Consider the following 70,830-nt stretch of genomic DNA (forward strand, 5'->3'; position numbering starts at 1 on the left):
CAACCTATCAAATCACGTCTGATTGACCTCAAATTTTGCACACAAGTCATAAATGACAAAACGGAGTTGTTCTAATTTCTAGAATCACATTTTGATCTCGATATCAAAAAGTCAACTCCCGGTCAAACTTTCAAACTTAAATTTTCTATTTTCGCCATTTCACGTCTAATCTAGCTACGGGCCTCAAAATAAATATCTGGACACACTCCTAAGTCCGAAATTACCATACGGAACTATTGGAACCATCAGAATTTCATTCTGGCGGTCGTTTATACATAATTCACCATCCGGTCAATTATTTCAACTTAAGCTTCCAAAACAAGAATTGTTCTTTCAATTAAATCCCGAATCATCCAAAAACCAAACTTGATAGAATATAAGGGTCCACCAAACTCTATAGAGAACTAGGTTCTCTATTGGTTCCACTGGAACACACGCACACAACAGTAGGTAAATGACAAGAGGAGTTTTACGTGGAAAATTCCCAGCTCAACGGGATTAAAAACCACGACCTACCCTTGTAGGATTTTAACTTCACTATTGAGCAACTTTTAGATTACAACCTATGCAACATAGGAATTAACCTCTTAATCCCTCACTAACTTGTAATACTCTATTACAAGCTACTTTGTAATAACTCTATTACAAAGACTTTACAACTCGACTAACTCTAGCCAAGACTCAAATACAAAGGTTTAAGGTTTACAAAGAGTTTCCTACAGAATACTTCTAAACAAGCTAAGTAGGAAATACAGTTTAAGAACTATTACAAAGTTACAACTCAACTAAGGACATACAATGACTTGTTGTGGGGAACTGGTCCATAGTAGTGTTGTTCTTTGTTCTTGATGCACTTGAGAATTGATTTCTTGATGATTAATGACCGTAAGAGTGCTTGAATGAATTCTCTAAGTGAACAAGTGATTTGTTTTTATCTTTCTTGATGTTAATAATGCATTTATGACATCACTAGGATGATGTAAGCAAGGTAGGTAAAAGACACTCCCCATAAAGTTGACTGTTGCACTATTTCTGCACTGTAGCGTGTGCAGGCAGCAACTTTACAGCTGGGGCAGTTGACTTGTACTGTTTCTTCGGGAAACAATAGTTATCTGTTCCCTCTGTTGTTCCTCTAACTCTGAAGAGTCTAAGCATATTCCAAGCTGGAACCTTTCGATCTTAAGGTCTTGAGGATATGTAACTGGTTCCTTATCTGGTTCTTGACAGTAAGTTTGTTAGATCATCAAAACATAAAGCAAGGTACTTGCAACCTATCAATTTCCCCCTTTTTGATGATGATAAACTTATAATTTAAACATACCAGAAAAAGACCGCACAGAACCAGACAGTGAACCAGAAAAGCCTTCAGTTTCCCCCTGAGTCTGTTTTCCCCCTTAATCAGTGCTCATTAATCAATTATGCACATTCATCTTCCCCCTTTTGGCATCATAAAAATAAGAGCAACAAGTATATAGAAAAAAGAAGTCTAGCTTGAGTTAACTCATGCCACTTGTGTGCACACAACATGACTAAAAACAGAGCATAAAGACAAGGCATAGTTAGCAAAAAGGAAAAGTTGGCATTAGCATTAATTTTGATTTTTCAACAGGAGCAGGGTCAATGTTACTACCACCACCCACAGTTTTGAACAAACAAAAAGAACCACCACAAACATCATCATAAAAACTGACACTGAGGGAATAGACTGATCACTAAAGACTGGACACTGTTTAGGGGACACTGTTTAGGGAGCACTGGAAGGAGATGGCTTTGAGAGGGCTTGGAGGACTAAATCCATTTGAGCATTTGCTGACATTTGCTCGTTGAGCAGTCTCTCTTTCAGGTCCTCCACTTATTTCCTGAGCTCAGCATTCTTTTTTGTTAGACGAGCAACCTCTTCTCCTTGAGAACAACTGGAACCAAGTGCCTCCTGCAGATGACTTAACTGAGTCTCACGGATAGCATTTCTTGCTTTCAATTTCCTTTTCTCCGTGGTAGCACTGTTCTGAGCATTTATCAGCTGAGATATGGTAGAAGTGCTTCCAACCCCTCCAATTTTCTTGATACACTCACATTCTTCAAGTGTAGCTTTGGAGAAAGATTACTTCTTTGTGCCCACTTTAGCTTATCCCATAGGAACCTTGAAATGTTTAAAGACCTTGGTGAGAAGGAACCCATACGGCAGCCCATGATTACCATCTTTAAAGTCTGCTACTTTGTTCATGTGCTCTATCATAATTTTAGCCAGATTAATGGTAGTGAAGTTGTCCAGTGCTTCCATGAGGAACAGGTCTGCACGAGAGGTGATAGATCTTCTCTCAGCTCGAGGCAGCAGGACCTTGTTCACCATCTCAAACAGCAGTTGGTATACAGGAAGAAGGGCCTTCTTCTGAACCCGTTCCCCCTGCTGAACTGCTCTATCCTTTAATATGGCATTTCTGAAATTTTGAGAACAGGATCCATGAACACTAGACAGCCCTTCAGCAGGCACAGCAAGAATGGACCCCAACAAGGCAGAGTCCATCACCATATCAACTCCATTCACCAACACACAGATGTGATCATCTTCAACTTTAAAAAGGTCAGCATAGAAACTTTGAACTTCCTCTTCATACACCATTGGAGCATCATTTATGAACAAATGTGTCCACGGTTGGAACTCACAGATCTCAACCAGTTGTCTCATACCAGCCTCATCCAAGATATCATAGGCAAATGTGCAGCCCCATAGCACCATTTGACTTCTTAACCTCTCTTTCCCAGCACTCCTTGGATCACCCACTCTGGCCTTCTTTGAGGAACCAGGTTCTTCATCCGTATTAGCTTTTCTCTTAGCAGACTTGCAAACATTCTTTCTTTTTTCATCAGACTTTTCACCCAATTCTTCCATTACCCTGGCAGCAGACTCTTCTACCAACTTATCACCAGATTCTCTCACCACATTTTCGCTAGTAACAACATCATCAGACTTGTTCAGACTTTCAGCAGACACAGAAGACCCCCTTTTAGGCTTGGGGAGACCATGCTTCTGTGAGCGTTTTCTAGTCAAGGAACCAGGTTCCTCTTCTACTTCATCATCCATATTCATAACTGGCACTATCTTCTCGTTCACAACTTTCCCATCTTTCACTAATTTTCCTCTCCTTGACTTAGCTTGGCTGTTCTTAAGCGCAGACTCAAGAGCCTTCTTCCTTTGCAACCTTGTAGTAGGTCACTTAGGAGTAGACTCTTGAGCAACCATTGGTCTACGCCTAGTCAAGCTAGCAATTGGCATATCATCAGAATCCTCTTCACTATCACCTTTTTCTTCTTTGGACACAGATCTTTCCTCAGGCATCACCACACACAAGGGATCAGCATCAAAATGAGGAGAGGGAGCAGGGTCAACACTGACCTGGGGCTCTTGAGAGGACCCCTGAGTTAGATCCTCCTGGAAGAAATCAGGTCCCTCATTTGGTATCCTAGTAGTATTGTCCTGTGCCGATTGTTCAACAGGCACAAGCTCTCTACCCTCTTTCACAGTCTTCGACTTTTCCCCCTGAGTCCCAAAACCATCATCACCTCCTTATATAACAACCCCTTTATGAGCTATGGACAACATGTTCTCTATTGCCTCTTTTTCTTGTACATCCATGGAAAACTCAGTAGAGAAAGGAGTGTTACCTGTGGACATAAGATCAGGAGCAGTGTTTGTTGAGTCAAACTTCTCGGAACTATCAGTTGGATCTACCTTTGACCCTTTTTTCATAGGCGAGCTTGAAATTTCCTGATTTTCTTCTTTGTCAGCACTACTCTGTTCATCCCCTTTTTTCGGCGAAGTAGGAGAAGGGCTTTGGGCTACAAATCTTTTGGGAGTCGAGATTTTGCGACTCCTATAAGAACCAGAACTCGAGTGGGTAGGAGATGAGACGGAATGTGGGGGGTGACTATGTCCTAGGGTTTTGGTTAGCAGTGGTGTGGGGTGAGGAGTCTAATATCGGTGTTTCAATAGGTGAGGACTCAATGGGGATGTCACTTGGAACACTCGAGGTTGTTTGATTTTCAGCCATTGTGATAAGAAGAGAAGGGATTTGACAGTTTAAAGAGAGGCAGAAGAATGAGGTTTTGAAATTTGATGGGAAGAGTTATGACAGTGATAGATGAATTTATGATGGATGAGGGACCGGTTAAGAAAGGGCAGCAGTTTTGGGAGTTGGGTCGGTTCTTAATGGGTGAGACGTTTGGGTTCAAAGGACACAAGGAAAAAGTAATTGACATACTGATGATGTGGCATTTATTTTAACTGTTCAAAATTGTGCATGAGAGAACAGAGAAACTACTAACCTGTTGTCAGGAGAACCAGGTTCCCTAACTAATCTTGCATCTGTAAGCTTTGCCCTTTTTACCAGTGCGTACTGCATCAACTGCCTATTTGCTCTGTAATCATCATGCGTGTCTACCTGTAACGGTATAGAGGTGAGTTAGACTTTGCCAGAAAATACTTTTTAGCTAAATTTACCTGAACATTTATTTCATAGCCAATCATTGAGGGACCAGGTTCTCCATTGGGTTTTATCAACCCCAGTGCCAGGCGATTTTTCTCAAAGTGTTCTCTGCTTAGGGTTTTGGTGAAAATATCTGCAATTTGATCTTCAGTGCTGCAAAACTTCATGCATATAAGTCCTTTTTCAATATTGTCTCTGAGAAAATGATGACGTACATCAATGTGCTTGGTCCTCTTATATTGAACTGGATTTTTTGCCATATTGAGTGCACTTGTGTTATCACATAAGAGAGGCACACAATCTGAGAGCACTCCAAAGTCTTCCAACTGCTGCTTGATCCACAGTAGTTGAGCACAGCAAGAGGCAGCTGCTACATATTCTGCTTCTGCAGTTGAGAGTGCCACTGAGTTCTGTTTTCGCGTACCCCATGAGATTAGGCAAGAACCTAGGAAATGTGCCATTCCAGACGTGCTTTTCCTGTCCATCAGATATCCTGCATAATCAGCGTCAGCATACTCAATAAGATCAAGGTTATCACCTGAGGGATAGTAGAGAACCAGGTCCTGCGTTCCTTTGAGATATCTCAATATTCTCTTGGCAACCTTCAGATGAGATTCCTTTGGATTAGATTGAAACCTTGCACAAAGGCCCACGCTGAACACAATATCTGGTCTGCTTGTAGTGAGATACAAGAGTGACCCTATGATCCCTCTATACATGGTCTGGTTTACAGGGGAACCAGGTTCATCCATGTCTAGACGGGTAGTTGTGGCAATAGGGGTGTCGATGACTTTTGATGCTTCCATGTCAAACCTTTTTAGCAATTCCTTGAAGTACTTCTAATGACTTATCAATGTTCCCTTCCCTTCTGACATCACTAGGATGATGTAAGCAAGGTAGGTAAAATACACTCCCCATAAAGTTGACTGTTGCACTATTTCTGCACTGTAGCGTGTGCAGGCAGCAACTTTACAGCTGGGGCAGTTGACTTGTATTGTTTCCTCGGGAAACGATAGTTATCTGTTCCCTCTGTTGTTCCTCTAACTCTGAAGAGTCGAAGCATATTCCAAGCTGGAACCTTTCGATCTTAAGGTCTTGAGAATATGTAACTGGTTCCTTATCTGATTCTTGACAGTAAGTTTGTTAGATCATCAAAACATAAAGCAAGATACTTGTAACCTATCAAAACTTGACCACCTTCGCAAGTCATAATACACATTTCAAAGCTGCTCGAGACCTTAAGCCACCGAATGGAACACTAATTCTCAAAATTACAAGTCGGGTCGTTACAATACGACTAATATAAGGGAACTAATCTCTACTTCTTCCGTCTCAAATTATTTATCGTAATTTCTAAAAATTGATAATTCAAATTATTTGTCATTTTAACAGTTCAAGACAAAATTAATTAAATTTTTTTCATTTTATCCTTAGTAGTAATTATTCTTGAAGATGGAGATGGCACATAAATAAAGTAAATGTTCAATAAAGAAAGATTATATTAAAAACATGTATAAGGGTAAAATAGTCAAATTCCTTCTAACTAATATTTTCTTAAGGGAATATCAAATAGAAATACGATAAATAATTTGAGACGGATGAAATATTTATTAGTAATCAAGAGCCTTTAAATAGGTAGAAAGATGGTGAATTTGTTAATGTTATGAAACATTTATTTTAACAATAAAAACGTAACTCCAACCAAACAAATAATTGGTCAACGACAGAAATCTCATCAATTGAATGATGGTGAACAATTACAATTACAGATTTATTAATACAGAAGTTGCACAAATCTACAATGTCATTCATCTTTTTTACCCTTTAAAAAAATTGTATTGGACAAATATGTAATTTAAGTTACTTTTCCAATATTTAGGACTTTAAAATCAAGTAATTTTTTTTTACTATTGCCTAATATTAGGAGTTCGAGATCAACTAAATAAGGATAAAATATATTAAGAAAAAATAAGAGAATATAAAAAGTAAAAAGTGAGTTTCTTTTCAATGGATAAAAAATATTATATATTCGTGTAAATTTTTGTGCATATATCGTACAAAGAGAATTTTATCGTGCAAGATCAATTTTGATCCTTTATTTTCCTTTCCATACAAAAATATTTTCTTGGATGTTTAAATTATATTTTACTAAATTGTTTCAAATCTATAATTATTTCATGTGTTAATTTTCCTAATATTTACCTATTTAGGATTTTCAAATCAGGTTTATTTATCGAATATGTATTATTTGAACCATGTCAGAAGTCTTAATATGTAAAATTCAAAATTAATTAAAATTTTAATAATCTTTTACAAATTATTTCCTTAAGAAAATATTTAATCTATTTTGATATAAATTTCTATTTTTTAATAATTTGTTCTTCTTACATATAAATATATTTATTAATTGACGCGACACACACGTGCAACGTACGTACACTAAAACTAGTAATTCAAATAAGGAAAGAAAATTTTAGTTGATTTCAAAATCCTAAAAGTTAGGAAAATTATTTAATTACGATTTTGTTTAGTGTGAAACTTATTTTTGAAGGGTAAAAAAGGCGAACGATATTTCGCTAAGGGCCTTCATGCTTTTAATATAGTATAGATAGATATTAATATAGTATATAGATTTTTAGACTTGACACAAGGTCCATGTCATCGATACACATTAAGGGTGGTTTAGTCAAAAAAAATAAGTTATTCCATGGTTAATTATCCCGGGATTAGTTATCCCACCCTCCCATAAGAATAAAAAATACTATAGTTTCGGGATAACTAACACGAGATTAGTTATATTAACATTCTCAAATTTAATATCGGATAAATTATCCCTTATCCCTCGTACCAAATGAGCGCTAAGGTGACTATTTTTTTTATGCGAAAAAGGGTCAAAAATGCCCTTGAACTATTTGAAATAGCTCAAAAATGCCCTAAATTTATTTTTGGTACCAAAAATATCCTCGTCGTCTATATTTTGGACCACAAATGCCCTTAAACCGTTAGTCTTGTCATTGATGGTGACATGGCAGTCCAACTGGGTTAGATTTGCTTACATGACCATCCACCTAAGCAATCCAGCATGGCAAAAATATTTTTTCGAAAATTTTTATTAAAATACAAAATTAACACTTATTCCGAAAAAAGTAAAAAATTTCCGGAAAAATATTTATTTCTGAATTTTTTATTAAAATATTAAATCAACACTTATTCCGAAAAAATTAAAAAAAAATCCGAAAAAATAACCCCCAAATATTTATTTTTCCGGTTTTTTTTACTTTTTTCGGAATAAGTGTTGATTTTATATTTTAATAAAAATTCTTAAATAAATAATTTTTCCGAAATTTTTTTACTTTTTTCGGAATAAGTGTTGATTTTGTATTTTAATAAAAATTTATGAAATAAATAATTTTTCCGGGAAGTTTTTACTTTTTGGAATAAGTGTTGATTTTGTATTTTAATAAAAAATTTCAAAAAAGGATTTTTTCCGAAAAAATAATTTTGCCATGCTGGATTGCTCAGATGGATGGTCATGTAAGCAAATTTTATGTCACATTCAATGGCAAAACTAACAGTTTAAGGGCATTTGTAGTCTAGGGATATTTTTGGTACCAAAAACAGACGGATAACATTTTTTGAGTTATTTCAATGTAGTTCAAGCGCATTTTTTGGCCCTTTTCCCTCTTTTATGATTTGAGTATATTTTACTCAATTATAACTAGTATTAACATAAAAAATCATATGGATTTCATAGGAATCGCAAAGGTTCTTCAAGAAACCCCAATTTCTCCAAAGCTAGGGGTTTTCTACTACAAGGTAATTCTACTGCTCCCTCTTCAATTATGGAGTTCAAATGATGTTATTAAGTGTATCTGGGTATTGCAAATGTGATTAGAACATAGTATTATGAGATGTAACCCAAAAAGTGGGCTTGTGAAAGAGATGATGAATAATAACTTAAAGCTAAGGAATAACTCGGGTAATTGTTCTAATGGATCGTGAATACCATGTTTGGGTACTTTACTTATGGGAGTAATCGGGCACTGATTTTGTGATTTGCTGTAAAAATTTCAAAACTTCATTGTTGGTCCTTAGAAAACTGTGTTGAAGGATTCTTGTTGATACAGTAAAATTCCTTTTTAACTCTTTGTCCATGATTACAAAAATGAGAACTAGTACAATCATAACTGACGTGATTAATGCGAAGTAAACTATTCATGTTATCCTTAATCCTCAATTAAATTTACTACGAGGGTGTCTTCTGAGAAGTAAGCTTGGTGAATGACCTTCTATTGGGGGTTTCTACTTGCAACTTATCTAAATATTAAAAATTATTGACTTTTTTTAGCCTCTCTATTCCTTTTGAATTTCACCAAAAAGATTGTTCTTCAAGAGATATCCAGAAACTCCAAGCTTATCATCAATAGCTAACAAATGATTTCCGGATTGGACCTTTTAGTCTGTTATTTGCTGATCAATTCGTAACGAAAGCTGGTTTCTTGAAAGATCTAATTAATTTTTTTGATGACCCAACTAACTTCCAACTCTAATGTACCAGCAAGAGCACGTGAAGACATGTATAAATATAAAAAGAGGTTTTCAAATGATTTCATGAACTTGATGGCGATTCGATGTGAAGGGTAGCCTTGGAGCAACGGTAAAGCCGTAAAGTTGTCTCCGTGTGATCTATAGGTCACGGATTCGAACCGTTAAATCAGCCATTGATGTTTGCATCAGGGTAGACTGCCTACATCACTCTATTGAGGTGCGGGCGTGCGGCCCTTCCCCGGACTCTTCGTAAACGCGAATGCTTCGTGCACCGGGCTGCCTTTTTTTTTTTATGGCGATATCGATGTCAATTTGTTTCAATCTAGCAACAGACGTCCCACGGTTATAGGGCATCACGTTTTGTGGAGATTAGAGGCTCACAATTGATGCAGGAAGAAAGCCATTTAAGCTGATATATAAATGTAGTCCCCTATAACTCCAAATCTTTGAAATCTTCCCAATTATAAGGAAGTAAAGATAATTTCATGATCGAGAATCACTTTACAGGTTATATTATCTCATTAGCAGAGGTTCCTTCTCTATGAGTAGCAGATTTGGTTCAATAATTATGGGTTCAAATCCTTGTAGTTACTTAACTATCAATTTCTTTCTTTAATCAGTTCTAGTACAAACAATGAAGTTCCTAATTAAATAGTATTAGCACATGTCAATGGTCGAAAGAGCTACTATAAGTTATTGGATGTTAACATGGCTGAAGAGGTGGTGAAGATGCTTTTTCATGTGTTAGCATTTATTACCAGATCTTTAACATTTTTTCAATCTTTTTTTTTTCTAACATGAAGCTTACATAACTAAGTTAATAATTGCTAGCATTATGTTCTAATTAATGTAGAACTGTTAGCATTAATATCTTCTAAATTATAAATTTAATCAGTTTCAATACGGATAGATCATCAATGGAGAAAACATCCTCCTCCTTTCTGCTATTAGCATTTTTGTTAATATCTCTTCACATTATAGCAACGTCATGCTTAGCCATGAATATAAGCACCGATCAATCTTCTTTTCTTGCCTTGAAATCCCACATCACTTCAGACCCTTATCAAATTCTCTCAACGAACTGGTCTTCTAATTCTACCTCAATTTGTAACTGGATTGGAATCACTTGTGGCTCACGCCATCAACGAGTTACTGTGCTGAATATTTCAGACATGGGCTTGACTGGTACCATCCCACCACAATTTGGCAACCTTTCTTTTCTTGTTTCACTTGATCTAAGCTACAACAATTTCCAAGGTGAACTTCCACCAGAGTTCACTCGTTTGCTAAGATTAAGAGCCATTGATCTTAGTTTCAACTTCTTGTCTGGACAAACTCCTCAGTTATTGGGTGATTTAGAAGACCTTCGAATGCTCTCTCTGGAAAACAATAGTTTCAGTGGGTTTATTCCTTCTTCTATCTCTAAGATGAAGAATCTTGAATTCTTGAATCTGAAGTACAACAATCTGGAAGGAAATATTCCTATAGAAATAGCAACTCTTCAGAGATTGAAACAGTTTTCCTTGGGATACAATAAACTCAACGGATCCAATGTGCTTTCCATGTCAATATCTCAAGTACACTAGAAATTTTGGATCTAAGAAATGCTGGTTTAACTGGTGATTTCCCTTCTGATTTATGTTGTCGCCTTCCCAGATTACAAAGGCTTGGACTTAGCTCCAATATGTTAAGCGGAGAGCTACCAAGAAGCATATCTGAATGCGCACAACTTCAAGTCCTATTGTTGTTTCAAAATAACATTGTTGGAACAATTCCAAGAGAAGTAGGTAACTTACTGCTGCTGCAATATTTGGATCTTGGACAAAACAGGTTAGAAGGTAAGTGTTCTTACCATTTTTCTTGGGAGTTTAACTTATACAATTAAACCTCTTTATAACATTATCCCTATATAACAGTCATTCACTATAAAAGTCAAATTTTTTCCGGAACCAATTTTTATGTTATGGTATAATATTTGTCCTCTATAATAGCACTTCACTATAATAGTAAAAAAATATCGGAACAAACGAGGCTATTATAGAGAGGTTTATAACCTGTTTGGCCAAGCTTCTTAACTTGGAGGCTGTAGCTAATAGTGTTAATTTTTCAAATAAATGCTTATTTTAGAAAGTTGAGGTGTTTGGTTAAACTTTATAAATTTTGCATTTATATTAATTAAAATTATAATATACTTTGCAATTTTATAATCTTTCATAGTGGACACTTAAAATTGTTTATCTAATTAAATACTATTAATCGTAAAGGTCGAACTGTTCGCACAAGAAAATAAAATCAGGACAAGCAACTCATGGATTAATCACCTCCTTCCATGAGGTCAAGTTCGAATTGGTCTATTATGACAACCAATATGTTGCTTAACTCTATGGATATATAAAAAAGTCTAATATATTTATAACAACAACAACAACAACCCAGTATAATCCCACAAGCGGGGTCTGGGGAGGGTAGTGTGTACGCAAACCTTACCCCTACCCTGGGGGTAGAGAGGTTGTTTCCGAATAGACCCTCGGCACAAGAAGATGAAATGCGACAACAGAAAACAACAAGGTCTAATATATTTATATGTATCAAATTTTCTCTTTATTTGATATATTAAATTAGTTTAAGACATTTGAAAATTTTATTAATTTAGTTAATCTAATGAATGAGGATTTATTAGTATCAAGAACTCAATTTAACCAACAAACGATTGAAATTTAATCATTAAATTTAGTTTTGTCTGAAGTAGTACAAGCTTTAAAATTCCACTTCAAGAACAATGTTTAGTAAAATATGTACGAATTACTATACTTATTATTTGAAGAGATATTAAAATATTTTCACTTATGTTGGCCAATTGCGAATATAATATCATTATATATGGTTTTGTTTGATTTTCCATGAGTATTATTGTATAGAAGTTAAATTAAGTATATGATTTTGTTTAAGTGATATTTCTGTTTAACAATTTGGCAGGCACAATTCCAGATGAGATTGGTCATCTTCATAACTTGAAGGAATTGAGGATGGAACAAAACGCATTAACGGGGTCAATCCCTTTAATCATATTCAACATTTCATCACTTGAAGTTTTATCAATGTGGAACAACCAGCTTGAAGGACCTCATACCAAAAAAAGTTGGAAATTTGACTATGCTTAACATACTTGATCTTGCAAATAATACCTTGACAGGTATGGAAAAATATTTAATCCACGTCCATTTAAGAATTTTAGTTTTTTGGATACTTCTGCTTATAAAAGGGCAAAAGGAACAGCCCGGTGCATAAAGCACCCGCGTTCACGCAGGGTCCGGGGAAGGGCCGCACCCCAAGGGGTGTGATGTAGGCACCGTACCCTGATACAAGCATCAATGACTGATTTCACGCCTTGAACCCATGACCTATAGGTCACCCGGAGATAACTTGACCGTTGCTCCTAGGCTCCCCTTCTGCTTATCCTAATATTTATTTTGTTACAGGTGTAATTCCAGATGAAGTTGGTAATCTTCAAGAGTTGGTTGGCCTTACATTGTATCTCAATAACTTTAGTGGATCTATCCCTATTGGTATCTCCAATATCTCAACCCTTAGAGCTATTTCCCTCACAAATAACCACATTTCAGGTAAACTTCCTTCCACTATAGGCAAAGGGTTACCTAATGTTGAAGGAATTTATCTATTTGAAAACAACATTAATGGTGTTTTACCTTGTTCCATCTCAAATTTGTCCAAGCTTGCTGTTCTCGAACTCGGAGGAAATGTTCAATTCCTGAGTCTTTAGGAAATTTAAGACAACTTGCAAGTCTCAACTTGTATGGTAACTCCTTCAAAAGTGACTTGAGCTTTATACGCCTTTGGCCAATTCAAAACACTTGTATAGATTGATATTGTCTTTCAATCCCCTAAATTCAATGCTTCCGAAATCCATTGGCAATCTTTCTTCTCTTCAAATGTTTGAGGCAATAGGTTGTAACCTCATGGGCCATCTTCCAAATGAAATTGGAAAATTGAGAAACTTATCTTCTTTGTTCCTGGAAGATAATGACTTGACTGGCGTTGTGCCAACGGCAATAACTTCTTTGAAAAAACTTCAACGGCTTTCACTTGGTGCAAACAGATTGATTGGTTCTTTCCCAAATGGTTTGTGTGAGCTATCCAACTTGGGTTTGCTAAATCTTTCACAAAATCAAATGTGGGGAAGTATTCCGAGTTGCTTAGGGGATGTGACTTCTCTAAGGGAGATTTATCTTGATTCCAATAACTTCACTTCTAACATACCTTCAAGTCTATGGAACCTCAAAGATACTTTGAAGCTGAACTTGTCTTCTAATTTCTTCAATGGGTCTCTACCACTAGAAATTGGAAATCTCAAGGATGCAATACTTTTGGATCTTTTCTGGAACCAAATCTCAGGCAACATTCCTAGTACAGTGGGAGGTCTACAAAAATTGATTCAATTATCATTGGCTCATAACAGAATTGAAGGATCTCTTCCTGCCACTATTGGGAAACTCGTAACTTTGGAAGCATTGGATCTTTCATATAACAATATGTCTGGTGTGATCCCAAAGTCATTAGAGGCACTTAAGCAACTAGGCTCCTTTAATGTCTCATTCAACAGGTTACACGGGGAAATTCCAAATGGAGGACCGTTTGTTGATCTCCCTTACCGGTCTTTCATGTCGAATGAAGGATTGTGTGGTAACCGTCAAAAGCATGTCCCAGCTTGTCCTTCTAATTTAAAGAAAAGAAGACTGATATGGATTGTAGTTGCCTCGTCAGTTATCTCTGTAATAGCGCTTGCTTCAGCAATAGTTTTCATGTTGATGAGACGTCGGGGTAAAACAGTCAATGCTGAAGATGAGTGGTTGCCCGAGGTAGCACCACAAAGAATTTCTTACTACGAACTTCAAAGAGCAACTCAGGGCTTTGATGGAAATACCTTGCTAGGTAGTGGAAGTTTTGGTTCTGTTTATAAAGGGACATTGGCAGATGGAATGATAGTAGTTGTTAAAGTTTTCAATGTGCAGATGGAAGGTACATTTCAAACATTTGATAGAGAATGTGAAATCTTGCGTAATCTTCGTCACAGAAATCTCACTAAGATCATTAGCAGCTGTTGTAACTTGGATTTTAAAGCATTGATACTTGAGTACATGCCAAATGAGAGTTTAGACAAGTTGCTATATTCTCGAGATTATTGTTTAAATATAATGCAAAGATTGAATATCATGGTCGATGTTGCATCTGCTCTGGAATATCTCCATCATGGTTATTCAGTACCGGTTATTCACTGTGATTTGAAGCCTAGCAACGTCTTACTTGACAACGACATGGTTGGACACCTGAGTGACTTTGGCATTGCGAAACTTTTAACTAAGGAAGAATCTATTGCTCACACTACAACCTTTGCAACAATTGGTTACATTGCTCCAGGTGAATTCTTTATTTAACTTTGTAACAATGTAATTGATTAATGCAACAACAACAACAGACCTAGTGAAATCCCACAAGTTGGGCCTGGGAAAGGTAGTGTGTATGCAGTCTTACCCCTACCTTGTGAAGGTAGAAAGGTGTTTCCGATAGACCATCGGCTCAGAAATTCAAATACACAACATAGTCGAAAAGAGATACAATAATGGAATGTAATTGATTAACGCGTTATAAGTTTATTTGCTGACATATTTTTTATTTTTTTATTTTTTAGAGTATGGTTTGGAAGGCCTTGTATCCAAGACGTCTGATGTTTATAGTTATGGTATCATGCTGCTGGAAGTTTTTACCAAGAAGAAACCTAATGATGAAATGTTCACTGGAGATTTGAATTTGAGAAGCTGCGTGCATAATTCGCTTCCTGATGAGTTGCATCAAATCATAGATACTGACTTACTAACATTGGATGAACAAAACTTAAGTCAAAAGCTACAATGTCTGACATCTATCATGGAGTTAGCCATGAATTGCACAGCTAATATTCCAGGTGAAAGGATGAACATGACTGATGTTGTAGCAGCATTGAAAAAGATCAAACAGCAGCTTTCTTCCTATTATTGAACGACTAAACGACGTAACATCAGGTACTTTCCATATTCCTGTGGGAAAAAAAGGCTATAAAAGTTCAGTAGCATTTAACCATCAGTAATTGTTTCCTCCAGTGTCATTGCAGGAGATTGTGTGACTATTTGAAGTTAGAAGGATGGAAGCTACAACTTTGTAGAGTACTCTACAAACATCACAGCCATGTTTGTAGAGTTGTCCAGGTGGCCAGCATTGTGTCCAAAAATTATTACATTCCGTAGTTTTTCTATCAAATGTAGTTTCTAAGATATCCCCATACTGCATCATTAGCAAACATCAGAGGAACTACCAAAATTCTTGGTTTGTCAAAAGAGCTTCACCTTTACCCCTTCTTTAGCTAGGAGGTCGGTCACCCGGTTCTGCTCTCTGTAACTATGGCTGATGACTGGGTTCCCCAGTCGAGCCATCAATAACCTGCATTCAAAAATAATGGGTTTATAAGGCAAGTGTCCTGATTTCGACATATTAATAACTTCCATAGAATCCGTGTTAATGTGTAGTGGAGTCAAGTTCAGTTCCACTGCAATCTTAAGACCCTGAAACAACAACAATCACCCAGTATAATTTCACAAGTGGGGTCTGGGGAGGGTAGTGTGTACGCAGACCTTACCCCTACCCTGGGGTAGAGAGGCTGTTTCCGATAGACCCTCGGCTCCCTCCCTCCAAGAACTCTTCACCTTGCTCTTGGGTGACTCGAACTCACAACAAGTATTTAATTCAGCCGGTTATTCATGAAGCCTACTACCCAATCACCTTTATTCTGAAAAGAGATTAGTTCCTTGTAGTTACTTATCTAAAGTCACGGTTTTACCTTCTTTTGGCCTTAAGGGGTCGTTTGGTATGCGGACTAAATTATCTCGGGATTATACTCCCTAGATTAATTTATCTCACCTGGGAGATGGGATAATATAATCCCAAATTTGATGGGATAAGGTGGGATATCCTGTATTAAGACTGGGATAAAATTTATACCATGTTTGGTTGGCGATATAAATTTACAGGATAAATTTATGTCGTCAACCAAACATGGTGAGATAATAAATTTATGCCGTCAATCAAATATGGTATAAATTTAATCTCACATCTTATCCCACCTTGTCTCGCATACCAAAACGACCTCTAAGAATATAAGGTGAAGGACAACATGAGTAAAACAACGTCTATAGCTACTGATAAATGTATATTCAATAAGAAAACTGTGAAGACTAATACAGACTATGAGTTCATGCAAATTAAGAACTCATAAACTTAAAATCCTGGCTCAGCATTTGATTGAGATGAGACTCTCTATAATGTATAAACACAAAAGCTAGCTTGTGAGACAGTATAATCCAAAATTTTATAAAGAGACAAAAAATACATCGCTCATATAATGTGGGCACTTAACTGATGGTACTTATATTCATATATTTTTACTTTCACATTATAAATAAATATGCAATACATTGGCTCATTTTATATATTGAACCATTCAAAACACTCTTATGGTACCATATCACCCTTCTTTTTTTGTTGATAAAATCAGTCCAATTTAATTTTCACTTCATCTTCATATATTCCTTCATTGTGACACTGACTTTGAATTCTCATGCATTGTAGCTGCTTTATGTTACATGTACCTTACTCTTCCTTTCTCAGTCTTTCACGTGAAAGCGGTGGCGTAGCTAGAAATATCGCAAAATCATTTGAAAGTACCTAATTGCTTGAGCAATTTTTTATAACCGTCATTTGAAAAAACATTTTAGAGTAAAAATGTTAGACCGGAAGAATAACGTGTTTTGATTATTGTATTTTATTTTTGTAAGTTTTTTTTTTCAATTGAATACGATTTTATTTGCTCAAAAGAAATCATTCAAGTCATTTCTTCAAGTGTTTTTAATTTGTTTTTAAGCGAGGTGGAAGGACAGGCAAGATAAGTTAATCGAACAGTTATTTTATGTCCACAAAAAAATAAAAATTAAACTCAAGAAAATTAATAAACTTAACTTATATGCACTAAGATTTTTAAAATGTTGTACTTAATTAGATCGCATATATGATAGTTATAGATAAATTTTTATAATAAGTATTATTTAATAAAGTGATAAAAATTATAACTAATCTATTACCACAAATTAAAATTTTAAATTCTATGATAGCGTAATAATTTTAATACTAACTTTTGTTAAGGGGACGTTTGGTTTGCTGTATAGGATAAAATAATCATGGTATAAATTATACATTTTTTATTTCTTTGTTTGGTTACTGTTTTCTTTCCTGATATAAGTAATTCTTGTATAAGCTTATACGTGAGCTATTATATTATTTTATACCACCTCCATGTGGGAAAAGCAAAATATGGAGTAATTATACATAGAGATAATCAAATTGACAAAATCACCCTTCTCTTGAAATCTTTTCCCTAATACCCTTGGGCATTTGTCTTTCTTTAAGGACCATGGTTATAATCAAAGATAAAAATCTACCCAACTTAAAATCAAGGCTGAATACATATTATATACATAAACATCTAAAGTTGTCACGGTTTTTTATTTAGACACCTTAAATAAACCTTGTCTTGTTGAACAACTGTAGTAGGCCTAAAATGTTTCAATCAGATACATTCATGATGATAGTGTGAGTTGTAACTATAGAGTGCTTATGTTCATAGTCCTCAACTAATGCTTTAGGAGTACTTTTGACTCGTAAATATATGTTCACACTCACTTTCATCTATTAATTACTCTACAACAACAATAACATACCAGTAATATCACACACTGTGGGGTCTATGAAGGGTAGTGTGTACGCAGACCTTACCCCTACCTTGTGAGGATAGAGAGGTTGTTTCCAATAGACCCTCGGCTCAGGAAAGTATAAGCACCGCATTAATGAAAATATAGATAAGAAGGGACAGTACCAAAAAGCCATATAAAAGTAAAATAAAAATAACAAGACAATAAGGTGATCAACAATGAAAGACAACAACGGTTAGTCATAAAAACCTACTACCAACAGAAAGCGAGACTGCGTGCCAATACTACTATTATGAACACCCTAGACTACCTACTCTACTACCCTATCTTCCTATCAAGGGTCATGTCCTCGGTCAGCTGAAGTTGTGCCATGTCTTGCCTGGTCACCTCTCCCCACCTCTTCTTTGGGCTACCTCTACCTCTTCGTAGGCCCTCCAATGTCAACCCCTCACCCCTCTCCGGTGTGTCTGTGGTCCTCCTCCTCACATGACCAAACCACCTAAGTCGCGCTTCCCGCATCTTGTCCTCAATAGGGGACACACCCACCTTATCGCGAATAACCTAATTTCTGATCCTATCTAACTTGGAGTGCCCACACATCCATCTCAACATCCTCATCTCTGCTACCTTCATCTTTTGGACATGAAAGATTTTGATTGGCCAACACCCAGCCCCATACAACGTCGTAGGTCTGACCACCACTCTGTAGAACTTACCCTTAAGTTTCGGTGGCACCTTCTTATCACACAAAACACCGGAAGCGAGTCTCCATTTCATCCATCTCGCCCCAATACGATGTGTGACATCTTTATTAATCTCCCCACTCCCCTGAATAATAGACCCAAGGTACTTAAAACTCCTTGTCTTAGGGATGACCTGCGAGTCCGGCCTCACCTCCCCTTCCCCTCCTTGAGTTTCGCCACTGAACTTACACTCCAAGTATTCTGTCTTAGTCTTGCTCAACTTGAAACCTTTAGATTCCAGGGTCTACCTCCATATGTCTAATTGCGCATTCACACCATCTCGCGTCTCGTCAATCAGTACAATATCATCTGCAAATAACATGCACCACGACACCTCCCCTTGGATGTGGCGCGTCAGTATATCCATCAGCAGAGCAAACAAAAAAGGGCTGAGTGCTGACCTCTGATGCAACCCCATCATAACCGGAAAATAGTCTAAGTCCCCACCCACCGTCCTCACTCGGGTTTTTACTCCATAATACATGTCCTTAATCAACCTAACGTAGGCAACAAGTACACCTCTAGCCTCTAAACATCTCCACAAAACCTCCCTCGGAACTTTATCGTACGCCTTTTCTAAGTCGATGAACACCATATGCAAGTCATTCTTTCTCTTCCTAACAAGGTGGATGACTTCTGTAGTCGAACGCCCCGGCATAAACCCAAACTGATTCTCGAAAATAGACACACTCCTCCTCACCCTTAGCTCTACCACTCTCTCCCAGACTTTCATAGTATGACTAAGCATCTTGATACCCCAATAGTTATTGCAATTTTGGATATCATCCTTGTTCTTGTATACAGGAACCATCGTGCTCCACCACCACTCGTCGGACATCTTCTTCGTTCTAAAAATGACATTAAAAAAAGTAGGAGACATGATAGAATTATTATGTAAAAAATTAAGGTAATGGATAAAATATATTTATTTAATAATAAAGAAGGGCAAGATGAAAAAAAAATAAGATAACGACGCGACCATACCAAATCAGTCGTTACATAAAATGACACTTTTCATCGTTATGTAACGACATATTTAACGATACGATACAATAAAATTTAAGTAACAATCAAAATAAATATTGTGTCTAAAGTAACAATAAAGTATAATACAATACAATACAATAAATAACAACCATCCAAACAAGTTGTTAACCAATAGATGTATAATATGTGTATAATTCATGTATAATATGTGTATAACCGTATATAATCAGTGTATAATTTGTGTAGTAAAAATGTAAGCAGTAAATCCGACCAGCTATTTGGGTAACAATCCCAATAAATAACTACTTCTCAATGAGTTATCCGGAGCACAAAACTGACCCGAGTAAGAACCCGTTTCTTGTGGCCCATTAGCCCAAAAGTATTTCTCCGAAACGTATATAGTCGTTATCATACGTTAACACTCAACCAGAAACTCAAATCCTTCTCTCTGAATTTTCACTGAAGAAATTCTAACGCGCTCTCTTCTCTCAGAAATTGCTCTGCGGAAAACGCCATTAACACTATTCTTTCTCTCTTTCATTGTTTCTCAATTTTGCGTTTTCCCCTTTTCTTGTATTCACTTTTGTAGTAATCGTTTGAGTATCCAAAGATTTTAATTGGCTGGGTCTGTATCTATGGATGCAGGGAGTAGATACAACAACAAGTTTCGCCGTCCTCTCTTTACTCCGATATCTCACAAGAAAACTTCTCGAGAGAATGTATGATTTCTATTTCCCTGTATATATATATACGGTTTCTTGAGTTTGTGTCATGATTTCCTCGCTCATTAAATTGGGTTCGATAAACCCAACTAATTTAGGGTTTTTGGCGTCGTTGATAATTGATTGATAATTAATTGATATTTTTTTCTTGGCTCGTTAATTGCAGTGAATTAGTGTATCCTTTTTGTTTTTTTGGGTTTTGTGCGTTTTGCTTAATTTGTGTGCAACTTGGAATTCCTCTTACATTTTTCCCCCTGTAATTACGTGGAATTTCTTTTTTTATTTATTTATTATCATGCAATCTTAATTATTGAACATATTTTCTTGCGATCTGGTTTTGCTACATATTTTCCAGTTTTTCCTGTTATGCATCTTAAATTGTATGTCAATGTTGTTAACTGATCACTTCTACTTTTGTTTAATAATTGTTTTCGGATGTTTTTACATTTTTATTTAGAGAAAGAAGTTAAGAGTATGGGGTTTATGGAAGATGAAGAAATTCTTTTGGACTAAAATTTATTCCTAAAATGTCAATCAAACTTAGGAAATTGAAATAGGAAAATAGGAAAAGGTTATGTTTTTGCTTTGAGCTTTCATCCATCAAAATAGGAAAAAAAATGGTGTTAGGTGTTTTAACATGTACAGATGAAGTTTCAGCTCTTTGCGTCACGTAATCCTGTTTTATGTGGTATTCTAATGATTATTCTCATTGTTTTTATAATGTCAGCATTATGTTGTGTTTTGCTTTTTATATGAAATTTGCTGTTAGGTTGGATTCTAAATGCTAAGTTTTTTTGTGAAGTGCAGTTGGACAGGTTCATTCCCAACCGTTCTGCGATGGATTTCGACTATGCACATTACATGCTCAGTGGTGGAAAGGTTAAAAAGGAAAATTCTGGAGTAAATTCTGCATCTAAAGAAGCCTACACAAAACAGTTAGCAGAAATTTTTAACATGAATAGAACAAGGATCCTTGCTTTTAAGAATAAGCCTTCTCCTTCAGCTGAGAGAGTTTCTAAATCTCCATCACCTATTCAACAGTCAAAGACCACTAAAAAGAGGAGATTCATTCCCCAAGTGAGTATTTCTTTCTTCCCCTTTTTAACTACTCCCTCCATCCCAAAAAGGATAATACTTTTTGGATTTTGAGAGTAAACGAATTGTTCTTTCACCACGACTTTTTCATATACCTTTTAAATATTTGAATTGTTAATTGTTGTGACTTATAGTACTTTATATGTAGTTTCCAAATATATAAATTTTATTTAGAAAAATTTAAAGATTCTATGTCTGAATTCCTGGTCAAAGTTAAGAAGTTTGACTCTCGAAATCCGCAAAAGTATCATCCTTTTTGGGAGGAGGGAATATCATGTTAGTGTAAATTAAATGCTTTTTTTCTTGGCTTTTGTTCCTAACTTAGAGAAGTCCTTTGATTGTTAACAGACAGCTGAGAGGACGCTGGACGCTCCTGATATCCTGGATGATTTTTATCTCAATTTGTTAGATTGGGGATGCAGTAACATTGTCGCCATTGCCCTAGGAAATTCTGTATATCTGTGGGACGCTTCTGATGGTTCTGTTACTGAGCTTCTCTCAGTTAGTGATGATTTAGGGCCAGTTACTGGTGTCAGCTGGGCACCAGATGGAAGACATCTTGCATTGGGCTTGAATAATTCCCATGTTCAGCTGTGGGACTCCCGTTCCAGCCGGTTGGTGAGTAGATTCTTTCGTCTTCTCTCTCCATAGTCTAATTAGCATACAGCAAATTACTTCTCTTCCTTATTAGAAGTCTAATATCTTTTCTTTATAAACAGCTGAGGACTTTAACGGGACACAACTTAAGAGTTGGCTCTCTTGATTGGAATGGCCACATACTGACAACTGGAAGCATGGACACTATGATCATCAACAATGATGTACGTATAAGATCCCACGTCGTTGGAACATACAGGGGACACAATCAGGAGATATGCGGATTGAAGTGGTCTGCTTCGGGCCAGCAATTGGCTAGTGGAGGGAACGACAATTTGGTCCATGTATGGAGTCTATCTATGGGGTCACCGAACTCTACACGCCAATGGATTCATCGTATGACGGACCACACAGCTGCTGTGAAAGCTATTTCCTGGTGTCCTTTCCAGAGTAACATGGTCGCCTCGGGTGGTGGTGTTGGCGATGAGTGCATTAAGTTTTGGAACACCAACACCGGGGCGTGCTTGAACTCTGTGGATACAGGTTCACAAGTCTGTTCGTTGCTTTGGAACAAACACGAACGCGAGCTTTTGAGTTCTCATGGCTTTACTGATAACCAGCTGACAGTGTGGAAATATCCTTCGATGACAAAAGTTGCAGAACTTTTCGGTCACACATCAAGAGTTCTTCATATGGCTCAGGTATGATTGGTTAATGCAAATGCTATGTCACGTTCATTTATGCTTTATGTTTCTTTGTGCTTCACAGTTTACTGACTTTTTGTGTAATATATTTCAGAGTCCAGATGGCTATACTGTCGCGACTGCAGCAGCTGATGAGACACTAAGATTTTGGAATATTTTTGGGAATCCTGAAGAGAGTAAGCCTGTGCCAAAGAGAAAACTAGAGCCATTCTTTGACTTGGCTCAGATTAGATAAAACTATTAGGTATGTGATAACTGTTGGAATGTAGTCACTGAGGATAACTATTGGCACATTTTTATCTTGCACCATTCTGGTAACAAAGCTGCTTGGAGTGGCAAGGGAAGAATCGGTGAAGTCCAGACGCGAAAGTAGCTTGTTTATACTTTGATGGATGTGGTTACCAAGTGGTGTAATGACATTTGATGTATTGCAAAAATAGTGTTCAGATTCTACTTGAACGAACCTTCTCTAGATGAGTTTTGGCAAATGTATAGTAAGACTGTATAAAAGTTAGTTTTGGGACCTTTATAGTATGTCATTATAATGTATTACCATTAGTGTGATCTTCTGAAAGTTCATAAACTGAATTATGATAATTTTTGCATTTGATGTATTATCTTGTTTAGCAATAAATTGTTCAGAGTCTGCTTTGAGCAGCCTTCTCTCTCTATTGCAAGTGTATTTTTGTTATATTGAATGTATAGACAGTTTGTGGGAACTTTTGAAGTATGTCATTTAATATCAGTTTGATTTTCTTATACTTTATTTTAATTCAATGAGTTGTGGATAACTTCTAAAATGAATTACGGAAGATAGCGAAAAAAATGGTGAGTAATTTTTATTTATTTATCTAGCTCCTGGTGAACAAAATTATTCAAAACTTGTGCTGAATCGAATCTCATCTTTTGACTTTTTCCTTATATGGCAAAAGTCAGAGTGAAATTCTAAATTCAAAAGCAGTGATCCCCGCCTTCCTTTTTTGATTAACCCGTTAGTTCATAACTTTGCTGCTTTATTTCAGAGTCGAGTTACCACGCTCTTAAAAACTTAATTAATAACTATTCAATAAATTAATCAAGACACAGCAGTTTGACCTGACTATTACAATAATAACAATTACTACATCTTTATTCCAAACAAGTCAGATGCCTGATATATAGATCCTAATTCTATCTATGTGAATTGCTATATTGTGGATTTCAACTCTAAAAAAAGAATAGAGTTGTAATAGAATGACAATCACTCCAAAATCTACAACTAGTATAATATAAAATAAATTCATACACATTTGAAAGATAAAAGAAAATTCAGAATAATTGTTGCATCAATTGGTCCCCCCTTACCCTTCCAACCTCAATAAAGAATAGAGTTGCAGTAGGATAACACCACCCCAAAATCTACAACCATAATACAAAATAAAATCATATTAACATTTGAAAGATAAAGAAAATACAGTAGTTGTTACATCAATTGGACCACAACAAGACATGACAGCCATACCCCAAGCCCCCCCCCCCCCAAAATTACCCCACACACATCCTCCTTTATTCCCCCATGTCCCAATGCTTCCCTTAAACCTCAACACTCACAAAACTCATAAAAACTCTTCGTTAACTTTCCCAAAATCCCCCTCCACTTCTGTCTTTCTCTGCTAAAACACAATGTCAACCTCAAAATCTCCATTTGACTAGTTCTAACTACCATATAATCAAACCCCACCTTAACAAAGTACACTATCAGTCTTCATTTTCTTTCCTCAAAAACTTTTATCTCTGTTCTTCTTGCAGGTTTTATCCAAACCCTAGATCTGTCTCCCTTTTAGGTAACCCCAACTACCTCTGCTCTCTACCAACACACACACACACAGAGTTATACACAAAACACACAGTTACGCAAAAAAGACTGATCTTTTAGGTAACCCCATCAACCTCTGCTCTCTACACAACACACCACTCACACAGTTACACCATAAACACACAGTTACACCATAAACACACAGTTACACCAAAAAGACTGTTCTTTTTCAATCTTTTTCAATCTTAGCATGTAAATATAATTTTATTTGTATATTAACTGCTACTGTGTTCTTTTTCGGATGCAGCATTTTGTGGAGGGAAAAGGGTGTAAAATGAGTGGGACATCGACATCATTGGGGGTAGGGGTGGGGGGAGGTGCCCAGGTGGGGGCGGTGGGATATGACTTTGGATTCCGGCCACCATTTACGGCGGTGCAGTGGCAGGAGCTGGAGCATCAAGCAATGATATACAAGTACTTAGTGGCGGGGCTGCCCGTGCCACCGGACCTTGTAGTTCCAATTAGAAGGAGTTTTGATGCTATCTCTTCCAGGTTCTTTAATCATCCTAGTTGTATGTTCCTCTCTCTTTTCTCTTTCTTCAGTGTTTTAAGTGTTTTTTTTGGGTTTGTTTTGTAGTTAATTGGTCAATGAGTATTCATATATAACAGACCTCAACTTGTTGCACTTGTTGGGATTGAGGCGTAGTTGTTATAGTTATTTGTAGTTAATTTGGTTAGTTTATTGTAGTTGAGAGCATATTATAGTGTTTGCATTTTATGAATTGGGAGATTATCATACTTTGATGGTGAAAATGGGAGCATGCAGATCTAGGAACATTGCTTCTCAACACTTTTTTTTTTTTCCTTTTTATATTTTGGGTAAAAACAGATCTTTACTTGACGTATGCCTGAGCCTTGGTGGGCAGAGTTATCCGGTACTTGTGTTAGTGGGGATAGCAGGAATGCTTTAGAATAGTAGAGGTGCACGCGAGTTGGCTGAGACTTTAGGAAAAAGAAAAAAAGAGACATTTGCTTGTTGTTAAGGCAGTAGAATCATGAATACCCAAGACTGTGTTTGATTCTAAAATCTGTATTGAAACTTGAAAGTATATTATCCTTTCAGTTTTTGAAAATTATTTCTTATTTTGTAATGGGTAAAGGGTAAAAAATGCCCCTAAACTAAACGAAATGGTTTAACTTTGCCATCTGTCAAAACATGGCCTCAAAGCTATTCCCATCGTTACTAAATTGGGCCTAATATTGCCCTTTTCAAATACCGGACTTGGTTTTGTGTTAATTTTATATATAATTACCATTTTTAGTCCATTTTAATGTTGGGGGTGCGTAATTAAAACCCCCTTGCCACCTGTCCCCAATTAACATCCCGTGCCACCTTCAAGTTCAACCATAGACTAGTCGTTGGGGATTTTTCATTTTCACTACCACTGGTGTACCCCTATGAGTATTTTTAGCCCACCTGGCACCAGCTAATAGATGATGCCATTGTTGAGTTCTTGAAAAACCCAGATGAGAAAATTAGCCAAAAACGTCTTCCACATTGAAACTTTTACTATATTTTAGCTCAAATTAACTCAATGGATTTGCCACAAAGTATTCAAGATTGGCTAATTTCAACTCAAATCAACACAACGTGAATAAGCCAGATGGAAAAATTTTAAAGGGTTGTTGAGTTTAACTAGAATTTACCACCCTCAAAAGGCTATGACGAGTCTCCATAGCGGAGTCTCACAGGTGCTTTGACGACAACGCGAGGTGGAGTGGAGTGGCTCAACGCCGGGGGGAGTTCGGGAGTATGAAGGGGATTGAGGCGTGTGTGGAGTTAGTGGTGGAGGGAGAAGTGTGAGACGAATATAGAAGGGTAATTATAGATAATGTGGAAGTCATTGTGGTGGAGTGTAAGAGGATGAGAGGAGATGATGGGAGAAAAGAGTGAAATAGCAAATGAGAAAATATGATTCATGGGGGGTGGGGGGTAGGAACAAGAGGCAGGTGGGTTTTAATTAGTGACTGCATCAAAATGTGCTAAAAATATTAATTATATATAAAATCAATACAAAACCAAGTTCATCGGCCAAAAAGGGCAATATAGGCCCAATTTAGCAACGACAGGGATAGCTTTGAGACCAAGTTTTAATAGATGACAAAGTTAAACTATTTCGCATAGTTCAAGGACATTTTTGACCCTTTGCCCTTTTATAATGGATTAGTCCTAGAAGAAGCTGTCATCCTTTTTGTTAAAAGAAGATTTCTTTTGAGTAGGGTGAATGGGTTTGAGTTTTGAATTAGTCTACTATCTAGTGTAATCTAGCTGAGGATGCAGTTCGTGTCGGACCTAGGACATTGCACTAGGGGGGTCAATGATCAACGGCAAGCAAGCGACAAAAGTAGAAAGAGCCAAGAGATGTTACATTTGTTGGTGGGTAATTAGGTTAACTTAGTGTAGTTGGCCATTTTATAATGTTTGCAGTAATGAATGGGAGGCGTACCAAACTTTGATGGTTATATGGGTACATGCAGATCTAGGAACATTGTCATCGCTTTCCTTTTTCTCATTTGGGTGGGAAAAAAACCTTTACTTGTTACGGTTGTATAATCATGAACAACCAAGCTTGTGTTTGATTCTAAAATCTTTGTTGGAAGTATGTTACCCATTCATCTTTTAAAATTTATTTCTTATTCTGTAACGGATTAGTCCTTGAAGAAGTAAGTCATCATTTTGTCTTTTACAAAAGCTTGTTTGCGCAAGGGGGTCAACGATCTGTGACAAGAAAACAACAAAAGTAGAGAGAGCCGATAGATGTTGCATTTAAGCGGAGCAATTTACAAATTTAATTCTAGTTAGTTAAATATGCACAACTCTACACATGATTAACTTAACAAATTTAACTATTCAAAATACGTGTCAGCTACCCAGCGGCAAGTGTTATATATATATATATATATATATATATATATATATATTGTATGTCATTTGTTCACCTTTCGCCATGTTACCTCTCCCCCTTTATCCGGTCTTGGGACCGGCAATGTGAGCAAAGCTCACACACGCGGAGTTATAATAATTAATATATAGATGGTAATTTTGTTTATCGTTTGAATTATTCATATATCAATTTATAATCTTTTACAAATTTAATTGTCATGACTCAGCCTCACGGCGAGCATAGAAGGAACTACTCTTCCGCCTTCTATTAAACACTTTTACTTTTCATGTTTTTCTTCATTAGTTTTCAACTTCTTATTTTTGTTAAAAACAATACATAAATATTTACAATTTATCTAAATAACCTAGAAATAAAAAATAACAATTAAATGATAAAAGGGTACAGCCCGTTGCACGAAGCATCCAACATTCACGTAGGATCCAGGTTAAGGCTGCACCCTAAGGGGTGTGATGTAGGCAGCCTACATGCTACCCTAATGCAAGCATCAATGGCTTATATAAGTCACATACGACAACTTTATCGTTGCTCCAAGACTGTCCTTCCAATTAAATGATAAAAAATTAGCTAGTTTATAAAATACATCAAATTTAAAAAACAACACATTATTCCTCGAACACGTCCTCTCTTTTTGAAAAAATTGGGCATATCGCATTGTCTTGTTTAAAATGAAAAGATAAGTAATGCCCTGGATTTTGTGATTTGAACCCGCGATTTTAGCCGAATGGGCCTTCACCATTATACTAAATTCAATCATTTATATAATAAAAATTCAATCATTTATATAAATAGTTAATTTTTTACGCCCGAAGGGCTTGCTTAAACATAGATCCAGCCAGATTAGCATCTAATGGGCTATATCTTTGTGCTTCCTTTTGGCAATACAGCTAAGGTTGGCATGTTTTTTTGCCTTTCCAGAGGCTTATCCAGTGTTTGCTTTTTGGTTTATTTCAAAGTGTGTAGCTGTATTAAATTTTGATGTCTCTCTCATGGACTCTTATTGAGATTGTGCCTAAATGTCAATCCCTATTACCATAATTCCAGTCTCATGGAGTTTTGACTGCCGTTCAAATCTAGTAAAACAATTTTTTTTTGGCTAGAGAAATGTCTTTCTTTTTCATTTGGTGGTTAAGGGGGTTGTTAGGCAACTGTGCAGCTCATTGTATTTCACATGTGCAGTGAGTTATTGTTCTTATTATGGGAAGAAGTTTGACCCTGAGCCAGGAAGATGTAGAAGAACAGATGGAAAGAAATGGAGGTGCTCCAAAGATGCACATCCTGACTCCAAATATTGTGAGCGGCACATGCATCGAGGCCGTAACCGTTCAAGAAAGCCTGTGGAATCTCAATCTACTTCCCAGTCCTTGTCGACTACGATATCACACATGACTACTGGGAGCAGCAATAGAAATGGAAGTTTCCAAAGTAATAGTAGTGGAAACTTCCACAACATGCCATTATATTCCGTTGCTAATTCAGATGGACTGAGTTATGGAAGCACTGCAACAAAGCTTCAAATGGAGCGTGTCTCTTATGGGATAAATAACAAGGAGTATAGGTACGTCCATTTTTTCCTCTATGGTTCCTGTTCTCCTTAGATGCATTTTTCTCCTATACTGTCGTGCACCTTCATTATGCGATGTTATAAAGAGTTCTCAAGTGGTTGGCATGTCAGTTCCGTTACTTTGATCTAAATTCTCACACAGCTTTGCAGGAAATCTTGGTATTTGGTTGTATATATGTTTAATAGCATTTTTAGTGACAACTCTTCTGCTCCTATTTTTCTGCTGTTTTCTACTGCTGATGAAAGATAGAGTTGCTGGCTCAAATCTTTTACATTTGAAAGGTGCTAAATAGGACACGGGTGACTGTCGATACTTCTTTGTTTCCCAGTTATTTCAAACTTAAAACTGTCAAGTAGCGGACATATTCTTCTCTCTTATACACAGTTACGATCTTCCCTTCGTAAAATAATTTGAGGTCCAAATTTAATCTTACGTATGAAAGTGGAAATACTAGTGATTATCATGAGTACTTAAGGGCTATGTTGTGCGGACTCTCTAAAATCCTGCCACACCTGTGTCGGATCCTCCAAAATACACTACTTTGGAGGATCCGACATGCACCTGGCGATATTTTCGTAGTCCAAGCAAAATAGCTTAAGGGGGCTATCACTAATCATGAAACTATCTCATCATCTGCTTCAACAATTTTAGCTCTTCAACTATGGCACAGTTAGAATCCTTTTTATATTTGTCAGGTTCTTACAAGGAGGACAAGATTTTATGCAAGAGGGCAAAGGATGACAACATTCCCCTGCTTACAATGCATCCCCTACTTAATACAAGCATGAAATTGTCTGTTGTCAATCTTGTTATTTAAAAAAAAAGGAAGAAAGAAAGGAAACAAAAAATGTTGGTCGTCAATAGATCTCATTAATCTGAGGAAACTATATCTTGTTCTTTTCAGGCCCGTTCTTAAGACAATGTTTGCTCTTCACATTCATTTAGTAGTAGAGGGTTGGGTACCATTCAAAGTGCCACGTGTATTTTCTTATTACCGCTCCAGTGGATATGTCTGATATAGTGGTAATGTTGGTATTGCCTTTGGAGTAAATGGCATAAAATCCAGTTTCATGAAATGCTACACAGGTATCTCCATGGAATGGCTCCTGATGCTGATGGCTCGTCAGAAGTTTCTGCGAGTGTGAGTAGTCTAGGGATGGGTTCTAACACAGACAACATGTGGCGTCTAATGCCATCACAAGTTCCGTCAAAGCCCACAGTGAATCCGAAAAATGATTCCCAGTTGCTGGGTAGCTCACCTCATCCATTCGAGCCTGTAATTGATGCAACAATTGCAAAACAGCAACCCCAACATTGCTTCTTTGGCAATGACATAGGTTCACCTGGTAATTTTGCTAATGAAAAAGCCTTTAATGCTATTGAGTATCCCTTCCTTTTCCAAATATTTTTACGAATATGCTTTTTTGATGTCGAATACAGTAAAGCAGGAGCCGCATCCAATGCGCTCGTTCTTTGACGAGTGGCCTACATCCAAAGAGTCATGGTCCAGTCTTGATGAGGAATCCGGCAAAAATAATTTCTCCACCACACAGCTCTCCATATCCATTCCAAATGCTCATTCTGGATTCTCTTCAATGAGTACACGTTCTCCCAAATGGTGAAATTTTAGCATCTTTAGCTACCTCTTTGTCGCATTATAGTTGCAAGTAATTGCTCCTCAGCAAGCTTATCATAACTCTGGCGCTTTTGTTATGTGCAGATGCTTAAGGAAGCTGCCACTGCGCTAACTCTAAGGAGTCTCGGGTGCTGTGCGGAGGAATGGTTGTCGTTGTGCTAAGTGACTTCTGTTTGTATGAGTTACATGCACTTTTTATATTACTGGTACATTTAGTCCTTGTATGTGTTTCTATTTGTGCTTCAAATTCAATACTCTTTTAGGCAAGTGCTACACAAGTTTGCCATAAAAAATAATGTATTTATTCAAGTCAGTTGCTGCCTTGCTGGGTGAGATGATCAGTTTGTGGGTTCTTGCTGTGAGAGATCAACCCATTTTATGGGTGGAAACTATCTTATTAAGTCTGGTTAGGTTCATGTGCTTAGGTGCACTTGATGGATGTATCGAATAGTAGAAATGACACCAGGTAGCCACTCTAAAGGGCTGCTATTTAAGTAGCAAGTGCGTCCTGAATCAAATTTTTGGGACAAAAATGTCTTGAATTGTCCTGGAGTTAAAGATTTTTAGTTTAAAATTTCAGGACAAAACAAGTGCCGGCTTATCTCATTGCATCCTACTCTTGTTCATTAGTTTTATAAATTCAAATTCGTCGAACTACCTAATTTTTAAGCTTTGATATTGCATTTTATCTACTAAACTAACTTTTCAATCACTATTTTAATAATTTATTTCGAAATCACTGATATAGTGTTTGAATCAGATCACACCTTGACATGCTCATGTACCAAGATTTGAACATGAATATATCACCATAGTAATTCAGCAATCTATTTTTCCACATTAAAAAAGAGGAAATCAGTGCACAAATCATCTTGCGTTCACAGTGAGTCTGGGCCCAACACCAAAGGGATACGATGTAGATAGCCCATCCTAATTCAAGTATTAGTGGTTGTTTCCATAGCTTGAACATGTGAGCTATAAGTCGCATGAAGATAATTGTACCGTTGTTACAAAGTTCCCTTTCAATTGGAAAAAAGAGAAATCATAAATTCGAATTCATGATGCTCTGTAAGGGTGACAAGTGGGCCGGTTCGGGATCGGGACCGCAGTTCAAATGGGCCAAACAGGTTAAGTGGGTCGGGACTGGTTGGACCGGTATATGTGGGCCTGGGCCGGTTTCGTGGGTCGGTTCTTGGCTTTGGCATGTTTAGGTCCCATCGGTCATTTTTTTAAAAAAAAAATAAAAAAAAGGCTATTTAGAAAATAGCCGTTGGGCAGCCCAAAAATAGTCGTTGGCTATTTTGAAAATAGCCATTTAACCCCTCCAACTTTATTTTAACCCCAAACTTTTTATAATTACACTTTTTTCCTATTTTCAACTATAAATACCTCCTCATTCTTTCATTTTTCTTACAAAATCAATATCAATCTATCACAATCTGTCAATTTTACCATAATATTGCACCCGGTGAACAATTAGACCATGAATTAATGAATGCTCTTTATTCTAATAATTATAATACTATTGATGAAAATGATGATGAGGAAATTGATCTTGATGAAACTCAACAGGATGATGATACACCCACTAGTCCTGCTCTTGATGTTAACTCAACTAGTGATAAGCCTGCTAATCCAAATGATGACCCATCTGATACTCCTGTTACTGCCCCTACTTTTTTTTAGACAACCTACAAACGGACGGAAACATCTCCTGTTTGGCCATTTTTTACACAACTAGTTCCACAAAATAAGGTTAAGTGTAAAACTTGTGGTGGTGAGTTAACTTTTAAATATGATGTTGGATCGGCGGGGGGGGGGGGGGGGGGAGGGGGGGAACTTTGGCTAGACACATAAAAAACACCCTAGAGATAGAATAAAATATGAACGTATGAAAGCTTTGGCCTAGGGGAGAAGTATACCTAGTCCTAGTCAGGGTGACCCTAATACCGGTTCAAATCAATTTCAACTGGGAATTAACACTGTTATCAGTGATATTTTATATTATGATCCAAAAAAAGATCGGGATTGGGAAGAATTGGCAAAAATAGTAACTGTTATGTGCTTACCCCATAGTTTTCCTTCTGACCCTTCGTTTGTGTATTATATTAGAAAAGTTTTTAATCCTACTTATAAAGGTTTTCCTCGCACAACCGTAAAGAGCGATATTTATAAATATAAGCATGAATATGAACAATATTTGCGTTATTTATTTACTCATATAAATTGTCGTGTTGCTATTACCACTGATATTGGTAGAAGTAGCAATGACTGTGATTACCTTACTGTTACTAGTCATTGGATTGATGAGGAATGGATAATGCAAAAGCGCATAATTGCTTATGAAGTTTGTAAGAGATACCATGTAACTTGTATGAACAAAAATTAGTATGTATTATGTAACTTGTATTTTGACACATCTTGATTAGTTTCTTTTTCGTCTCAATTGTGGTATTAACACCTTGTTATGCTCATTCCATAGGGAAGAGAAGACTAAGAAAGATATTGCCATATTTTTTTAATGCTTTTGTAATAAAATTAGAAGGCATTACTTTGAATATCTCTTTACAATATTTTTGTCTTTAAATTTTGAATTAAAAAGTTTAGGTCACAATTCTATAATAAAATTTACAAGGCATTGCCTTAAATATTTTTTTTTACATTTTTTTGTCTCTAATTTCAATTCTAATTATTTTAAAAATAAATTAATATTTTAGCCATTGGGCCCACTTAGTCCATTTAGCCCCGGATCCGGCCCGTTTAGCCAGGGACCATGAGTTCGTGGCCCCGGGCCGGTTCTTAAAAACCGATCGTTTAGCCCGAGACTGTTTGACCCGTTTAGTTAGGGACCGGACCGGGACCGTTTGGACTGGCCCACTTGGCCCGTTTAGGGCCCGGACCGGCCCACGTACCACCCCTACTCTATACGAATTGAATTGTCTTGATTATAGGCTTGACTCTACGAAATTAGTTGTTATGCAAGAAAACTAGGCTTTGAATTTTCTTCTGCACCGTTAGATGCTTCATGTTATGTCTAAGGATTATCAAAATTTTACATGACAAAAAAAGTTTTCTTGGATATTAAATATATCTTATAATTAACGTAATTCTAAAATTTATAAGTTTTTAAAAAATATATGTATAATTTTTTAAGATAACATATCTGAAAATTTGATTGTAATTAAGTAAACTAATTTTTTATGTTCTCACATAGAAGATGCTTGCAGTAGGCATAAAAGGTCAATTTATATTTATTCTTTTAATTTTATAGTGAAAACGAGTTGTTGAAAACTTGAAATTAGAAATGAACTTGAGCTCTCGGGTTCGGATTCAAGAATAAATAAATTTTCGCTAGAGAGTAATTCTCTTTAATAGTCTTTACGTAGGACGAATTTAAATTACTCGAATTAGTAAATTTAAATTACCATATGATTAAACAAAAAAAATAGTTACATAGTGGAATATTCAAATTTCTTAATTTTGAAATTTGTCCAACCCCTTTGCCCCCCTAAGAAAAAAACAAACCCACCTGTTTGTTGTTTTATAAAATTGACAAAGGAGGAAAAAAACAAAAGGAGAGCAGGGCGAGTCACCGACTAAGCATTTAACGACGTCGTATTCGGGTCGTAAAATCTATTTAATTCACGATAATAAAATCCGCTTATTCTCCTTTTTCGTAATTGGGAGCTCCTCCTCAATCATCACGGAACATAGATTTTCGATCATATAATCACCGAAAAAGGTAACTTTCAAATCCCCAAATTTCACTTTTATTCTTATAATTGTTGTGATCACCTAAGTTTTGCCCAAATCACTCCTAAAAAAATATGCCAAAATAGTTTCTTTTATTATTTCATAGAAAAGAGAAAGAAGAATTTCGAAAGAGTTGGGAGATGAACTGATTGCTAAACGTTTGAAGTTTGGGAATTGTTGTTGTTTATTGCTGAAGCTGCTGTCTGCTGTCCTCTCTTCTAAGGCATCTCGTTAATTAGGTATGTTTGTTTTTCCCTAAGCTGTATTTTGTTTTGTTATGACTGTTTTAATGCAAAAACCATCCTTCTGTGTGATATCGCTGCCCAGATCTGCTATTTCAAGTTAATTTCAGAATGGTTGAAGTGTTAATTATTGAATTTGTGAGGCAATCGAACTTTGTTATTCATGAAATGTGATTTAAGTTGTATGTCAATCTATTTTTTATCACTGTCTAATATGAAAAGGCGTGAGAATTAAGTGTTCGAATGAAGTGGGATTAGAAGCTTTCAACTGGTGGTCAAATTTCCAGATTTGAGTTAAAAATGAAATTCCAACTGTTCTGTAAATTGATCTGCTTCAGGATGTTGTTTATTTCCTTGCCATGAATGACAGACTTGCGATTTAATCTCCATATGTTAAAGAGACCTCGATTACTTCGTATATTGGATAACTCGATTTTATGGACTCAGCTTTAAGCAATGGAGTGCGTGTGGATCTGTTTGTATCTCTGTCTGTGAATTCGAATAATCGCGGGCAAATTTGTTAGAAGATGCCTCGCTATAAAACAATGATAACCATGGCTAACATAAACTCATTTGTGGAGTATTAAATGCTCAGTTATTTACTTTCATTTGGTTATGCAAAAGCTGTAGATAGTTAGTACAACAACAACAACCCAGTGAAATCTCACTAGTAGGGTCTGGGGAGGGTATGTGTACGCAGACCTTACCCCTACCCCGAAGAGGTAGAGAGGCTGTTTCCGAAAGACCCTCGGCTCAAGAGCACAAAAAAACAAAAGGAGACAATATCGGTATCACCACAGAAATCATAGGAAAAATAGGAACAACATGAAATCCAGAAGAAAGATGCAAAGCAAAAACGATGGCTAGTAAGTATGTCCGGCACTGAAACGCAAAATAGTAAGACACGACATTGCCACTAGCTAGCTTAGACAAAAACCCTTCCAGACTAGTCTCACAACGGTACGAAGTAAGGCAAGACTCAACTACCTTCTAACCTACAACCCTAATACTCGACCTCCACATCTTCCTATCGAGTGCCATGTCCTGCCTGATCACCTCTCCCCAATACTTCTTCGGCCGCCCTCTACCTCTTCTCGTGCCCTCCACAACCACCCGCTCACACCTCCTTACCGGGGCATCTGGGCTCCTCCTCTGTACATGCCCGAACCATCTGAGCCTCGCTTCCCGCATCTTGTCATCAATGGGAGCCACGCGCACCTTCTCCCGAATATCATCATTCCTGATCTTATCCATCCTAATATGCCCGCACATCCACCTCAACATCCTCATCTCTGCTACTTTCATCTTCTGGATATGTGAGTTCTTAACAGCCCAACACTCAACCCCGTACATCTTTGTAATAGTTGTAGATAGTTAGTCTTTGTAATTAATGATTTAGATTCTGCCATTTTTTATAAATTACGACTAGTTGCCTTTCATGGAATTTGGAGTAAATGGACTCCAATACTACGCTGTTAGGCCAATGCCTTGAAGTCTATTAGGATTTGTTCCATGAACATAAACAAGCATTTAGGGAACTGATTATAATTATCCTTAGTCTTTTCACCGAAGCTCAACCAAAAATGAACTCCATAAATTCTCGCCCCATAATAATCTCAAATTAGTTCAGAAAAATATCGTAGTTTGCCGTAGGCGCGTTTAATAATAAATCATCGCGATCATGGGTACGGTTCCCGTGGCATGGTCATGATACGTAATCCCCAATTCGAGTGTGCGTTTCACGTGACTCGACTATCACTTCAAATAATAATAATAAACATGTTGTAAATCGCGGGTGCGTTTCACATGACACGATTCGCAATGTGTTAAAAAACAATAAATGCGTGACATCGCGACTTATTTAAATGAATTCCATAAACACTAAAAGCGGTTAAATAAATAATTAAAAGCGATTAAAAAGTAAAAATGCACAATAGGTTTTAAATATGTATTAAATCAGATAATTAGGCCAATTATTAATAGTTGAGCGACCGTGCTAAAACCACAGAACTCGGGAGTGCCTCACACCTTCTCCCGGGTTAACAAAATTCCTTACCCGGTCTTCTGTGTTCGCGGACCATAAATAGAGTGATTTCCTCAATTTGGGATTTAAAATGAACCGGTGACTTGGGACACCATAAATTATTCCAAGTGGGGACTCTAATTAAATAAATAATCTCATTTCGAATAATGTCACTTTAATTGGAAAAACTCCCTATCCCTCGGGAAAAAAGAGGTGTGACAATTCTAATTTGTCATATTGAAAAACCCTAGAGGAAAAGTAGAAAAAGCTCGATTTTATGGTTTTATTCTTTTTTATAATTCATTGTAGTGCAATTACCGATAGTTTGATCAAGACAAAATTATTGAGTATTGTAATGAATTGGGTCCAAATGGAAAAGAATTGATATTGAGGATTCATATAGAAAAACCAAACTATTTAATGGGCTTTTTGTTGTGAAATTTAAGTGTTGTGCTCGTTTAAATTGGGAATTTATGCAGATTTTAAATTTGATATGATTATTTTGGTTCAAATTCGGAAATTTTTAAAAGCTAGGGCTTTGGTTTTTATGCATGATTGTTAATTCTTGGTGTACACAGCTTATTACTGCTGCGATTTTAGATTGTGGTTCAATCACTAATAACATGTTCTGAGACAAATTATTGAGTATTGGAGTGAAACGGGTCCAAATGGAACGGACTTGATAGGGAGGATTCATATAGCTGAACCTACTGTGGGATTGAGGTGTAATTATTATTGTTGTTTTTGTTGATCGCATATTAATCTGCAGCTTTAATTACCCTAAGGATGCTTCGGGTTTGCATACATCATTATCTCGTTGAAGGGCTTTAAAAATGTTGTATTTTTTTTTGTCTTTGGGTGGTTTTCACTATCCATCTTGTTTTTTCGTGTTACCCTACATTAGAAATCAACTACTTTGGGTAGTTATATTTCGTGGAGTTGAACATGTTGTTCTCGGGTTAAATTTGGAGACGGTCTGAATTTGAAACCTGACATATTATTTGGTTCAAATTCGGCATTTTTAAAAGGGCTTTGGCTTTTTGCTCTTAACTATTAATTTTTGGTGTAAGCATTGTTCTGATTTTAGGATCCGAATTTGAAACTTCAAAGAGCTAGCCAGGTAGGGTTTAGAATTTTGATGCTTATGCAGTGATTTTTAGCGTACACAGCTTTGTACTGTCTAGTCCAAATTTGAAACTTTGAAAGCTAGTGGTTCGAGTTTGGTTATTCAAATTAATGAGTTTAGTGTACATATTATTTAAGGTTCTGATTTTAGCTCCAAAATTGGAACTTTGAAAAGATGTTTGGGTTTGGAAGTGATGCTTACATGTTGATTTTCCTATACAGCTTTTTCACTTCTAATGTTAGCACCTAGCTCCTTATTTGAAAATTTGGAAACCAGGCTTTTTAAATTTTGATTCTTAAACACTTTTTTTTTGGGTGTATACAGCTTGTTGGTGAGAAACAGTCAACATGCCGGCCACAGCAGGTAGGGTTCGCATGCCTGCGAACAATAGGGTTCACAGTAGTGCAGCCCTACAGACGCATGGCATCTGGCAGAGTGCTATTGGTTATGATCCATATGCTCCTAGCAAGGAGGACGACAAGAAATCTACCCAGAAGGCGTCAACTGCAGACCCTGAAAATGCTTATGCGAGCTTTCAGGGTTTGCTTGCACTTGCCCGGATCACGGGATCCAATGCTGATGAAACTCGTGGGGCGTGCAAGAGGTGTGGGCGGGTAGGCCACCTCACTTTCCAGTGTAGGAATTTCGTGAGTGTTAAGGATGATAACAAGGATAAGGATCCGGAGGCGATTGAGGTTGCCGTATTGTCTGGATTGGAGAAGATCAAGGGGTCTAAGATGAAGGGAAAAGCAGAAAATGAGGAGAGCAGTGAAGAAGAAGAGGAGAGTGAGAGTTCTGATTCGGATTATGATTCTGAAATGGAGAGGGCAATTGCTGAGAAGTATGGGAAGAAGGTGAGTAGGAAGTTGAAGTCATCTAGGAAGCACAAGAAGAAAAACTCGGATGATGATGATGATGAGTCAGACTCTGGAAAAAGGAAAAAGCGGGGCAGATCAAAGAGGAGGAGGAGTGGGAAGAAGGGACACAGTGATTCGGAGGATGATGATGAAGATAAGGATCGCAGGAAGAGGAGAAAGGAAAAGAGGAGGAAACGGGATGACTCATCAGACGAGGATGAAGATCGTAGGAGGAGGAGAAAAAGTAGGAAGGAGAAGAGGAGGAGGAGAAGTCATAGACATGCGGACAGTTCTGATGAATCAAGTGATGATTCTCCTCCACGGCACAAGCGTAGGAGCAGGAAGACAGCCTCAGCATCTGATTCTGATGCCAGCAACTCTGATGATTCACGAGTTGGCAGGGACAAAAAACGTTCTGAGAAGAGGAGCAGGAAGCGTCATGATGATGAAGAGTAGTAATGGACTCGTGAAAGGAGATATACCATCTACTATTTGAATTGCAGGTCCATTCCGTTCTATGGAACTGCTTATCTAGGCACTTGGTGTGTATCTGTCTATGTGTACTTTTATCTTTTTACCTCAACAAATACTCGTGTGCTTGTAAGTCTCCCTTCATGGTCTCGAGTATTGTTTAACTGACGTTGCAGTATTGTGCCAGTTATTATAGAATATGGTCATCCTTGTTGAACTTGAACCTACATCATGTTATCCTTTTGATGGTTTTGCAGAGTTATTAATTACAACCCGTAACTTGTGCAACTTCGTAAGGTGTTTGTTGAAGTGATATATCAGCCTGTATTTACAATATTGATAACTGCATGTGTTTAAATTTTTCCAGAAATATGTTACCATAGCCTTTTAACATTTGGTTGTGCAACACCTTTTTTATTTTGTTTCTCAATTCAGAAAATTATGTTTGGAATTCTGGGGGTATTGATTGCTGGTTATGCACAATGTCAAGTAGTGTCGAATACCATATGTAAAAAGAAAGAAAGGATCATAGGGTCCAGTGAGCAAAAATTACAGGGACACGCCAGAATTGAAATTGTTCCTTAATGAATTAAAAGCCAGAAGCTGCTTGATTTGCTCATCTGGGAATAGCATAGAAAGAGTACCTTGACACATCAACACTTCCACACACTCACCACAAGTCTTCTTCCATTCCTTTCTTGTACTTCTTCTTTGAGTCAGAGCAAACTTAGACTCAATAAAAGAATTATATTTAGTTATGAGAAGAGATTATGGTGTAAGGAAAGATTGAGGGCCCTCGCGAAAATCTCGCCCCTCCACTTGGAGAATGATATCATTTCTAATCCTGTGCTTACAGAAGAACATGGTGGAGTACTTAATCCCATTTGGTTAGAGAACCAGACTTGGACAGGCCATAATCTGGTTTCTGAGAGGCCATATTGATCATTCTAAATGAACTCCACAACTTGCGATAAGGCAGTTCCCTTGAGGGGTTAGCTATAAGCAGTTTTTGTTATAGAGTTGAATATTAATTAGTACTTTTTAAAAGACTGATGCCCTCATTGAATCACTAAAATGTTATGATTTTAGCCTCTTAGGGATCGTTTGGTATGAGGTATAAGGTGGGATAAGATGTAGAATAAAATTTATACCTTTTTTGGTTGGAAGTATAAATTTATCCTAGCATGGATTTATACCGCCAACCAAACAAGGTATAAATTTAATCCCAGACTTAATCCCGGATATCTCATCTTATCCCACCTTATCCTATCAAATATGGAATTATTTTATCTCACCTCTCATGTAGTATAAATTAGTACTGAGATTATAATCCCGGGATAATTTAGTCCACGTGCCAAACGACTAAGACTAAAGTATCAGAGTGCAAGAGTGTAGCTGAAGAGCTTCAAGCACTTGGTTATGTGAGTCAATGAACAGCTTCTTGACTAAATGTGCTGAAGATCTTAGGTACCTGATGCTCTTAGTAAACCAGATCAGAAACAATATACCAGATTTAGCATCTGCGACTTCCAGGGTCTTCTGAAATTAAGTTTCAGAAAGGGACAAGTAATCTTAAGTGTATTATATATTTATATTTTCAATATGAAATGACAACTCCACTATTCTTGGGACAATTGCATTAAATACCCTTAAAGGACAAGCTTTTTCAATGTAGGGAAGTAGGGCATGAGGTAGTAAATGATAAAATCCTCTTCCCTGACATGAAGAGTTGCCACTTGTTGCATGAGAAACAAAATCTTTAATTACTACTATATGTTCTAATTAACTTCATCTTTTATTACTCTCCAGATTATAAAATCCAAATATCATAGGCTATGCTTCATAGTTTGAAATGGGCAAAGTCATAACATTCTCCAACTTTAGTTACCAATATTGCTTAATATCTGTTTACTTTCAAAATTCATGCTTGGGCTAATGAAGTTAGTTGCAGATATAGAAAGGTTAAAACTCAACTAAGTTTGTACCAAGTTGACTAAGCCTAAGCTTGCACTCGATGGTGGCCTAGTGGTTGATAAAGCGCGATAAAACCCATGGGAAATCAAGATTCAAATCCAGTAGACAAAAAGAAAGCGGTGATATCTTACAATCTACTTAAGCATTGGTAGATAAAGTTACTCGATATCCTTACTGGTCGGACGTAGCGGAGGATAGAGTAATTGAGGTGCGCTAAACTAGTCTGATGCCACCTTTTTATAAAAAAACAAAAAAAAAAATGGTGCTACGCTCAGGCCTACACCAATTTGGGCCTGCACCCAATGGTGTGGCTTAGTGGCCAATAAAGCGGAATAAAAATCATGGGATATCAGGATTCAAATCCCACCGGACAAAGAGAACGCAATGATATTTTTCCATCTGGTTAAGCATTAGCAGACAAAGTTACTCGATATCCTTACTGGTCCGAGGTAGCAGGAAATAGAGTAATTGAGGTGCGCGAAACTAGTCAAGACGCCACCATTAGAAAAAAAGGAAGTTGCTAGGCTTAGGCCTACACCAATTTGAAGACTGCAGTTTCATGATCTGGTTAGTTTAAGCCCTATCAACCTAGGAACACATACACCAAAAAGCTTACAGGTCTAGACAAAGTACAACAGTCTTAAAGTTGGAACAATCTTAACTAGCAAGATCTTAAAATCTAGTAGTTGCTAAAAGAACAGAGAGAAGGGGCACCTGGTCTCTTCTTTTAACAATGGGTAGGCCAAAATCTTTCATAAAACAGAAAGAAAACCAGAAAAGAAGCTAAGAATATAATCAAAGTAACACAAAGAAACCTTGGAAATGGGGAAAGGACCTGAGGATTGAGAGATCCATTAAAAGGGAAATCCTTAACTCATCATCCTATATACTTTACAGATGATGATCTATGAATGGCTTTTCAAATAAATCACTTTTTCATACTTTGCATATTGTTTTATATTTGTTTTGATAGCATTCCTAACGTTAGAAGAAAGTCTAATCTGTCTATTCCACTTGTTAACCTTTATATGCACTTTGTTTTTTTTGAGTTGGGTTGGCTGAAACCTTGTGTTTAGGGAAAGGTTTTTATTCAAAATTACCTGCTGATTCTTCCTTTTTCTTATTCATTTTGAGAGAAAGTTGAGAGGGTTCCCTCCCAATCTTTTTTCTTTGTTTGTTTCTTTTTTATAATGGTGGTATGCGGCCAACTTGCGCACGCCATAACTATTTTACCGGTTGAGGTACCATCATACTGCATAATTCTGCCCACCAAAAGCTTAGACAGATAGGAACAAATGTGGTTTGCTTTTGGAATTTGTACCATGTCTCTATAGTTTACATCCCATTTCATTAATCACTGAGTCACACCTCTTAGGTACATTGGTAACCTACTACTTACATTTATGTAGTAAAATAGTTAAAACCTAGTTTGGTATATCTATTCTATTACTTTTGCATGTATTTGGGTCAATAAAAATCGAGAAAAAAGGGGAGCTAGCATTAACGAAAAACTTAATCAAAATGTTGATAAAAGTTCTCCTATTTTATAATGTTCATGTACTAGCGCAGTGAACACAGAAAGAATATTGTATCATAATCAGTAGCGAAACTAGGAATTTTTCTTAGGGTGTTCAAATTAAAAGAAGTGAAAAAATTCTGACAAAGGGTGTTCAATATATGTTATATACCTCTAAAACGTAATATTTTACCTATATATACAGTACAATTTTTCGACGAAGGGTGGTCAATAGACCACCCTTAGGACCATGTGGCTTCGCCACTGACCATAATTACTAATAAAAGTTGAAATAAAAATTTAAAAGCGCAAATGTTCTTCATTTAGAAGTTAAATAACTTTGTTATATAATAGTAATCTTAGAAGATATACAAAATCTTACAAAAAGGCACGACTAGTTCAAAAAAATAAAATAATAATAAAACAAAAATGATCTTTCTCTTGTGTTAAGTGATTAGGCAGGACATAGTTCATCTCCAGCTTACCGAGGACATGATCCGTAATGTTGAGGTCAAGAATTAGAGTAAAAAGTTAGTAGTTAGTCGAAAGTCTTTCCTTCCCATACTACTAGCTTTATTATTATTCTTTCCTTTTTCTTAGATTTCGATTACTTCCTTATGTTACTTCTACTTTGGTGTATTATTAGATTGCTATTGGTTCTGCATATGTTCCTTCTTGATTTTTGCGTCTCTTGTTCCAAATTATCGTGCTTATGCTTGTCTGAGCCGATGATTTATCGGAAACCGTTTCTCTACCTATACAAGATAAGGTAATGCCTTCATATATATTATCCTCCCCTGACCCAGATTAACCGGATATATTGTTATTGTTGTTGATCTTTCCATTGTGTTCGGCTGTAGCGGAAACATTCTTTGATTAGAAAAGTTCACATCATTACTTAATGATTATGTTAACAATTGGCCAAAAACCCGAGTTTTGAATTAAAGGTATTTAGCACTCGCAAAGGCATATACATGGCAAGATTTATTAGGCCCCATTTCCATAAGGCAAATATTACTATTTATAGTACGACTAATATATTATTTTTACTTTGCCATACATTATTGGTCACACACACTGCCAAAAAATCTGCACAGGGCAAAGAAGCAGATTGATAAAGATAATGTGAATTTGAAAATAGTATAAAGTGTTTTCCTCTCTTGTCATTCAAACATTGTTGGATTTGAACTAAAAAAGGAACACAAGTTTAGCCATTTAGACAACCCCAAAATGGGTATTTTGGCCAGACAGGGAGTTAAGGATGTCTGAAAGAGATATACTTTGTGACCTTTTGACTATGCTTTTCTTCCTAAGAAGATCTTGTATGAACCCAATATTTGGACAATAATAAAGCTAAAGTATCCCCATTCATTGCCACGTGGCAGAGACCATTTAGTGAATGAACGGAAGTTATTTATTTGTATCCAGTGTTTATACCAAACAAATACATCTAAGAGGTATATTTTGTGTAAAAACAAACATTACTTAATCATAATTAAGTGATGTATATTGTCATTTTACTTTGTAATTGTTATGATCAAAGAACTTAGTTTGACAGAAACATTAGGTTGAGTAAGTATTCTCTAGGAAAAAGGGTCAAACTCGCCCTTGAACTATGGGAAATCATATTTTTTGTCATTCGTGGGTCATTCATATATTTGTCGTTACCAAAAGATTTATTACTATTTTTTTTTACTAACGACCCCTTAAATACGGGTCTAATAAGTATAATTAGCATTGGAATTCGACACGTATTCTGCACGTGGCACAATTAAAACCCTCCCCCTCTTTACCGGACCTCCTCTCTTCTTTTTTTTACCCCTGTTCAATTCAAGGGTAATATTATTCTGAACCTTACTCATAGTTAAGGTGCAAATGTGTATTAATATATAAGTTGAATTGGATCTTTACAACTTGGTCCAAAAATCGCTAAAAATAGGAAAGAAACAAAATGCTGACAACCGACAGGAGCAGGTAAACTGCTGAGTAAAAATGGAAGGCCTCTCTACCTAACAGAGCACCTTGCAATGTACAGTCACAGCCGGTATTCAGTCGTCAAAAATAGCGAAGAAGAAACTTCTGTTTTCTTGTTTAAACGTGCGGTAACTAAGAAGTAAATATATTTATCTTTTTGTTTCTCATTCAATATCCGTACTTATCAGGGCCTCAAGTAATTGAAATTTACACTACGGTAAAACTCGTTAAACAGAAAAACGCTCCTTACTAGATTCTTTCTTATTTTCATGGGTCGAGTCTAGACATTTGATTAAAGATGAGTGATCAGTGATCATATTCAACTCACCCAATCCTTAATGATAAATAAATTTATCAAATTGGGAAATTATCCTTTTTAGTGTTTGAAATACTCGAATATTCTAAAATTATAGATTTGATCATTTTTAACTTATGACAAATAAGAAAATAATTTAACACTTAAAGAATAGGAAACATGATTTATGATTAATTTGGAACAGATATGAACACAATAAAAAATCTTTAAAAGAATATTTGATTCCAATAGCCAACCATTTTGATTTTTGCCAACACTAGGAATAAAAAATTCCAATTTTGATCCACCTTAATGGTTCTAATCCACTCAAATCTTGCCACGTGCCCTCATGTTTTAACATTATTTTTTCAACTATACAGGTGGGTCCATATGGGCCACTTCACCCATTAGTCCAATTATCAATTCCACATTAGAAAGTACATCTATTTATGTACAACGTACAATCAGACTATGCACAAATATTAAAAATACACGTTTTCCGTTAGCTAACGACACCAGAAAAAATGACGGCGTCACATCCTTCTATAAATACCTCAAACATTTATCCCGATTCCTTCTCTCCTTTGTCTCCATTCTATATTTGTTTCCTTCTCACACACACACACAGAGACTAATGTGTGTATTATATACAGATATTTTACGTATTTGAAGATTCTGTGTATATATGAGAATCTGAAACTTTCCGGTTTTTAAGCGACGTAGAATCTCCTAAAATTCGCCGGCGGGGAGTTTGCCGGCGCCGGCGAATATTCCATTTTTTGCAGAAGATTCTTTGTAGCTGTAGGAGAAGCTTAATGCAAGGGATTTTTCACTGCTCATTTGATTTGATTTGATATCTTACTTAGGGTTTTGGACTCGCAAAAAAGTAGAAAGAACAGAGCAGAGAAATAAAAGCTCTTTGGATGGTAAATTCATCAATTTTCGAGTGGGTTTAGAGCTGAATTATAGCTTCGGTGACTATTTCAGGTATGAATTTTCTGATTAAATTGCGAGCTGTTTTATTAATTTTCTCATATTTGGAGAAGAGTACAACTTTTGTTTAGAAAAAAACTTAAAGTTTTATCTGTTTTTGTACATTCAATGGGCTGATTTTACAGCTAGAAATTGCTCATTCAATTTTCTAAAGCGATTAGCCAATCATTTTTTAAAGCCCCCTCTAACCAGTTTCAATTTTCAACTCCTATTCTGCTACTACTACTTGTACTGCTATTACTGCAGCTACTGCTATTCTACTATTTATTATTGCCTCTTTCTCTCTCAATTTTCTTTTTTTCTTTTCTTTTGACAGTGATATGTATTTATATATTGATGTATTAGTATGTAATGTACGTACATATGTGTCTCTGTCGTTCTGTGACAGACAAATTTAGAACGGTTTTTATGAGTAACTTAACTACATATTATCTTCCCAGGATCTCACATCGTGGGAATAGACAAAATATGTTGTTGTTGTTGTTCTATGAGTTAATTAGGCATATTTTTTTAAATTGAATTATATATACAGATGTAACAAAATTAAATGTATACGTGTAATAATAATATGAGATTCTTTATAGGTTGATCGATTTTAATTTCTGAATTCGTTTATACGTGTATAAGTGTAACGGGAGAGGAATTGGGAAGAAAAAGAGTGATCATAAAGAAGAATAAAGGGAATTGATGATGAATATGCGTTAGAAACTTAGGTTCTGGAGTTTAAGAAATTTAAAAAGATTTTATTGCTGGTTTTTCTTTATTCTTTGCTTTTTCTATTGGGTGTCTGATGCTTTAAAGCAAGAACAGTGGAAACAACTTTGGGATTGGAATTCTAACAATTGATCACTATTTCAATCTCTTCTTCCAATAAAAACAACTCTTTCTTTTCCCTTTTGATCACTTCCTTGGATTCTGAACCAAGTCTTCTTTTTCGTGTAGTCAAGGCTCTTATGTTTTTTTTTTTTTTTTTTTTAGGAGTATAGTCTTGAAACAATATTAAAAAAACAATTCATGTGATCTAGAAATTACGAGTTAATCGTGAAATCAGTAACTAATATTTGCATTAGAATAATCTACCTACATCATACTCCAATGGGGTGAATAATTTGTATACTGGATTGTCCTTTTTTGAAGCTTTTATTTTTTCGGGTGGGAAAGTACAACAACAACAACCCAGTGTAATTCCATTAATGGAGTCTGGGGAGGATAGTGTGTACGCAGACCTTACCCCTACCGGGTAGAGAAGCTGTTTCCGATAAACTTTCGGCTCTCCCCCTCCAAGAACTTCCCACCTTGCTTTTGGGGTGACTCGAACTCACAACTTCTTGGTTGAAAGTGAAGGGTGCTCACCACTCAAGAAACTCACTCTTGGGTGTGAAAGTACATGAGTGCAAAGTCATTTTTCAAATCAAATTTAAGGATTTAGATGTTGTACACTAATAATGTATAGATTCTTTTATATTATCGGTGCGTTTCAACTTTTGATAATAGATTAGTTATTATTTTTATTAATTTACTAATCAACGATAATTATAATATCAGTGTACAAAAGTTAAATTCATTTCGTAACATTCACTTGTTATTATTTTTATTCGTCTTTTTTTTTTTGAATTAAAGCTTTTTAAATTTGTTTCAGATAGTTTGTTGGGATTTCACAACGGGGTTTGCTGATATATTGACTGGAATATGCAAAAATAATACTCCATTTTATCTTTCTGATAAATATATGCTTATTTAAGACAAAATGACAATCTCTTGGAAAGTGATACATGTTGGATTACAATAGTGTTAATATTTCCTTATTGATTTGTGGATGGTGACATCTTTTCTTGAATTAATTATTGGCTCTTTAATTTTTCCGGGAAATGTATATTAGACATTTAAAGCATTTATAAGAGTTGTCATATTCATTTCACATATCTTTTTTTATGTGAGTGGAACTCAACATCTATTCCCCTTTCAAAATTTTCATAGTAGTATTTAAAATCATAATTGCTATTAAGGGGTGTTTTATCATTAGCAAATTTATGTAATTAACACCACTACAATTTACTTTAGTAAAAATTTATCTCCACGGGATATTTACACCAACTCAATATATTTGGCATATGTTTGCATATAAAAGACTAGAGAAATTTCACTTTAATTGGAGCCCACCAAAAATAATTGTTGAAAATGTATATATTGTGTATAATTAATTTATAATAACTATATATTGGCTAGGAGATGTAAATATGTTTGGTCGGTCAAATGTGTAACTTACTCAGTAGACTTTTCTTTGCAAACTATAGTTAACTAATATATAATGTCACCTCATCAAATCATTAAATTACGATAAACAGATATGATTTGTGCAAATATTTAATGCAAATAATTTTATTATTATTTACTATATAAATCTTGATAAGTAATGATTTAATTTTGTTTTTGCAGGAACCAAAGAGAGTAAAACAGAGATTAAAGGGAGATGTTGACGTGTATAACATGTAAGCAAAAAATAGATGATGATGGAGGAGAAGAAGGTCCTCGTGGGACCCCCAATACTAAAGACTCAGTCAAAAGCTTGACGGCCCAGGTTTTAATCCTATACCTTCCCTTACTCTATTATTTCTCTATATTTGTTTCTAATCATTTAGTATGAAATTTAGTGGCACGATTAGTGTAAATTCACTTAAGTTATTAACAATGACGGAGACAGGATTAGCGCTAAGAGGGTAAAAAAAAAAAGTTAAAAAAATTATAACTAATGGGAATATAACCAATGACCTTACAAACATTTTGAACATCCTTAACCACTAAGCTTTACTTTTGGGTTATGTCAAGGGAATTCAAAACATAATATATATATATAGATAAAAAAAATAGATTTTACCTTATATATACAGATCCGCTCTTAGTTACTAAGTTAACCAAGCACGTAAAATGATTCATATCAAGATATTTTCTGTTCTCAAGATTCAAGTCCAAGATTAATTAAAGTGAAGAGATCTTAGCTATCCCGTCACATTCGTGATTGAATAATGCAATTTTTTGCGTTACATGTCAATTCAGCCATATATCTTTTGTGGGGTCCAAGTTTCCTCATTTGGGCCCACATCTCCAATTGGGTTTGGGCTATTTTGGAATTGGGGTTAGAGTTGAATGAAACTTTTTGGTTCCTTGGGGAGTGGAGGAGGACCACAAAATGTGTTTGAGGGTCCAAAGATTAATAAAGTGTTTTATTTGTGGACACTATAATAATATTATTAAAATGACTTAATTGACCCTACAACTTGGCCTAGTACTATTTGTTTTTATTCTTTTTTTTTTTTGGGAGGCGGGAAGGGTTAAAGATGTTGAGTGGGTGCTATTTCTTGGATCATGTGTCTAAACTTTGGTCCCATAATGTTCCAACTTTAGTTTTTTTTTCTTTTTTCTTTCTGATTTTTCTTTTTTGATCATCATGCAATTATAAGAGTCTTTGTCTTCTTTATTCAATTTCGGCCACAATGTTCTTTTTTTTATTTTTTTATTTTTTTCGATTTTCGTGTGGAGTATATAATAATCATGACGTAAAGCTATTCACTTGAAAAGATCTTGCTTGGAAGTATGTAGTCTTAAAAAAGTATTCATTAGGCCAAAATATCTCAATTTCTACGGAGTTTATCTTTTTTAAGGTCTAAAAACTATAATTTGAACTATAGTTCGATTTCAATTATCACAAAATTGTTGTTGCTAATTGAGCATCATACTTCTTTGTAATCTGTAAGAGAAAACAAAAGATGAATATTAATTATTGCGCTTCTTAATTCAACTTTGAAAGCTGGTTTGAGCTTTTTCTTTTTAATTCTAAACAGTCATTATTTGTCTAAAAAGCACAAATAAGTGTGACAAATTATTTGTGCTTCTAACGGATGAATGCTTTTGTGTGACAAATTAACAAACCATTGTAAGTTGATTAACTGGACCAATTAGACCCAAAGGAAAGCTTTGTATTATTAATTAATTAAATATAAGTGGAAGTGGAGGTACACCAAATAGTCTGACAAAATTAATATAAAAAACTAGTTCACATGTGCACTTTAGACCTTCTAGCTTTGACTAATACAATTATCGAGTAACTATGCATATTAAGAGCAAATAAAAATAAAAATCATCTACTATTTTTTATGGATTTTCACTCACTTTATTGATCTATTAAATATATATGTATTACTATATTTTTAAAACTCCAGTCAAAAAGTTATTAGTTCTTTCAATCAACTTGAACTCTCTTTTCCAAATTGTAACATATATTTTAGTTAATTATAACCATACAACAACTACAACATACCAAGTGTATTTTCATAATTGGGGTATGAGGAAAGTAGTATATACCCGGTTCTTACCCCTACCTTAGAAAAGATAAAGAGATTGTTTCCGGAAGACCCCGACTTAGATTACACTCATCTTTTCTATTATTTCTCGATAAGGGTAATCCTTGATCATGCTTTAGAAAATCTTGATGACATCACATTATGAGGTAGTTGATTGAGTTATTCTTTAGCATGTTTTTTTTAAATATTTTTTGGGTCAAATCCTACTAGAATTTTCAAAGGCAAATGAAGGGATCAATATTTGGTACTATAAAATCCAAAGTAAGGGTGATTCTGATAAAAGACAATACATATGTCTGGAAAAGACATGTCCAAGTTTCTTTTACCTGACCCACCATTGAATTCTTGTCTTTCCACTGTTCTCCAGCCTTCTGCTTACTCAACCCTGCAGTGAAAGTTAACTCGTGAAAGTAGGTGATTTTAAGTATTGCAAAGGACAATCAAACAGTAATGTCACTGCTTTTGGACAATCAACCTTGACCCCTCCTTTTCTTTTAATTTTCTTTTGCATGTCGTGGTATTTAGTGACAGATTCAAAATTTAAACTTGATGGGTTCGATCTTTATGTTCTTACCATTGAACCCATTAATTTTTAAAATAATGGCTTCAAAATTGAATAATTATTAGAAGTTTATTATTTTTTCACATATATACATTTGTTACATGTCTAAAATATTAAGTTTAGCTTAACACTATACAAACTACATAGCTAGGGGCAAAGGTACATTATCTGAAGGGTGGTCAATTGATCACCTTTTGTCGAAAAATTACACTGTGTATATAGATAAAACATTAGCTTTTAAAGGTGTATAACATGTACTGAACACGTCGCGGAATTTTTTCACTTCTTTCAAGTTTGATAACCCTTGCGGAAATTCCTAGCTTCGCGACTGTCCATAGCTGAATTGCTTGCTTATCTTGCTACACTAATGGCTACTGTGGGAAGCAAACTGGCTTCACTTCCTATGGTTTGAATCACCTGAGGATTTCAATATGTAATTTAATTGTTAAACCAACATTAAAATGTCATTTGGCCTATCTTTTACCATGTCCTCTGGGATAGGCCTTGAAGTTCAAGCTCAAATTTTGGACGTGTACTGTATTAAGCTAAGATATTTCAGTAACCAGAGGAGTGTGGTGAAATGTATTGGATCCTTCAATCCTTAACTCGAGATCTCATATTCGAGCCTTAGGAACGGGAAAACTGTAAAGAGACGCTTCCTCCTTTAATGCGATATATGCTACGTGAATTCGGATTAGTCAAAGTTAGTGACCGTTAGCGAATGCACAAAGCAAAAATAAGATATTTCTGTTGATCTTTTAACAATGAATTCATCTTCCTTATTTTGTACTACTTGTCTCTTGTAAAACTAATGTATCAACAAAATTTTGCAGATAAAGGATATTGCATTAAAGGTCTCTGGTAAAAGCAGCAAGTCCAGTACACCAACTAGCAGTTACAGGAGAGGTCACAGACCTTATCCTGATTTTGAGACAATTTCAGAGGACGTTCCATATCAACCAGGAAGTTCAAGTTCACCTCCAGCTTGGGATTTTACAAGTACCCAACATCATCGTACTCCTCGAGCTGATTCAAGATTTGCTGGAGGATATAGTGGTGGTGATGAAGATAAAAGAGAATCTGTCTACTCACAGTCAGGTGATGTGGTGCTGCCCGACGAGGAGGGGCCAAAAGAGTGGATTGCTCAGGTGGAGCCTGGTGTTCAGATTACTTTTGTCTCTCTTCCTAGTGGTGGAAATGATCTCAAACGAATCCGCTTTAGGTATATACCAAGAACCATTCTCTCTTGAAACGTAACACATTTCGCCAATCGGCCAAAAACAATTACAGTAGCTAGCCAAATATATAAAAAATATACAATGATTATGTATATATATATTAAATGTATATTATACACTAATATACAAAAAAATATACATTTGCCGGTTGTTATTTTGGGGGATGGCTATATTGCGTAAATTCCAATCCTGGGAAACATTGAACTTGTTGTCTATATATAATATTGGACTAGATGAGCTTAAATGGAGCGACATGGTCAGTGAGTATTCATATAGTCGACCCTAGGATTGAAGTGTAGTTGTTATTGTCGTAGTAGTATTGAACTAGTCTGTAAAACGACCTTTCTTCCCTCACACCCTTCAAAAATATGCATGACCTTCTTCAGACCATTTCATTCACAAGTTTGCCTAGAGTTTTGTTTATTTCTAGTGGTGGAAATAATCTTAAATAAATCCGATTTAGGTACATATCAAGAATCTTCTTATCTTGAAACTGATTATGGGAAATATTCAACTTCTTGTCTAAAGGTTTCAATTCGAAGAAAAGGAAGGTAATTGCCATGTATAGTTGAACCATCTTTAGAATTTTCATCTTTCACACCCTTCAAAATATAGTCATGACCATCTTCAGTCCCTTCCATTCATCAATGAATATTCAGTTCTTTCCTTAATGTAGAATCGATGCACACTAATTCTTCTGTTTTCTTAGAAAGTACGGATTTGAGTCGTCATTAATCATTTGAAATAGTATTCAATATGTATATGTGTTTATAATTCTCTCATTCTTCCACAGTCTTGTTGAGTACATGTTTTCATGGACCCGAGAACAGGTAAATATCTGATGCGGATGTGTAAGAGTTCAATATGGACACACCATTTTTGCTAACTTGGTTAAGTTTGAAGATTTTCATGAAATACCCATATATCTTATGTTACAAATCGACATTATGTCGAAGCAGACGAAAGATCATGTACGATGTTTTACTTTTCTTTTGTTCTGTTCTTGTCTCCCCCACTAGTGGGATTACACTGGGTTTGTTGTTGTTGTTGTTGATATTGTTGTCTGTTCTTGTCTGGTCAAATTTATTGCATGTTTACTACTATACCATTCTTACTTCCATTTTGATGTGTATTTATGTTATCTGAGTTACTCGCCTAGTTGATTGAATGTGCACGTGGAATCTAGCTTTCCGACTCGCTCTTTAAGCTGCAAATAAAACATATCCCAAGTGTACTGACATTAGTTTCACATGTTTGCAACTTGAAGTCGGGACATGTTTGATAAATGGCAAGCTCAAAGATGGTGGGGTGAGAATTTTGACAGAATTATGGAGCTCTACAATGTTCAAAGATTTCATCAGCAAGCTATTGACACTCCCGGGCGGTCTGAGCTTGGAGTAAGAATGCTGCCTCTTTTATTCATATTTTCTATGTGCAGAACTCATCTCTAACTTGCTGCTGCTTTGATTTACATCCACCATTAAACTTGGATTTGTTTTTTCCTGATTTGCTAGTTTTCTAATCAAAAGCAAATGGCCAAATCCAGTACCGCTGGATTGAACAATAGGAAGAATTTGCACTTGACTCTTAAGTTCTATTGAGAAATTCAACAGTTTAAAGTACTCAAAAACCAGATTTGAATGACACAAATCTTATGGTAACAACTTGAGAGTGGCTTCATTAGTTGATTATAGCGTTTGCTTTATGCCCTTTTGTACCTTACGTTTAAAGGGATTAGTTAAAACATAAGTACAGTTTAAGCTACTCAAATTTTACAAGATTATGATCCCTTATTGTATCTTTACATGCCATTTTTTTTTATAATTCTAAAAAGAATCTCAGATGTACTAAGCATTAGCTTAAACTAGGATGTCAATTTCATGCCTTTTCTTTTATCTGCAGAGAGATTCTAATTATACAAGGCTAGGGTCACCTAGGGAAAGCAAGGATTGGGGTCCAACAAATTATAGACCGTCCAGCAGTAGCCAATACAACTACGGTGGAACCAGTTCTTACGCCCCCGGTATGGAAGCATCAAGGATGACAACCGACTCCAGAGACGCTTCAATTTCCATGAGCAATGCTGGTGATATGGAGTCAGAATGGATAGCAGAAGATGAGCCTGGTGTATACATAACCATCAGACAACTAGCTGATGGCACCAGAGAGCTGCGGCGTGTAAGATTCAGGTATTTCAAATTCCTAACTCTTTTCTACTTCCCGTGTTAGTACATTTACTTTAGTTCGAATGTTTGCTATGAATATTTATGCTAGTGGACTGTTTGCTATGAATATTTATGCTATGAATATTTAGCTTCTAGTGTACTTAAGACGGGTTTATATGGAGCGGCATGGACAGTGAGGATTCATATTGCCGACCCCAACTGGCTTGATTGAAGCGTAGTAGTTGTTGTTGTTTGCTAGTTCGCTTGTTCTGATGTACTAGTTAGTTCAGTGTAGAAGAGATGAAAGTTGAGAACTTGGTCTGGAAATTCAGTTGACACTACTCCTTTGGCTACCTAATAAAGATGTGCATCAACTAAAGATAAAAAAGACTAGAAGTAATATGCTCTTCTAATGCAGAGAAATGGCATTCATTTTATTTGCTCTTCCATAAGAAAACAATTTTGGCTTATAAGATGTGGTGCTGGTCATCTATTGAAATTCACTCTCTTTTGCACCTACTTCTGACTTCTGAATTCAAGAACCATGGTAAAGAACAAGTTTCTGGAGTTTATATTAGATGCTTCAAACTTCTTATTAAAGTGTTAATGGTTCTTACTCAAAAATGGATTCTTCTAACTTCTTATTCATCTATGCAGCCGCGAAAAATTTGGGGAGGTTAACGCGAAGCAGTGGTGGGAACAGAACAGGGATAGAATACAAGAGCAATACCTTTAAAGCATGTTTTTCTTTCATACTAAGTTGCTGGCAATTTCCACTGAATATCAAGGAATTCCCTGGAAATTGAACATTTTTGCTTCTTCAAAGTGATTAATTTAAACTCACCATCCACGATATTCGTCGGGTTATTTGAGCACCATTCTTGGCAGTAAAAGAGATTACACCAGGCTCATTCATATTGAAGTATATAGTTTTTTCCAGTTGGAATGGCTCCATTCTACAGAAGAAAGCTCCTGAACAATTTTTTTTCGGTTTTTTATGTCATGGCATTTTTTTTATCTCTAATTATACCTGATTTTTCCAAATTCTTTTTGGTCTTTATTTTGCCTTCAGTTTTTGGTTGAATGGCTTGCTGGATCTCCTAGCGTTTACTTAGATGTCTCTTAGTTGTTTTCTTTGTAACACAATCTTCATATACCGAAGGAAATGGTATAAAAACTGATGATGCTAAAAGCTCTGATCTGTTCTTATCATTGCTATATGTAGATCACACAATCACCAATTTTTTTTGTAGTGGTAGTGTTAGAACCAACTTACGCGCACCTCGACTGTTCTAACAGGTACTTGTTACTTTCCACCAGCACAGTTAACAAATAACACAATCACTAAATTGAATGTCAATTTTTTCGGAACTAGTTCTATTTTTGGACACAAGATAACTCTTTTGTTTTTTTATTATTAGAAAACCTATGGAGAAGCAAAGGTGCAGACCCACTTGGAGAAACCTAAATTAATTCTCAGATACTTTTTACTGGGGTATTTGTTTCCCCTTCTCTAATTTTAGTTTAAAAGTAAAAACATGAGCAAACAAAAATCTCATCTTCCAATTCCCTCGTTTGTAATTCAATTTTTTATTTTTATTTTAGGACGTTCTAGAATACTATTAGAATAGTTATGTGAATATATATATAAAATTAGTTTTAGTCCCTTATGTAATAGGAGCAGGTTATATATTATGTATACATATAAATAGGTATCATTGTAACATAGAATATCAATAATAGATTTTTCTCCCGTACATTCTCACATGGTATCAGAGCATCGGTGAGAAAAGATCGATGTGTGTCATTCCAGCGATATCCGGGAAGAGAGAACTCAGTCACCGTGCAATTTTCCAGTGACCTAAGTGACTGATTGCGTCAAAGTCACTATTTATCAGTGTTGTACAAAATCCAACACCACCACAAGGTTCCCAAGAGAGATCCGACCAAACCCCAGAAAGATTCCCCAAAAAATACTCATCCACGTGCATGTCGGAGATCTGCTTCCGGCGGCACGTTTGTCACACGCACCGGCGCGTGTGCCCTGCTCCGGTCAGATTTTGAAAAACTTTCTTTTGAACAATCTGCTCGCCTAGTAATTTCGAGCCTACCTATACCTTTTTCTTTTTATTCCGATCACTTTGAGATTTTTCGGCGACCACACTGACTTTCCGGCGGCTATAGTGATTTTTTCGACGAAGCTTCTTTTGGACAGATTTTGCATGAGGTTATTCCGAGTCTTTTCATTCAAGTTTCATCAGATTCCGACAATATTTTTTATTTTCCGGCGAGTGAACAGTATTTTCTCAAAAAAAAAAAAAAAAGGGTGTTCTAATTTGGCATTCCAAAGTTAACGATACAACTTTTTATCAAGAATTTGAGAAATTGGTTGTAGAAAAATGGGATCCAATAATATGAATAGTCGGATAGTTTCTCTACCAGATTATATTGAGTTCCTTCAGTACAAAGTATGTAAACAGACATCTTCAGGGATTGCTTTCGCTGTTCAAACAGATAGTAGCGTGACTTGTGTCTCCCAATCTTCAACCTCTAAGTCTTGGGTCATTGATCCAGGTGCATCTGATCATATTTCTGGTAACAAATCTCTTTTCAATACTATTTCATGTTCTCAATCTCTCCCAACAGTCACAATGGCCAACGAGTCTCAAACCATGGCAACTGGAATAGGTCAAGCAAGTTCACTTCCTTCCTTACCTTTAGATTCAGTTCTTTATGTTCTCGTTAGTCCTTTTAATCTCATAGTCATTAGTCGCTTAGCCAAATCACTTAAATGCTCTGTTTTATTTCTTGATGACCTTGTTTTTATACAGGAACGCAGTACATGGCGGATCATTAGTACCGAGCGTGAATCAGATGGACTTTGTTACCTTATCTTGCAAAATCACATGGACTCACATCTTGTCTTTCTTCAACAACTTATCATGTTATTAATTCACCAGATTTATTACATAAACGATTGGGACATCCCAGTTTGTCAAAACTTCAAAAAATAGTACTTGGCTTATCTCACTTGTCCACTCTAGAGTGTGAGTCATGTCAGTTCGGTAAGCATACCTGCTCCCATTTCCCTCGGCGTCTTGATAATCGAGTAAAGTCACCTTTTACTTTAGTCCATTCAGATGTTTGGGGTCCTATTCGGGTCAGTTGTACCTTGGAATTCCGCTACTTTGTCAATTTCATTGATTATTATTCCAGGTGCACTTGGATATTTTTTATGAAAAACTGATATGAGTTATTTTTTATTTTTCAGACCTTCCACGCTGAAATTCAAAATTAATTTAGGGTTTCTATCCATATATTTCGTAGTGATAATGCCCTAGAGTAATGTCTTTCCCATTTCAGCAGTTCATGAACTCTCATGGGATTATTCATCAAACATCTTGTACGTACATATCCCAACAAAATGAGGTAGCTGAAAGAAAGAAAGAATAGATATCTTATTGAAACTGCTCGTACCCTACTCATACAATCTCATGTACCATTGCGTTTTTGGGGAGATGCAGTTCTTACATCTTTCTATCTTATGAATCGTTTGCCATCTTCAGCTATCCAGAATCAAGTTCTATTTTCTGTCCTGTTTTCCCATTTACCTTTGTTCTCTCATCCACCCCGTGTCTTTGGGAGCACGTATTTTGTTCATAACCTTACTCTAGGAAAATATATGTTAGCTCCTCATGCTCTTAAGTGCGTATTTCTGGGTTACTCCAGAACGCAAAAAGGATATCGATGCTATTCTCTTGACCTCCAGCGGTACCTTATGTTTGTTGTTGTTACCTTCTTTGAAACCCAATCATACTTCACAGGTCCAGGTAATCACTTAGATATTTCTGAGGTGCTACCAGTTCCAGCTTTTTGAGATTCAGTCACTATCTCCCATTCATCTTCCTCTATAGCTCCAGTTGCATCTCCACCACCTACATCTCCAGTTGCAGCTCTACCACCTATAGCTCTAGTTCTACCACCTATAGCTCCAGTTCCACCACCTAGTCCAGTTCAACATTCTACAACTCCACCACTTATGACTTATCATCATCGTCCGCGCCCAGCACCAGGCCCAGCTGATCCACATCATGCACCTAACCCTGCTAATACTGCGGACTTGTCTCCTCTTAGTCAACTGATTGCACTGCGAAAAGTTATACAATCCACACTTAATTCTAATCCACATTATGTCGGTTTAAGTTACCATCATATGTCATCATCCCATTGTGCATTTGTATCATCTTTGTCCTTTGTTTCCATCCCTAAGTCTAGTCTCATCCAAGGTGGCGACAGGCTATGATTGACGAGATGTTTGCTTTACATACGAGTGGTACTTGAGATTTTGTTCCTCTTCCTTTGGGTAAATCGATTGTTGGTTGTCGTTGGGTATATGCATTCAAAGTTGGTCCAGATGGCCAGGTTGATCGACTTAAGGCTCGTCTTATTGCCAGAGGGTATACTCAGATATTTGGGCTCGATTACAGTGATACTTTCTCACCCGTCGCTAAAATAGCATCAGTCCGCCTTTTTCTATCCATGGTTGTTGTTCACCATTGGCCTCTCTATCAGTTGGACATTAAGAATGCTTTTCTTCACGGTGACCTTGAGGATGAGGTTTATATGGAGCAACCACATGGTTTTATTGCTCAGGGTAAGTCTATTGGCCCTATATCTCAGTTGTGTCGGTCCCTCTATGGTCTAAAGCAGTTTTCTCGAGCCTGGTTTGGTAAGTTTAGCACAGTTATTCACGAGTTTGGCATGACTTAAAGTGAAGATGATCACTTTGTGTTTTATCGGCATTCTGCTTCAAATCTCTGTATTTATCTGGTCGTTTATGTTGACGATATTGTTATTACCGGCAATGATGAGGATGGTATTACTAATTTGAAGCAACATCTCTTTCAGCACTTTCAGACTAAGGATCTGGGCAGATTAAAGTATTTTCTAGGTGTTGAGGTCTCTCGGTCTAGCTAAGGTATTGGGATCTCACAACGGAAGTGCCTTAGACATTCTTGAGGAGACAGGAAGGACATGTTGTAGACCTGTTAACACTCCAATAGATCTGAATTCTAAACTTCTGTCAGGACATGGGGAGCCTCTTAGTGATCCTGCGTGATATAGGTGGTTGGTTGGTAAATTAAATACCTCACAGTGACAAGACCTTACATTTCCTTTCATGTGAGTGTTGTGAGTTAGTTTATGGATTCTCCCTGTGATAGTCATTGGGATGTTGTTGTCCGCATTCTTTGGTATATAAAATCAGCTCTAGGCAAAGGATTAAGGTTTGAGGATCGAGGCCATGGGCAGATCGTTGGATACTGACGAGCGCAAAACACACACTTAAATTGTGCTCGCTAGTCAAAGATAGTATAGTATAATATTGGCAGGGATTAGATTTAAATAGTATTCTCATAGTTTCTAGCTTGATTGTTGTCGCGCCCCTTTTTTTTGCGAAAGCGGGCCTCAACGTGTGACAACTCTTTTAAATGGAAGATAGAGTGTTAAAGATAAGAGTCATCACCTAACGATTTTTAAGGTGCGTTAGGGCACCTATTATACAGATAACTCTGTTTGACTAGTCAATACCACCAAAGATCGGGTAAGGGCTCAAATTACCTCAAAGAGAAGGTGTTAGGCACTCTTCGAGGTCCACAATTGTGGGTCCCGGCCGAACTTAAGACTATGTGGATTATAGTTAGGCGAGATGATCAAATAAACAAAGAGAATAAAAAGGTCGGAGAGTTTATTATGACATACGAGAATTGGTACAAATCTTAATGACTATCATGATATAACTACATTGGTCTATATCGAATGACTAAGTGTGGATAACAAATTCATAAAGGAAATGAGAGGGGGAGATCCTAAGTTTTTTAGCCTAAAGGATCACCCTGTGCAACATAAATAATGCTTCGCAACTCCCTTAACATAAGGGTTGCTCGTATTATTCAGTGGGCACAGACTATCATCTCCTACTACCCAATTACTATGTTAAAGTTGTTTACTTAAAGGCGCTCTAATTTAATTCTAAATCGTACCTTATGCGTGCACTACCCGTCCCATGCCTATAGTCCAGGAGGCTTTGGACCTCTATTTGGGGTGGTTCTAGACTTACTTAGGCTGCTTAAAAACGATAAAACTAGGCGACAGTCAAAACAAATAGGACTTCATGTAGAGACAGTTAAAGGCCCAAGTTAGCCTCCACACATAAACAACTGATGCACGCAATCATATTCCGTATTATGTATAGGCAGTTTCAGGTTCGAGATATCGCTTCAATCCTATAGACATGGTTTCTAAGTGACCATACAGTTTAAGAAAGTCTTATGGCAATGATGTTATTCAGATTATTGTGATCTATAGTCATAATCTCTAAGTGAGTTACGCAAAGGGGGGGTAGTGATAGCTATTGAAAAACTTAGAATTACTCTCATTTGATCCTGTTTGGCATGCTTTGTAAACAAGTAGTAGTGTTTTATAGCTAAGTTCTAATGATTGGCAGATTTATCGTATATTCCTATAGGCATGTTGTCTAGGTGAGCAACATAATAAAATAACGGAAACAGTTGATTAGTTAATCAATTAAAGCCCTATAAACATGATATCTAGCAGAATATAAATTAATATGATCCTGTAAGCATGGTATCTAGTGAATACACTGTACTTGCGCAAATTGAATGAACAGTTATTGACAATGGTTTCCTATAAGCATGATGTCTGATAACGCATAGCAGTAGGCATAGTAAAACAGGTTGAGTGAATGTGTGATTCTCTATAGGCATTGTTTCTACTAGTGCACATGAAAAACCAAATAGCATATATGGCATGTTGGATAGGATAACAAGAAGGTCACATACACCCTATAGGCATGTTTCTACTCTTTCATGCAAACATTAGAATATACCCGTTTCCCCAATTTCACTAACACCCTAATTGTTTGTTTACAAATTATTACAATGCCCAATTAATGAACATAAGTAAATATTATACACGAGACACTGCATGCCCCAAAAGAAAAATGAAGATAATGCAGCACTGTCTGGGCTTTCCAAAAGCTCAACATTCTCCGAATAGCAGGCCTAGATACGAATCCAGCTCAAGAACTGGAGGGTGTCAATTGCACAGCCCAAGTCCATATTCGGACCCATATTAAACCCATATGGAGTATCACTTACCAAGCAATTGGGAGTTGATAATTTGACAAATACACATAGCAATTACTTAAAGAATTTTGGACCTACTAACGGTGACTAAATGATGGAATTTGAAGAAATGCATTTGTACTTTAGAAGCAGACATAGCAGGGTTGATTAAACAAAGAGCATGCAAGTTAAGAGAATCAATAAGGCTTAGATTCGTCATGGCAAGTTGATATAACAATACTGACATTCCAGACTCGATCAATTAGCAAGAGATAGCAAAACATATTGAGAGAGAGTTAAGGGAGACCAGGTTCTTAGAGATTATAGGAAAAACATATAAGGGTGCACAATGCCAAACGAGTTCAGAATAGGGCACTGTCCTAAAGGATTTCAAACGTATATTTGATATAATCATCGGCATGAGACAAGTAGAGTACAAGTTTTGCATGAAAGTTCCAACATGATAGTTCAAATTAGGTTACAAACAGCACATCAACATACTAGTGGCAAAGCTTGGCCAATATCATGAAACTTAACATGGTGGGAATAGATCATAGTACAAAGGCTCTACAGAAACTTATGGCATGTGAAATGACAGATTAGCTACACATTAACATGTCAATTGACCATACATAAGAGAAGAAATGTGACATTTATCCTAAAGTCTTAGATGATGCTAAAGATCAGGATCACAAATAGAAAGGAAACATGTTTAGGCTAGATCTTAAGACAGTATGAGATCCATATAGTTGTGACCAGTTTGCAAAGAACAGTCGATTAAACACAAGATTCAGTAATTCATTCAAAGCAAAGGAATGGTTTCATAATAGTTTTAGTATAGTACCCAAAGCAAGGCATGAAAAGGACTCTATAACTAACAACAGGTAGTCAGTTTCATTAAAAGAACACCTATAATAGGCATGCATTGAAACTCAAAACTCAAACATGTTCAGATACTAAGAAAACACAAATGTATGGAACTGATTCTAGAGGAAAACAAGGAAATTTAACATAGAAGTGTAGGATATAGTGAAGAACACATATTAGCCTAACGCAAACTAAGAACAAACTGGAATCTATCACATGTACTAAAATGCATTCAACTATCAAAGAATACACAATGACAGGGGAGTATCATAGCAGTGCAGTATCAAGGATTCATAACTAACAAAGGAACTAAATCATGCTCACAGAATTTTAAACATCCTTAATATCGAGAACACATAAAGATATACATAAGGAAAAATATTGAACATTGCAAGAGTTAAAGGCACTATCCAGTAGCAAAATTAGACGAGCAAAAGAATAAGGATTTTAGAATACTGGTAGCAGAACCCCAAATCTCCGATGCTTCAGAGTTCACAAGAGCCTCATAAGGGCCCCGAGCAGTGCTTGCACCGGAGGAGGTTGATAATATTATGGCCTTGGCTTTCAGCCGGCCAAAGAGCCAAGGGTTTCAAATAAGATGAACGATTGATGAAGGTATATTTAGTGCAATAGCAGTGAAAACTTCCCCTTTTCAAAAGGGATTAGGGAGGGGTTTATATAGTAGCAAAATTAAACATACAAACAAGAAAAAATCATCAGTCAAACACAAGAAAGGAAAGAATATCACATGCAATCAAAAATCAGTAAGGAAAAAGGAAAATCTCAAACCCTAGTTGGGTCCAACGGCCTTGAATCGAACCAATAATGCAAGAATCGTTCATAGTAGCGTGTATATAGACAAAAGGTTGTCCAGATCTTCACCAAATCAAGGTAAATCAGTCTCGTTTTGAGAAGTAATTCTTGCCAAAAATAGGGTAAGAACTAAGTAACACCATAGACACGCGTATAATAGCAGAGTATCACAAAATAGGTAAGTAAATCATGGATTTATTCCATGTTTGGGTTGGAATTGGAGAAGATTGGGGATATGGAGGCTAGGGTTTACCAGTGGCGGGTGGCGAGATGAGAGAATAATGAGACAGTTGGGCAGGGAAAATAGGTCTTTAGGGTTTGGGTTTGGGATATAAGATAGAGTAGGTTTTTATTATGGTTCGTTGATCATCTGAGATCAATGGCCAGGATCGAAGGGAGATGGGGCGGGTTAAGAGAGCGGGTCATCTGGTTTGGGCTGTGGCGGACTGGGCTAAGGTTTGGGAAGTTTTGGGCCACTAATGTGGTCCAAAATTGGTACAATTCTGGGCTATACTTTAAATACAAACTTGTTTAAATAAGATTAATTAATAATAAATAATAAAATATTTATTATGCACTAAAATGATTGAAAATAATAACTTAATAATATAAAAATTTTAAAAAATGCCATTTTGGCACAAATAATGTAAATAAGACGTAATTATGCATGAATATAGGCTATTATTGCAAAATTAAGTAAATAGCTAAAAATACTAACGTAATTATATGAAATGATGTAAAAATGTTTTAAAACATGTATGTGGGTGTAAAATAACAAATTTGGATGATTAGGTCACCACAAATAATTTAAGGGGATAATTAATAAATATTTAAGTAATTTAAATGCAGAAAAATTAATTTTAAAGCTCTAAATATTGCTGCAAATTATGAAAAATACATGTATAATTCTTATAAATTAACTGATAATGCAAAATGACATCTTAAATATATATACACTATTTGGAAAATTGTGAGGGCAAAATTGGGTATCAACAATTGCTATCCAGGAGGAACACCGGTTGAGATTTATATGACTAAGAATCTAAAATCTACAGCTATTGACGAGTGACTATCGAAACACGGAATAAGCAATTAAGGTTATCGGTGGGAGAGGATAGGGTTTTGATGGAATAAGTGCAAGATAATTGTTCGGGATCTAACTCTATATAATTCACTTCCAATGTTCAAGTGAGTCTCTTGAATTCACTCTATTATTAGTTCAAACGTTTAGCAAAAACTCCTCTCTCGATTAAGTTTTAACCTCATAAGATGAACCAATTTAAGCATTGTGAAGATATGCAAGAATGCGTAGTGGATCGGTCTTTAAAAAAACCTTTTTCGATTATTTTCCTAACTAGGTTTAATCAATGATTCAACTAGCCTCTTTCGATTACTTAGAAGAATCTATGAACTCGACCAACAATATAATGCAAAGATATCACAAGTTATGCCTCTCTCGACTACATGAACTAGTGAATATAGTTGCAATAATTAAATCTTCCAAAACGATTCAAATACATAAAAATAGAGTTATAATGCACAAACAATCATCAATACACCAAATCCATCAGAAATTGGATTTAAATAGTATTCTCGCAGTTTCTAGCTTGATTGCTATCCAGGAGGATCAACAGTTGAGATTTATATTACTAAGAATCTAAAATCTACAACTATAGACTAATGACTATCGAAACAAGGAATAAGCAATTAAGGTTATCGGTGGGAGAGGATACGATTTTGAAGGAATAAGTGCAAGATAATTATTCGGGGTCTAACTCTATATAATTCACTTCCAATGTTCAGGTAAGTCTCTCGAATTCACTCTATTATTAGTTCAAACATTTGGCAAAAACTCCTCTCTCGATTAAGTCTTAACTTTACAAGATTAACCAATTTAAGCACTCTGAAGATATGCAAGAATGCCTAGTGGATCGGTCTTTAGGAAAACCTCTTTCGATTATTTTCCTAACTAGGTTTAGTCAATGATTCAACTAGCCTCTTTCGATTACTTAGAAGAATCTATGAACTCAACCAACAATATAATGCAAAGATATCACAAGTTATGCCTCTCCCGATTACATGAACTGGTGAATATAGATGCAACAATTAAATCTTTCAAAATGATTCAAATACATAAAAATAGAGTTATAATCCACAAACAATTATCAATACACCAAATCCTTCAAAACCCAAAAGGAACTACTCCATAAACATGGAGAAGTTTATCACAAATATAACTAAAATATAGGAAAACATAAATTTAATCCAAACCCGGATCTTGAATGAGGAAGGAGTGATTAAATCTTTGTGCTTGTGTTCTTCCAACTCCTCCTTAGATTCCTTGGCCTCCTTAGATCGAAAATCTATCAAAAGTCCTTTCTAAAATGGTGTTTTGGTGTATTTAAGCACCCCCAAAACAAACCCCAAACGAAATTACCCTTTTTTAGCGGAAATGGGAAGCCACTCTAACATTTTTGGGCTACCACACCGCACCATGTGGCGCGCTTGTGGAAATTTCCAGAACACTTCACAAAACCATTTCTCGGCACTTTTTGCACTAGCGCGTCGCATAGTGCGTCGCATTAGTGCAAATTTCTCAGAGTACGGATTTTGCTTCGATTTTGACATCCAGACTTGGTCCTCGATCCCTTAACACAATCCCGGCTTAATCCTTTGGGCTTTTACTCAGATTTCAAAGCTCCAAATCACTCGAATTAGCTCCATAATATCTACATCACTCGGAATCACTCATACAAGGCATAAAACATACAATAAGTGCAAAACACTAGCGATTAAAGATCAAACTCAATTAAAGTGCAGTAAATTAGAGTGAAATACGTGACTAAAATATGTAATTATAGCCTACCATCAATACCCTACACTTAAACTATTGCTCGTCCTCAAGCAATCAAATTACACTTTATATAGACACAACCTTTTTAAATAACTCTCGTAACTCATCACACCAAGAATAATTAAAACAGATTAAGCACAACACCTAACATTCTAGCCTCAAGATTTGACTCAAAAGCACCACACATTATTTATAACCCGTTCACTTACTCTAACACAGAGGTCAATGACATTACCTTTCCTTCTTGAATAAAGTGCCCTCACAACAATTGAGAGTAGTTCCACACACCATAAAATTTAACAACAATCGGGAACTCAATATAGAAAGAATTTAGTCACTCTCAAAAATAACATTCATTTGTATGCCACAAAAGATGAACCATACGCTTGCCCGTAGTGTACTACTCAACTAATCGAGCTCACTCAGTCAAGGATCAAGTATGACTTTATTTGGTTGTAATGTAGGCTGCGGGACGAGTAGGATACATTTGGATATATTGACTACACCTTCCTAAGCACTTTAATACATACAATTGGCCGTTCAAAATCCCACACTTTTGTCAAACCATAACTCCACCCTTACATCAATATATGTCAACTCCCACTTCTTTAAGCACACATACATCAAAAGTTACCTCTATCAATGAATATTTACACAACAATGCAACTATATTGTTTTCAATTCACGTGGCTCTTTTTTTTTCAAAACAATACACATTTCTCCTTATTTCATTAGTTCTACTCAAAAGCCAACCAACACCCCACACTTTAACTTTTACAAAATTCATAACAATTTCAAGTGCTTGCGAGAAGTAAAATGGGCAAGGCTTGTAATGTGATTACAGGATCAAAGGGATTAACTAAGATACATAACAATTAAGTGGGTAAAACATATAACTAGCTCAACAAGGAAACACCTATATCACTTCCAAGACTGAATAAAACTACTATTTCACTTTGCAAACACACGGGGCAAGTTCTAGACATCAAATGCAATGCACAGAATACATGAAACCTCACACACACATGGCACATAACTTACTCAGGATCGGACTCATCAAGATACTCTAATCAAAGTAGTTAAGCAAAGTTAAGATCATATAATTTAAGGTGATTATACAAGAGTCAAAAACTGAGCATAAGCGTCACAACTAAAGCACATACTATTCTCAAGGCATAATAAAGTCAAGAGATATTGCTTTCATTTAAAATCACAGCACAAGATCTCTTACTCCTAAAAAAATAAAACTAACTACACCGATTCAAACAAAACCCTTAAAAAAGAACCACATCACAAAGAAAAACCAAGAGGAATTATTACACTACCTAAGGAAATTGATTTTTTTAAAAAAAATCAAACAAAAGACATAAAAACAAATGCACATTTACATATTTACACATTTATATATTTACATCCACACCTCATACTTTAAATTGTGGCGTGTCCCCATGGCACACAAATAAAAAGTAAGAGGTAAAGCAAACTCCCCTGGACTTTTTCCGTTTCCGAGAACTTGTGAATTCCACCCCTAATTCTGAATGCATTTTTCACTTTCGCTCCCAGGGATTCTTTATGGAGATCATCAGGCCAAAGTCCTTTAAGGATATTTGCAAGACCCATTTTTTTCTTTCTTTCTTGGCCTCATTTTGAGCGGTGGATTGTTCTTGTAGGATCATCCTCAACTTGTTTCTGCATTCATTCACAAGATCAATCTCTGCATATTCCTGTAAATCCCTAAAAATAAAATCCACATGATTAAGGTTAGAATAAGAAAATGAAGAAAAAAAGGTCATGTGAGTACTCCTCTAGTAAGTCCAAAACCATTTGTTCCTTATTCTCTTCTACTAAAAATTGCAATTGTGGATAGGTGGGTGGGGGTTTGAACTATTCTTGTATTGATTCATAATAAACCAAAGCCTCATTTTCAATCATTTTAGTTGAAACAGAGTCCCCTTGCAGAGTGAAAAACTCTCTTTGTAGATGTTCATCATCTCGGGTAGGCTCATTTTCACACGGTATCTCTTTCATATATTCACCATAACAACGCAACGAGCTAAGTCTATTTACTAATTGATTCACTTGCATTGTTAGGTTGTTAGTGGCTTCATCGTCTTGTATAAATTTCTCTTCCACCTTATTTATGAACGTATACATAAGCTCTTCTAAACTACCATTCTCCTCTTGAGGTGGTTGTCTCGCTTCGCTTGTACTCCAGTCATAATAAGGGTATTCATCCCAACCAGAGTTAGAATTGTACCCATATGAATCATCATACCTGTACGGACTAGAAAAAAGGTGAGAGTGTTCAAAAGATGAACCATAGGAAGAATACCTACCTGCTTGACAATCAACCCATAGATGATTGCCACCGCATTTAAAACACGTAGCACACCGCTGATAATATTCAGCTGCTAACTTTTCAACCGTTTTCTTAGGCTGGTTGTACTCCATCTTCACATCATTTAGAGTTTAATAACAAGAATGTGCTCTTCAAGATTTCTTCAACAAAAAAAATATTGAAGAGAAGTTAACCAAACAAACTAAAAATAAAAGAAAAAATTAAAAGCCAATTCCTGAATTAGCACTACAAACTACTTCAAACACTATTGATATCCAATCCCTGGCAACGGCGCCAAAATTTAACGAGCGCAAAACGCACACTTAAATTGTGCTCGCTAGTCAAAGATAGTATCGTATAATATCGTATCCACAGGGATTGGATTTAAATAGTATTTTTGTAGTTTCTAGCTTGATTGTTATCCAGGAGGATCAACAGTTGAGATTTATATGACTAAGAATCTAAAATCTACAGCTATTGACTAGTGACTATCGAAACAAGGAATAAGTAATTAAGGTTATCGGTGGGAGAGGATAGGGTTTTGACGGAATACGTGCAAGATAATTGTTCGGGATTTAACTCTATATAATTCACTTCCAATATTCAAGTGAGTCTCTCGAATTCACTCTATTATTAGTTCAAACGTTTAGCAAAACTCCTCTCTCGATTAAATCTTAACCTTACAAGATAAACCAATTTAAGCATTGTGACGATATGCAAGAATGCGTAGTGGATCGGTCTTTAGAAAAATCTCTTTCGATTATTTTCCTAACTAGGTTTAATCAATGATTCAACTAGCCTCTTTCGATTACTTAGAAGAATCTATGAACTCAATCAACAATATAATGCAAAGATATCACAAGTTATGCCTCTCTCGATTACATGAACTAGTGAATATAGATACAATAATTAAATCTTCCAAACCGATTCAAATACATAAAAAATAGTATTTGAATACATAATTCACAAACAATCATCAATACACCAAATTCATCAAAACCCAAAAGAAACTACTCTATAGACATGGAGAAGTTTTTCACAAATATAACTAAAATATAGGAAAACATAAATTCAATTCAAACCCGGATCTTGAGTGAGGAAGGAATGATGAAATTCTTGTGCTTGTGTTCTTCCAACTCCTCATTAGCCTCCTTGGCCTCCTTAGGTCGAAAATCTGTCAAAAGTCCTTTCTAAAATGGTATTTTGGTGTATTTAAGCCGCCCCCAAAACAAACCTCGAACGAAACTACCCTTTTTAGCGGAAATGGGAAGTCACTCTAATATTTTTGGGCTACCGCGCTGCATGCCGCGCCGCACCATGCGACGCGCTTATGGCAATTTCCAGAACACTTCAAAAAATAATTTCTCGACACTTTTTGCACTAGCGCATCGTACAGTGCGTCGCATTAGTGCAAATTTCTCAGAGTACGGATTTTGCTTTGATTTTGACATCCAGACTTGGTCCTCGACCCCCAAACACGATCCTGGCTTAATCCCTTGGGCTTTTACTCAACTTCAAAGCTCCAAATCACTCGAATTAGCTCCATAATGTCTACATCACTCAGAATCGCTCTTACAAGGCATAAAACACACAATAAGTGCAAAACACTAGCGATTAAAGATCAAACTCAATTAAAGTACAGTAAATTAGAGTGAAATAAGCGACTAAAATATGTAATTATAGCCTACCATCAAATACTCAGATATTGATTGGGCAGGATTACCTTTTAATAGACGTTCTACGTCTGGATATTGTGTCTTAGTATGAGGAAATTTGATGTCTTGGAAGAGCAAGAAACATAATATGGTTGCTTGGTCTAGTGCAGAAGCAGAATATCGAGCAATGACTATGGCGACATGTGAGCTAATTTGGATCAAACAGTTGCTCAAGGAGTTGAAATTTGGTGAGATCAGCCAGATGAAACTTGTGTGTGATAATCAAGCTGCTCTTCATATTGCGTCAAATCCAGTGTTCCATGAGAGAACTAAACACATTGAGATTGACTGTCACTTTGTCAGAGAAAAGATACTCTCGGAAGATATTGCTACAAAGTTTGTGAAGTCGAATGATCAACTTGCAGATATTTTCACCAAGTCCCTCACTGGTCCTCGTATTAGCTACATATGTATCAAACTCGGTACATATAATTTATATGCACCAGCTTAAGGGAGAGTGTTAGAATAGTTATGTGAATATATATAATTAGTTATAGTCACTTATGTAATAGGAGTAGGTTATGTGTTATGTATACATATAAATATGGCTCATTGTAACATAAAATATCAATAATAAATTTTTATCCCGTGCATTCTCACAAATACTATATCATTCCACCAAGAATATTACTTATTCAACTTTTACAACTTTCAGCAGATAAACTTATTTAACCCGTTGCCTAGATTTTGATACGAAGCTATTTGACGATATCCAATCAAATTAACCTTGATAAAAGTACCCATATGTACAAGTCAACGCTAGTATCTCTAAAGGGATTTTATAGAGAGAGGAATTGAAGACATGAAGAAGAGAGAAAATTATTATTTAGTTTCATCTAAGGCGAAGTATGCGCATTATACTAAATCCATTATTTTCATTTGAATTATATATTTGCGTA

At 36.1% G+C, this 70,830-nt stretch overlaps 6 protein-coding genes across 13 annotated transcripts; all 6 read left to right on the plus strand.

Moving 5' to 3' along the window:
- Positions 1 to 8,168: 8,168 nt before the first annotated feature.
- On the plus strand, positions 8,169 to 15,573 carry LOC104101079 (receptor kinase-like protein Xa21). 3 transcript variants are annotated; one of them, XM_009608491.4, is made up of 7 exons: positions 8,169 to 8,300; positions 10,689 to 10,870; positions 12,009 to 12,225; positions 12,512 to 12,655; positions 12,766 to 14,468; positions 14,740 to 15,109; positions 15,188 to 15,573. In XM_009608491.4, the coding sequence occupies exons 5-6, from the start codon at positions 12,944 to 12,946 to the stop codon at positions 15,084 to 15,086; spliced, it is 1,872 nt and encodes a 623-aa protein (XP_009606786.1). In that variant the 5' UTR covers positions 8,169 to 8,300; positions 10,689 to 10,870; positions 12,009 to 12,225; positions 12,512 to 12,655; positions 12,766 to 12,943; the 3' UTR covers positions 15,087 to 15,109; positions 15,188 to 15,573. The 3 variants fall into 3 exon arrangements, with proteins under 3 accessions (XP_009606786.1, XP_018627908.1, XP_009606787.1); XM_018772392.3 differs by having other exon boundaries at positions 12,512 to 14,468; XM_009608492.4 differs by having other exon boundaries at positions 12,512 to 14,468; positions 15,199 to 15,573.
- On the plus strand, positions 10,205 to 12,813 carry LOC104101082 (LRR receptor-like serine/threonine-protein kinase FLS2). Its single transcript, XM_018772391.2, has 4 exons — positions 10,205 to 10,596; positions 10,689 to 10,870; positions 12,009 to 12,170; positions 12,512 to 12,813. The coding sequence occupies exons 1-4, from the start codon at positions 10,205 to 10,207 to the stop codon at positions 12,811 to 12,813; spliced, it is 1,038 nt and encodes a 345-aa protein (XP_018627907.2).
- A 4,430-nt stretch (positions 15,574 to 20,003) lies between the features above and the next one.
- LOC104101080 (cell division cycle 20.1, cofactor of APC complex-like) lies at positions 20,004 to 23,364 on the plus strand. Of its 2 annotated transcripts, none has more exons than XM_009608493.4 (5): positions 20,004 to 20,294; positions 21,105 to 21,374; positions 21,741 to 22,010; positions 22,112 to 22,690; positions 22,788 to 23,364. In XM_009608493.4, the coding sequence occupies exons 1-5, from the start codon at positions 20,211 to 20,213 to the stop codon at positions 22,926 to 22,928; spliced, it is 1,344 nt and encodes a 447-aa protein (XP_009606788.1). In that variant the 5' UTR covers positions 20,004 to 20,210; the 3' UTR covers positions 22,929 to 23,364. The 2 variants fall into 2 exon arrangements, with proteins under 2 accessions (XP_009606788.1, XP_009606789.1); XM_009608494.3 differs by having other exon boundaries at positions 20,203 to 20,294; positions 21,100 to 21,374; positions 22,788 to 23,032.
- Positions 23,365 to 24,282: 918 nt separating this feature from the next.
- LOC104101083 (growth-regulating factor 4-like) lies at positions 24,283 to 31,041 on the plus strand. 2 transcript variants are annotated; one of them, XM_009608496.4, is made up of 6 exons: positions 24,283 to 24,608; positions 24,796 to 25,060; positions 28,631 to 29,009; positions 30,103 to 30,362; positions 30,457 to 30,634; positions 30,737 to 31,041. In XM_009608496.4, coding segments are annotated over exons 2-6 (1,056 nt in total). In that variant the 5' UTR covers positions 24,283 to 24,608; positions 24,796 to 24,822; the 3' UTR covers positions 30,738 to 31,041. The 2 variants fall into 2 exon arrangements, with proteins under 2 accessions (XP_009606791.3, XP_070048112.1); XM_070192011.1 differs by lacking the exon at positions 24,283 to 24,608 and having other exon boundaries at positions 24,895 to 25,040.
- A 3,222-nt stretch (positions 31,042 to 34,263) lies between these two features.
- On the plus strand, positions 34,264 to 39,517 carry LOC104101081 (CAX-interacting protein 4). 3 transcript variants are annotated; one of them, XM_070192295.1, is made up of 3 exons: positions 34,264 to 34,394; positions 34,512 to 34,644; positions 38,121 to 39,517. In XM_070192295.1, exon 3 carries the CDS (start codon positions 38,144 to 38,146, stop codon positions 39,107 to 39,109), a length of 966 nt encoding a protein of 321 aa, XP_070048396.1. In that variant the 5' UTR covers positions 34,264 to 34,394; positions 34,512 to 34,644; positions 38,121 to 38,143; the 3' UTR covers positions 39,110 to 39,517. The 3 variants fall into 3 exon arrangements, with proteins under 3 accessions (XP_070048396.1, XP_070048398.1, XP_070048397.1); XM_070192297.1 differs by having other exon boundaries at positions 34,317 to 34,394; positions 34,602 to 34,644; XM_070192296.1 differs by having other exon boundaries at positions 34,334 to 34,394; positions 34,492 to 34,644.
- Positions 39,518 to 45,560: 6,043 nt separating this feature from the next.
- On the plus strand, positions 45,561 to 55,309 carry LOC104111877 (protein BREVIS RADIX-like). Of its 2 annotated transcripts, none has more exons than XM_009621670.4 (6): positions 45,561 to 45,870; positions 48,313 to 48,454; positions 51,630 to 52,018; positions 53,302 to 53,431; positions 53,937 to 54,223; positions 54,857 to 55,309. In XM_009621670.4, exons 2-6 carry the CDS (start codon positions 48,347 to 48,349, stop codon positions 54,933 to 54,935), a joined length of 993 nt encoding a protein of 330 aa, XP_009619965.1. In that variant the 5' UTR covers positions 45,561 to 45,870; positions 48,313 to 48,346; the 3' UTR covers positions 54,936 to 55,309. The 2 variants fall into 2 exon arrangements, with proteins under 2 accessions (XP_009619965.1, XP_070048083.1); XM_070191982.1 differs by having other exon boundaries at positions 45,763 to 45,870; positions 48,324 to 48,454; positions 54,857 to 55,138.
- The last annotated feature ends 15,521 nt before the right edge of the window (positions 55,310 to 70,830 follow it).

This window comes from Nicotiana tomentosiformis, chromosome 12, assembly GCF_000390325.3.
Source record: "Nicotiana tomentosiformis chromosome 12, ASM39032v3, whole genome shotgun sequence".
Classification (NCBI taxonomy): Eukaryota; Viridiplantae; Streptophyta; class Magnoliopsida; order Solanales; family Solanaceae; genus Nicotiana; species Nicotiana tomentosiformis.

Bases quoted from the DNA above. Each gene is read 5' to 3' on its own strand.
- LOC104101082 (XM_018772391.2), top strand. From the start codon at position 10,205: ATGGGCTTGACTGGTACCATCCCACCACAATTTGGCAACCTTTCTTTT. The intron at 10,871-12,008 runs GTAAGTGTTCTT...ACAATTTGGCAG, and splicing joins TGGACAAAACAGGTTAGAAG to GCACAATTCCAGATGAGATT. The intron at 12,171-12,511 runs GTTGGAAATTTG...ATTTTGTTACAG, and splicing joins AGGACCTCATACCAAAAAAA to GTGTAATTCCAGATGAAGTT.
- LOC104101079 (XM_018772392.3), top strand. From the start codon at position 12,944: ATGCTTCCGAAATCCATTGGCAATCTTTCTTCTCTTCAAATGTTTGAG. The intron at 14,469-14,739 runs GTGAATTCTTTA...TTTATTTTTTAG, and splicing joins AATTGGTTACATTGCTCCAG to AGTATGGTTTGGAAGGCCTT.
- LOC104101080 (XM_009608493.4), top strand. From the start codon at position 20,211: ATGGATGCAGGGAGTAGATACAACAACAAGTTTCGCCGTCCTCTCTTT. The intron at 20,295-21,104 runs GTATGATTTCTA...TGTGAAGTGCAG, and splicing joins AGAAAACTTCTCGAGAGAAT to TTGGACAGGTTCATTCCCAA. The intron at 22,691-22,787 runs GTATGATTGGTT...AATATATTTCAG, and splicing joins GAGTTCTTCATATGGCTCAG to AGTCCAGATGGCTATACTGT.
- LOC104101083 (XM_009608496.4), top strand. From the start codon at position 24,823: ATGAGTGGGACATCGACATCATTGGGGGTAGGGGTGGGGGGAGGTGCC. The intron at 25,061-28,630 runs GTATGTTCCTCT...TCACATGTGCAG, and splicing joins GTTCTTTAATCATCCTAGTT to TGAGTTATTGTTCTTATTAT. The intron at 30,363-30,456 runs GTAATTTTGCTA...TGTCGAATACAG, and splicing joins CAATGACATAGGTTCACCTG to TAAAGCAGGAGCCGCATCCA.
- LOC104101081 (XM_070192295.1), top strand. From the start codon at position 38,144: ATGCCGGCCACAGCAGGTAGGGTTCGCATGCCTGCGAACAATAGGGTT.
- LOC104111877 (XM_009621670.4), top strand. From the start codon at position 48,347: ATGTTGACGTGTATAACATGTAAGCAAAAAATAGATGATGATGGAGGA. The intron at 48,455-51,629 runs GTTTTAATCCTA...AAAATTTTGCAG, and splicing joins TCAAAAGCTTGACGGCCCAG to ATAAAGGATATTGCATTAAA. The intron at 52,019-53,301 runs GTATATACCAAG...TGCAACTTGAAG, and splicing joins CTCAAACGAATCCGCTTTAG to TCGGGACATGTTTGATAAAT.